The sequence below is a fragment of the Lathamus discolor genome, chromosome 5 (assembly GCF_037157495.1).
Source record: "Lathamus discolor isolate bLatDis1 chromosome 5, bLatDis1.hap1, whole genome shotgun sequence".
In the NCBI taxonomy this organism is placed as follows: domain Eukaryota; kingdom Metazoa; phylum Chordata; class Aves; order Psittaciformes; family Psittacidae; genus Lathamus; species Lathamus discolor.
This window is the reverse complement of record NC_088888.1, coordinates 4,041,870-4,113,958: the sequence shown is the minus strand read 5'-3', so window position 1 is coordinate 4,113,958 and position 72,089 is coordinate 4,041,870. Positions and strand designations below refer to the sequence as shown.

Genomic DNA, 72,089 nt, shown 5'->3' with positions numbered 1-72,089 from the left:
AACAGTAGACTTAAGAGGCGTGTTTTGTTCTGTTGAACTGCAGAATTTGTACTAACTTGATTGTGGATTCTTACTCTAGGCTGTAGGCAACACTAGCATTTTGCAAAAGACAGGCAACTCCCATCTCCATGTACTGTAAAGACAAACACAGAAGTCTTGCACAAGTGGCTGCAGCAAGGGACTGCAGCTAATGTAGAAGAGTACTGATGCAAGTGTGTTATACCTAGAAGTATTTCTTTGATCATGGATTTGGGGGTTTATCTGTGTTACATAAAATACCGAGGAGTTAGATCCTGCACTGGCTGAAGTCGTAGCTCCATCAAAGCACATGGAATTATGCTGATTTGTATAAGATCATCACATATTTGAGAAACATATTTTGGCCTAGATGGCTGATAGACTTTCAGCAGGGCTCTCTAGAGTAAGGGAGTAGAAAGAAATAAGCCCTTTTAGAGAATAATATGTATGTGAGTCAGAAGTATGTCTTACCTAGTGAGAAAAGTACCTTTTTTCCTATGTGGAAGCCACATTATCTCTAATAAAATAACTACTTGTCATAGAAACAGAAACATAATGGACAAGTATAAGAACAATACAGTGGGGTGCTTACTCCAGAAGTGTTTCCTCTTCACTGCTTCTGGTACCTTCTTGGGCTTGCTTTTCTGAAGTAGCACCTCTCTGGTGGTTCAGCTTCTGCGCAAGTTATCCAAGGACTCTTTCAGGTACCAGTACACTTGCAGGGATGTGGTTTATCTGAAAGGCAGACTGTGCAAGCGAACAGACAATAAACTTTTGCAGTTCCACATTTTTTTCCACTCCAAAGATTGCTCTCCCATTGCCTGACCCTTTGGTGCAAAATGGATCAACAGCCCAGAAGCTGGTATGTAAACTTCACATGCCAAGCAGAGGGAATGTTAAGGACATACATAGCTGAACGGTTTCCATGGTGGGAGAAGACTAGATTGTTGTGAGGGTGGAAAACTTGGTTTACCAACAGTCGGGCCATTTACTCTGGAATAATTCAGTCACTATTGGCATTAGCCCAATTACTACTTTACATGGTGCAACTGCCCTTTGGGAAGCGTACGCTTCCAGCTCCCACGACCAAGCACAGGACTGAAAAGGGCAAGGAATGATAACAACGGAATTCAAGCTACTACCAGAAAGCGGTCCTGACTTCCAACCAAACACCTGCCATTAAAAACTGGCTCACAACGAAATCCGCATTTCCTTTGTGGAGTCTCGTATCTAAGTCTAGCCGGGGATGAGTGGTAAAATGCCAAGCCATTTCGCTTACTGACAATAAAAGTCAGTTCTCTGCAGCAATAGTATAGAAAAAAAAGGAAGCTACCCATGATGCTGCTTTTCCATCATTTTGAAGCTGTTGTTCAGGATATTGTATTTCTTTTTGTCTTTATTTATTTCCAAATGTTATTGCTTGGCAGGCAGGCAAAACTCTTGGGCTGTGTTATGTACAAATCCCTCCAGCATGTAGGCTTTCACAGTGATATTAATACACAAGAATACTGGAACACATCTAGGATAAATATCCCGCTGTCCTCTTTGCTGGGTCCTACACATCAAGTACCGTGCTAGCATAAAGAAATGTTAGGTATTCCACAACTGGATGGAGAACAGACGAGGGAGAGCTCACAGTGAAATGCCTGGAGCTTGCTCGCTGTATGCAAAAGGAATGGAAGATAAATCAAAGCTGTTCTTTGATCCTGACAGTCCGAGCCACGTCCTATTTGTCTCTGCACCACAGCCCCTTTGCCTCCTCCCTCGCACAGGCATAAAGCATTACCTCGCCTCCCTGGGCTGCAAAGCAGCTGGGTCAATACGGTGTTAATTAGGCCAGGATGAACATGTGCAGGCCAAAGAGGAGCGGAGCCATTGCTCCATCCTGAGGAGCAGCCAGCTCTGCCGCTCTGTGCTTCCTGTGACCCAGGTGCCTCGACTTCAACACTCGTCATGTCCCCCCTCCGATGCTCCCAGAGGGCTTAAAGGTGTTCCCTCAGATGCTATAATTTAGCCTTTCCAGGCATCAGTCCTGTTCACCCATGCGAGGACAACAGCGTATTTAAAGCTGAAACAGCCAAAGAATGTATTCAAGAATCTATGATAAAAGCTACAATTTTATGCACCACGGAGCATCCATCAAGGAAATGCACGGAGCTAGTGCCACAAAATAATTACATGTGCAGAGTCCATTGTAAACACAGCTTTAATGTGCATCAGCACAGCTGGGGACAGTGTTTAAAAGTATAATTATGTAATGCGTTTTATGTAGTCCATGAGCCATTCAAGTGATACCATCGGTTCAGCAGAATCGCATGCAGCGCTTCTGTCTATTGGCCTGAGCAAAGAAGCATTTTTCAAGAGCATTATTTTTCCTTTCCTGCCACGAAATAGATTTGTCTCTGATGCCTACGGGGGACTTGTGTCTCTGTCATTGGCCACTTTCGCTCCTACTTTCACCAATGAAGGAGAAAGAAACGGGGAGTTATTTTTGGCTTTGCAGCAGACTCCAGCATCTAAATCAGTTAGTTCTGAAACCACTTGGGGTGGTGCTGGTTCTGTCTTAATGGCTTTAGAGAGGGGGAATTTGTGATGTCTGACTGTCAGTGAAAGGAAACAAAGCGGCTGTTGTTGGGTAGAAGGGCAGAGCAAGGCTAAGACGCTGTGTAATGAAGCAGGGTCCAGCCTTTAGGCTCACAGCTACACTTAATGCTGACACCCTCCTGTCCCCCACATTTATCCTTGCAATGCTTATAGTATATGAGCTGCATAAAACAGAGGAAGCTTTGCTTTCCTTCTCCTCTAATCTGCTGACTTGAGGTGATGCGAACAGTAACATTTCTGAGGCAGTGCTCAGCAGTGCTGCTAAGTAATAGCAGCAGCATGGGCAGATACTTATCTGAGACAAAAACAGAGGTTTATAGATACTACTTAATGGTCATCTTAAAGCCCCCAAAGCTTTCACTATTTGGCAGACAGTAGTTTATATGTCTTGGCCAAATCCTACATGGAAAATTACATTTGACCTATCAAAATCTTTCCAGGAGACCCAGCAGATGGCTTTTTCCTTTAAAGAGACCATTAAAAGAAATCTGTACCTATTTTCACACTACAAGATCCACAGGTGGGAGTAGCGAGATAGCTTCTTCAGCTAGGCAGGAGCTGCTTGGCACAGAAATAGGACTTGATGCTAGGTTCTAAATATGGCATCTGGTCTCTGAAAAGAGATTTCCTTTTCTCCGTTAGATGCTGGGTCATGCATAGCATATTGAAAAGGAGACCAAGATCCAGGTGTCTGCATTCCTGCCTGTATGCTCTCATCATTGGGAAATAGAGACATAGCTCTTTGCTTTCTCTCTTCCTCCCTATGAATATTGTATTTCTTTTTGCTCAGTAGAACAGCATTGATCAGAAAACGGAAGATATCACAGCCAGAAGAATCCATCACTGGCTGCAGCATGGCAGAGCCTAGAGAAGTGGGAGCTCTGCTTTTGGATCTCATCCGGATGCTCAGCAATGCTCAACAGAATAGTGGTTTGCCAAAGGCAGGCACAGGCATCATCCAGCCGCTTTTTCAAAAGGAAGCAAGTACAGCACCATTTGAACAATCTCAGAATTGCCATATATGTGATTCCTGAGCTCCTAAGCTATTTAGATGCTTCCTTCCCATAGAAATCTCTGTAAATTGCATTCTGTAGATGAAGCTTTTGGTATTTTCTGTGGTAGAGCCTGCATAGATTATCTAGATATAGGCTTATATAGTGCATGCCTCCTCAGATTTACAGGGAAAGCTAAGGCAGCTATCAGTACATTGCCTCCACTACACAGCCTGCTGTCATACGTGTATGCTGATGGCCACATTTTGTGTCGCATTACACAATGAAGATAGGGTTTCGCATTAACACTTTATGCAAATATATATGTATAAATACACACACACACATATATAGTTGCATAGATACGGAGCAGAATCTTTATAGGTTATTAGGAAAGACTGTGCTTGGGGAGGTCTAAGCATTTAAATGGTTTCTGTAATTAAACTTGAGGGAAAGCAAACTTGCATCTTTTTCAATCACTCGACATGTGATATTTAAAGCTGCACACAGTGGAATTCTCTGAGAGAAATTCTATCAACTCAAACAATTACTGCTTTGCAGCACAAGGTGGATGCTGTGGTCAGTCAAAATGAAACCATTGCCTCCTACCATGCAGGTCAATGGGAGCTATAAGTAAACAGTCCTTTCAATTTACCTCGCCAAGCAGAACTGGTCAGTGGCTGGCTAAGAAAAACTTCAGTGTCTGTTATCAGCATTGGATGTGGGAGTTTTGTGGTGAGTTTCTTCTGCAAGAAGCAACATTTTATGTTCTCATGGGAATTTGCAATTGTCAACTTGAATGCGCTCGGTATTGTTGAACAAGATGCATTTAACACAGCGCCTGCACACAGTGAGCTGGGGTTTCAAAACCACACTGTTAAGCATGAGGGTTTATGCCTGTGGCTTGTTTGTGCAGGAGATAATACCTTTGGAAGTCCGGTTCAGGATGTGTGGTACCAGCAGGTAAAGACCAAATTCTTCTTTATATGTCTTATTTAATCCCACTGGAATGATATCAGTATAAAATGAGTTGAAAAATTTACTGTTTTGGACCCTAAAATGCTATCTTTACTACCTTTCAAAGGACACATGTTAAGCAGAGTACTGTCAGCAGATGAGACACAGGGAAGAGGCAGGAATGGACAGGCAGCACGACTTCCTCAGGATCACATAACAGATTCATAGAGGAATTCACAGCAGAGCCCCTGACTTGTGTTCCACACATTGCTAACCACTTCTCAGGTCCCAACTGCTTGCAGAAATACCGCAACACTGCACTACCACAGGAGCAGCAGAGAACGTGTTCATTGAACATCTGTTAAACAGACCCGGTTTAAGGTTCTTAACACAGAAGTTATATGAAAGATATGTTTTATCCAAGTGCATTTGGCACAAGTCTATGGCTTAAATGCTAACACAAAAATTAAGAAAACCACTTTCAAACAGAACCTGTTCTACATGGCTAGAGGGAACCTTCAGAACACAAAATTCAATCATTCGTCAGTACCTTCTAGGTGAAGCCTGACAGTGAAAGCAGAGGTAGAAATGTGCAGGCAGCATGTCATGTCCTAGAAAGAGGAACAAGGCCACTTCTACATTTACCAGAGAACAGAGGATCCCAGCCCTGACATTAGCATGAAAAAGTGATATTTGAGTGGTCATTAAGAGGTTAGTGCTAAGAGTATTTATTAGCTAGCAAAATTACCTAGGTGAAACTAAGGCTCTGATTCCTTGAAGCCAATCAATCATTCTTAAAATATGGTACATATGTGAAACTGTTCCCTCTTCCAGAACGGACAACTGCCTTGGCACAGCAGAGTAAGTAATACTGCAGGGTAAACAGTGGGATTTGGTCACAGGTTCGAAGGAGCGTCATAAGGAGAGCCATCAACCCCATGCCCTTAAATTCCTTCAGTGCTCTTCCTTTAATCCCTCATACTAATGTTATTTATACAGTGTCTATTAGAAGTGGTTTCTCATTTCAGGTGCCTCAGTTAAGTCACCCAACTGCTAGAGGTCTGCACACCAAGCTCCAACTGAGATAATGCAAGCAATGGGCAATATGTACCTAATCCCATCTCCTTCCCAATGATCGCAGGATGCCCACTCTCCCAAACACCACTGCTCAGGACACATGGCTATTCAATCCATATCTCCTTAAAAAGGTGGGACTTGGGGAAGCATTGGCTATTTGGGGAACTTGCATGCAAAATATGTTTTTTAAGTAAGAAGATACCAGCGGATGGATTTCATGAAGGAGAAACATTGAGCAAAATGCCATAGCCAGTCCAAATAGTTACGGCGAATCAGAAGCGTGAAACTGAAACCCAACTTGTAATCACATCTTGGCAGCGTGCAGTTGCAGGTAATAATTGTCTTCACAGTCCAAATTCTCATGTACTTCCCTGCCCGTGGAAGGGAAAGTTGAGAACGTGGTCGTCTTGACTGGCAGACAGAGCAGGTGGAGGGCAGCTTAGAGCTACTTGGACACTACAAAAGAGACTCAGCCTTTGGGACTGTAGGTGCTGGTCTGCCTCTTCCATGATGACCCTCCAAACACCTGGTCATCAGGATAATTCCTATTACTCACTGTGCACAACAACAGGAGAAGTGGTGGTATGTCCCCTTCTCACCAACAGCGATGACAAGGACAAGCCAGCGTTGTCAAGGGCACTGTGAATGTTTCTTTCCCTCTCAGAAAAGGTAGGTAGATGTGGGAAAAGGTCCACACAAGTTCCTACCCTCCATCAAATCCTGAACTTTCTAGAATTCATGGCTGTTGGCTTAGACCTAGACCCAGTTTTGAGTATCTACTCATGTGGCACATGCAGGTGAGTAATTGGTCTATTATGATCAGAGAGTTCAAAACAAGAATGGTCCATTACAATCAGTCCTTCTAACCTCTGATGTATCACCACCCTTTTAATTTCAACTCAGTAAGCCCATATAGAACCAAATAACTAGCCATTTAAGTAGGTACCTGGCTTCTGCAAAGTTATTCAAGTCTTGTCTTAAAGAAGAGGATATGAACAATCTCTCCTTAGAGGTTTTCTCTTAGCAATATAGCACCCTTTCAAAGTGTAAGCCAAATTTCTGGTGTGAGCTTGCTTAGCCCCAGGTTCCAGATGGCTGAGATGTACTTCACCAGTCTCCATACATTCTCTTGAGCCATTCAGTCATTTCTTGGTGACCACTAGTGTCTCACCATGAGGGTATTTTATATTAAGCAAATCAGCTCTTAACCTTCCTGATAAAGCTAAATAGGCACTCCACTAGAGTGCTTCATTAAAGATGCCAGGCCTCAAATCTCTTTGTGGCTTTCTGCACAATCTTTAATCAATATCTAGGCAAAAAAAAAAAAAATCTGTCATTGCATTTAAAAATTAAAAATAATAAAACAATATATTTGAGACAGTGAAGGGAGATAGGAGGAGAGCGTTGTACCCTAAACAGCAACATTACAAAAGACAGTGTTCAGATTTCATCTGCTATACTTTGTTTCCTTCAGTTCAAATCTTACCTTTAGATCTCCTAGACATAAAGGAATAAAAAATTAGGGAAATCACTGTATTTTTATGGCTGAAGAAACAACGTTCAGACACCCTGCAGGGATGGGGGGGTTCTGCTTACCCACTGACGGTGTTCAGAGGAAGGTTGCGAGTAAAGTGTTGAGAGTCCATCCAGGACAGTGTGGAGCTGCTGGGAGGCATTCCTGCAGGGCTGGCCATGCTCTGCCTCCCGATGCCAAGTGCAGACCGGGACCGCTTCCACTCAGCCCTTCTGTAGGTCATCTGCTTTGACCTGCGGCAGAGCACTGATATTTGGGCTCCAGGCCGTAGCTATTCAAGGACTGAGTTCATATTTGCTAAGCTGTTAATTACTGTGTAGGACTTAGTTTAATACCAATGACACAGCAGGAAGCATCCTAACGTCTCTACTTCGCCATTCTCCGCTAGTACCAAGGAGACTATATACTACTTTCTTCACCTTATGATGTCTTTAAAAATTATCAGATCACAGTTTCAAGAAGGAGCCATCCCAGGAATGGCACGTATTTAAAAGAAAGGCAATTTCCAATTGCTACAGTCTGTAAAAGCCAGAGATCAGATTCAATTACACTGCACTTTGCAATTTACAATCTGTTGGTGCCTATTCCAGCACACGCTTGTTAAATGCTCTTTTGCTGCAGACCTTCAAAATGTGCTTCCCTGCTGAAAAAGAACAGGTTCTTAGCCCACGGCCTCACCATAACTTAAGAGATCAAAACCCGGGCCAGACCCCAGCCTCCACTCAGAAACTCAGGCAAGGATGACACGTGGCTGGGTTTCAGCCCAATAGAGGAATGTTGTAGGCTACCAAGCAATGTTAGTGTCAGCCCAAATTTAAAGCATGAATTCACCAGAATACACAAATACGGTGTTCAGATTCTGGCAGGCAAACTGACCTATTACTTACATGCTTCTAAGTCCAGAGCTTGAATATCCTCCTTCAATTGTCCTCTTTTCTGAGAATCAGGACCTCCTGGATTCACAGCTCACTGGCTATTGCTGTGGCACATCAAGCCTCCAGGGGTAACAACAGGAATGTGGTGGAGATGCTTGCCCTAATGTTTCCTACTGCAGATTGTTAATGGGAATACTCACAACCAAGGCAGGTTTCAAAATCCAGAAGAGCACAAAGGCAGCGTGTTTCCCGGGCAGGTAGCCTTTACAGACCTTTTCTCATGAGTACAATGCAAATTATCCCTTAAATATGCTACTATAAAAACCAAGCAGCAGTGCTAAAGCCTGTAGAATTCTATCAGCTCACACCAGATAGATCAAAACTTGATGCTCTCCAGGAAATCACAGCGGTCTATGAAAAACTGGAGACGCCAACGCAGATTTCCAAAGAATGCATGGCTGGGGAAAATCCAAAGTGACTTGTGGCCTGTTACAACAAAGCAGGTTCGAAACACACCATTAATGGTGATAGCAAAAATAGTTGCTAAAATGGAAAATGGTTACATTGCTAAACTTGTCCCAGAACTGAGTTCAACCCACTCACAGATTTACTCCTTCCCCCTTTTCTGCACGTCTACTTGTTATGGACCTTGTCAAACACCAGAAAACATGAAAGTAAAGCAGAGGAGGAGAACACCAACAGAAATAACAGCACGCTATAACACACTATTAGTATTTAAAGACAAGACTAATTTTCCAACAAGAAAATTGCCAGAAACAAGGCAGATCAAAGTTATCTACAATTTGCCTAGAAGACTTGATGCCGACAAGGCCCATTTCCATTAAATCTTGCCTATAAACAATGGCATAGTATGGAATTAGCACACTCCTGAATGGGCCGTTGACCTTACACTGTAGTTATTTAACCTATGGTGTAATGGTGCAGTGCACCATGAAAAAAACACAGTTCAAAGCGGGCAGCTGCCATTGCACATTCAGCCTTCACCCTGGGATGCTTTTGTTTTGTGTGTTCAGTTTACATTGCTCTTAAACAGTGTGACCCCTTTGCTCCCCTTCCTGCATTTCCTTTTTTAAGCTTGCTTTACCAGTAACTTTTATTGTTTGTTTGCTTTTTGGGTGTGGTGGAAGCCAAAGATACCCATCTGCTGTTGTCCCCACTAACAGTGAACTACATTACCAATGACACGGGCTAAAGGGGTTTATTGTGATCAGGGTAAATGAGAGTAATTTCAGAGGAAAGCATGGAGAGCCAAGCTCGGGTTGCATGAGTTACTCCCCAGTCACAGGAGGAACCAGGTCATATAGCAGGCGGCAACCCAAAACCTAGATTTGAACAGGTGTCAGTTGACCCTCTGCCATGAAGAACAGTCGGAAAAAGCTCCGGGGCAGCGGGGATGGGAACGAATCCCGAAGGAGCTGCAAGCACCAGGGCCCTGGAGCTCTTGGAATTACGAGGACTGCAGCACACAGGACTGCTCGCTCTTATCTTCCCAGCCCTCAGGGGAGGACAGCCGGAGCAGCGCTTGGGCAGCATCCAAGAAGAGGTTTTGTCCTAAACAGCAGGGCTAAGGAGGTTCCAAGGAAGAGGTGAAGCTGACTTTAGCAGCCTTAAGGAAAATCCCAAGGCAGTTTTTGAGGTGAAATGAGGGGAAAGCTAGGAGACGGGCAAACTTGGAAATGCAGCAGCTGCAATAGCCATCAAAATGGAAGTCTCATACAGCTTAAATATGGAGACAGACATAACTTCTGACCTATGAGTATCATTGGGAAAAGGAGCCAGGCAATGCAGTAAGAAGAGAGCTTCAGAGCTGCGTGGTTTTAGCTAAGCAAACTAAATGTTAACAGGAGACACTGACATGAAGTTGGCTTTTATAAGGCAGAACTTTCCCTTCCTCCTCCCAGCAAGGCAGCAAGCCAAGCTGAAAGCCGATGATCAAAGGTCAGTCACCACTCCTGAATCTCACTAGTTATCAGGATCTCCACTGGAAACAAATGCTTTCACACTGCAGTTGAGCACATTTATAAGGGCTGCTGAAAGCTACATTTCAATTAATGCAGAGGCAATGTACTTTGGGTTCGGGGCAACATGGGCATGTGAGATAATTGAGTGGCAGTGAGTCAATACTCTATTACTAGCACCCACTGGGAGCAGGGATGCAGCTATGCTCTCCCCTCCTGGGAGGGGACCAGGATGGTGAAGCACCCACTTCTGCTACATGCCCCATGCCAGGGTAAGCTGGGAGCTTTGGTTTCCAGGACTATCAGCTCAGCACCACTATTAGAGCCCTACATTTACTATAATGATGTGTTTCAAAACGTGCTTCAGAAAAAAACCAGCTTCTGCAGACAAACAGGCTGCTCATGTGAATTCTGAAAGCCAGCTTTTGTCTGTGCTGCTCAAGTGCCCCTGCTGCCAGCCTGAGGCCTGCCTACCTACATTACCCCGAAGGCTATAGCATCTCCTCGCTTTGGCTGGAAAGAACTATTTATATCACCCCACAATGGGTAATGCAACTGGGGTCACAGAGATAATTCTTTGTACTTAGGGAAGGAAACACGCAGTAATTCACATTTCCTGCACAAAAGACCCTTTGGTTTCTCTCAGTTTGGGTCTTGGCTAACAACTGCATTCCATTTTTTGACCTTCAACTGTTGGGAAGTGGCTTCTGGAATAGACAATCAGGAAGAAACTGAAACAATATTTGACTATCGACATGGGGGTGTGTACTTCCGAGCAGTGTCCTTGGCTCACTAATGGCAGAGAGCCCCCCAAGACCTACCTGGAATTTTCTGCCTCTCAGAATTGATGAACAAGGACTTTCTTTACTGCCTATAAAAGTTACTCAAGGAAAAATCTAGACACAATACTTAGAGATCTGTCTGATAAACATCATACTGGTTAACAGAAAGGCAGGGAATTGGGGTTTTTTTGCCCATGAGACTGCGCCTGCCAACACCATCCTGCTATGCCACATGCATACACCACAGCGTTTCTTAGAACAACAAGAGCTCAACATGGGAAATGGCAAAGTCGTCTAATGCGGGTGGGCTAAAATGAAGCCGAAGAGGAAATAAAAGATGATATACCCGCAAACACTCATTAAGTTGTGGGCGTTAATGAGAAACAAAACTTTCCTTCGAGCTAAACGGTAGTTGGGACCGAACATTACCCAAACTTAATATGCAGCAAACGGAAGAACAAAGCTGTATTTTCTTAATGAATGAAATTTGCACAGGAGGCGCTTGGCGCAAAGCCTTAGCAGAAGCTAAGACCCATTTCGACCCATAGCATAGAACTTAAAGCCATAGAGTACTCTTTTCACCAGGGCTCTTCCCATCCTTTGACAGGCAGAGATAGGAATGGAAGAGAGGAAGCCAACACAAGAGCTTCAGAAGAAGAGAAGTAAAACTCCAACTCTCAAGTTGGAAAACAGCAGCTCAGCATGCCTCGTGGGCTTTCTTCCCCCTTCTAAATTACTGCAGCATTTATTCCTCCACAGTGCATTCAAATTCCTTGTGTGTTCATCACTTCAGAAAGGAATTTGAGTGGAGTGGGAATGCATAACCAAGTATATGACTTGGATTACCTATGGCTTTCTCAAAAAATGCAGATTTATCTCTGCATCAGCTGATTTTGGAGATAAGCCAACTAAGTAGGCAACACACAAGAAAAGCAGTAGTCATAGAAGCAGCACTAAGCATACTAAGCAGTAGCATAGTCCCATTCTTCTTAGCAATCACCTCTTCAATTAAAGTTGAGGGCATTCTTTTTCAGGTCTTTGTTGAAGCACATTCAAACACAAACCTTCTTGTTGTGCAGCAAATAACCCCTATATGTACACAGTGTCTAAACCCCTGCAGTGACGGAGATCTCTGCACGGGACACCTCCACACATGTACAGAGCTTCCTGACTTCACTGTGGCTCTGGAAAGATGTGGAGCTCGCTGCACACAGAGAATCCACACCAGCAAACCCCAGCAATAAAACTTCATGTTACCAACAGATTTCTATGTACCTTCCTTGCCGAAGCAGTGCCACTGTGGAGAAACTGAAGGGAGGAGGGTAAAGTTTGCTTTCCTGCTCTATATCAGAGCAAGGAAAGACTGCCTTTCACTTGCTGTTTTTATCTTAGGTCTGCTTATTCCAGCTGGCCTTTGAGCAGGGCACAGATCATGGTGCAGGAAGCAGCACTGTAGTTCAGCTTCCTCAAATCACCTGGTTTCCATGTGCCGTTTAACCTCATTATCGACAGCTCTCACTGCCACACTTGAAAATGTGCCCTCGAAATCCACAGGCTACAACTTAATCAGTGTTGCGACTCCCACAGAGCACTCAGTACTGAAACAAGCTTGACTGTGTTTCTTTGGAAGTTCGTCACATTTTCTTCTGCGTATCAAGAAATTAAGCCATCGTACATACCAAATTCACCCACTGCAGTTATTCTGCATACAAGTCTTGATTTCACCAGTTGTTCTGTGTGCTATTTTGTGCACAAAGATGAAAACCGCAGCCAGAGTCAGGTCCTGCTGAAAGCTCTGACTCATTCTCATGTTTCTCTTTGCTCTGGGGCCTTTCTTTCTTCCTAACCTTTATATCCTTTCTCTGCAAGAAAGACTAAGAAAAACAATCGTTCCCCCCATTTACTGCTGCCAGTGAGAGTAATGGCTTTTGTTCACAGTCTTAATATAGCATCATCACCATTCTCCTCCAGGTTTTCCATGAAACAGCCTACTTCTTCTCATCAGTAGTCACCAAAGTCAGTTGAAACGTTTCTATGGATTCCAACGGGCACTGAAATAAGCCCTTACAAAAACCAGCTTGTGCACTTCTACTAAAAACTGCTTTATACTGGGTGCATTTTTCTCGGGAGAGGTTTTGATACTTGGGTCCATTACATAAGTTACAGAACAACCCATAGGCCCACAGCTGCCAAAGTGGAAATAAATGGAAACATTCATTGATATCATGCCTGCAGCTCACACAAGAGCTCTGTATCTTAGAATCATAGAGTAGTTAGGTTTGGAAAGGACCTCAAGATCATCCAGTTCCAACCCCCCTGCCATGGGCAGGGACACCTCACACTAAACCATCCCACACAAGGCTTCATCCAACCTGGCCTTGAACACCGCCAGGGATGGAGCACTCACAACCTCCCTGGGCAACCCATTCCAGTGCCTCACCACCCTAACAGGAAAGAATTTCATCCTTAGATCCAATCTAAACTTCCCCTGTTTAAGTTTTAACCCGTTACCCCTTGTCCTGTCACTACAGTCCCTGACGAAGAGTCCCTCCCCAGCATCCCTATAGGCCCCCTTCAGGTACTGGAAGGCTGCTATGAGGTCCCCACGCAGCCTTCTCTTCTCCAGGCTGAACAGCCCCAACTTCCTCAGCCTATCTTGAGTCTTCCACAACCAGGATGGGGAAGTACTTGTTGAGTTCAACAAACTGGTGGCCAGCACCAAAAATCTTTAAGCATATCCAGTTAACCCAGTGGGCAATCAGGCAGAAGGCAAAGGAGAAGACGGTCTTCTTACCAGTCAACTCTCTGTGCTGTCTGGTGTCATAGAGTCTAATCCTTGCTAACCTTTGACAGATGCACCAACAGTCTTCTCCCTTCTCGCCTTTGTTGTTCTTCACCCATTAATCTGCTCTAAGGACAATTGCAGCATTTCAGCTGCAACATGCAAAAATACTGGGCTCACATGATAAAGCTTGTACTAGGTGAAAAATCACGGAAAAAGGGGTTTAACTATCCCCTTTTCTTTTATTAATACCTACTGAATCTCTTTCTATAATCTCAGGCAACACTTCTCACTCATGGTGTGCCCATGAAAGAGAACGCTGACATTCAGTGCCTGGCACAGGCCTTCTTGCAGCACCTTCTGGTGCTGCTCTTCCTTCTCCCAGTTTTGGAAATCAGTTGCAATTTGCAGTGCACAGAACAGCTCAGCAGAAGATGAGCATTTCAGAGGGGGCCGTTTCCTCACCAGATCATAAAAGTACTTTTGTTCCCACTCAGCTTATCGTAACTGTGGATATGTTAACATGGTGGGATTGCTCACGTGGCAGTGAGTGCAGAGCAAGGTCTGTATCTACAGGACTTAGTAAAAGAGTAGCTTATTACTACTACACTGGGTAGAGACAAGTTATCCTCAAGCAGGGCATTATTTGGCTTAGCCATAGGCTCATTGATAGCAGATTCTCTCATCACAGGGTGATGACCCAGCTGAGGTGACTTAATGTTGATCTGCAGCTTCAAGAACCAAAGTCAAGGCAAGAGAAAAAAACCCCAACAAAACAGTCAATCTTCACATTTCAATTTCCCTTCCTTCATCCCTTTTACCCCCTTCCTGGCAAGGAAACCAGCATCAGCTTCCTTGTGAGCAGCATTATGCAACCCCCACCTATAGCAGACCTCATGCGCCATCGCTTCAAAAGCATCAGGCTCCGCACCTCCCAACTTCACACTGTTCCCCAGTGTCTCTTTCCAGAACTTCTACCCACAAGCCCAGCTTAAGGCTTTCAGACCCTTTTAAAGCACCTTCGTTCACAGAGTCCTCACTAGCAGATCTTCAGTCCTAATCCCTATGGATGTCCTGTATTTCCTAGCAAGCCCATTTGCCTTCTCATGTGAGTTTACATCTGCTCTCTTCATACAGGGTAAATAAAACAGCATGAAGGTTGAGCCCCTGTTCCTCTGAAGGGTCCAGCTCACTGCATGACACGATGCTGAAGCTTAGGTGGTTTGGCCCATCAGCATTGAAGCACTCGTTTCACCCGAGCTTCTGGGACATTAGCTGCAGCTCAGCAAAGCAGACAGGCATGTTTAAACAGCCCCGAGGAATCCAAGCAGTGACATTGCCTACTCACCTTCTTCCTGAATGCTTAACTGCATCAGAGCTGGTGTGACGTGGCTCTGTATTTAAACACCGGAGGCTAGGTTTTTCACTTGCTGCTTTAAAGGAACATAGGAAGCCTTCTTTTTCGGCTATTGAACTCCAGCAGGTTTAGCTAATGTCAGGGGAAATCATGAGTCCTTTGGAAATCTCTGCAATTTAGGCACATAATGTGTAAAGGAAGATTGTACAAACAATGCAGCCAAATAACTGAATTTTGGCAATAAAACAGTCATTTACTGAGGAAACAGAACACAGAGAAGAAGAATTAACTGGGAAATGCTCTTCTGGAGAATTATTTGCCCGATTTCCATGTAAGCTATCAGTGAATCTTGGAAATTACCTTGGAGATTTTCAGTCACTGAGACGCTGTTGCCAGCTCTCTATTTCCATGCCACAGAGATAACAACCTCACTGAACAACCCTCCCCTGCTTCCATGCTGCTTTTGGAAATAGTGGAAAAGTTGCCTACGTGGTGATGATTTTAACAATAAGAAAATTCCACCTGGCGTGGCACACTGTCCCTCGCTCCATGTCTGGAGCACTGTTATTCACCGTCGCACAGAGCAAAGGGGCTGCTCACTGTTTCCAGATAAACAACCAAACAACTTCAATTCCTCTACTTTGAGACATTAAAGCCAATTCCACCATCTCTGCACTGCCACTGCAGCACAGTTTGTGATGCAGGGAGAGACATGAAGGCTTGAAGAGAGACCCTAAGAAGCTGCATTTCTGACAGTCCTCCCGAGATTCACTGGAGCAGGATCATAAAGTTAGGGCACTGTTCATTTCCACATCGACTCTACTGAATAGGAGTGGGCCAGGTACAAGCGCTAAAACAAGAAAAAAGCCTGGCCTTTAATCCAAACCCTGAGTCTTGACACAAGCATGAAAATGTAACAGGAAATACCTCCATTATAGAGGTTCCATTTCCTTCAAATATACGGATGCACTTATCTCCAGGATTGCAGCCGCCGGCCAAATCTATCCATCTCCAGAGATGAATATTTAGTGAGATTATGAGATCATATCCTCTGAAATGAATTCCCTGGTATTCAGTTTGTCCAGCTTCGATTCATGAATCCTGCACAAAGTGTTTCAGGGAACACAGTGCATCTCAGCTAAAGATGACTCCTTAAGAAACAAGATTATTTTATGAACACAGAAATTAGAGAAGGTCAATAAACAAGCCCTATTTTATTAACTTCTTCTGCATTTTCCCCCAAGAGAACCAGAGCAGCAAGTGAATTTGTGTTTCTATGAAAACTCCAGCTCCACGTACCCTGCTACTGTTAATTAGTGCTCTTAACTGTTCCGGGGCAAGCCTGTTTGCATCAGCTGAGGATGAAGTCTTCCCTGGATTTGATTCATCATAGAGTACCACAGATAACTATGCTAAGATGATTGGTCGTAATACTGATACAAAGCAGAAATAAGGTGCAGGAGAACCCGGCCCTCTCCAAGAAGTATAGAGTGCATCTTAGGCAGACAGGTTTTGTGCTTTTAGGAGTAGGTCCTAATTAAATCATCCACCAGTAAATGTATGAATGGTCATTTTTTTGGCTGAGCAATAAGCAGGAAAGCTCAGTCTGCTAAAACATTTCATCCGCTGCATAGCCATTTCCAGCCTATCTATGGCCTGCCTTTTGAGGTATCACCGTATTAAAAATGTTCCTCCCTGAAGGTATTTCCACACTGCAACAGATGTCACTGACTTGGCAGTATATGAAGGGTCTATTAAAAGTAATGCAATTAATTACTTGGGTTGTCATCACAGCACTGCTTTTGAGATATTTAAAATGGTTTATTATTGATAGCTTAATCCTGGAAAGTGCTGAGCACCTTCACACTCAGCAGTGGACACTGAGACAAGGGCCAGTGCAGGCCTCCTAGTCACTGGGCATCCTGGGGTATCCTCCTGATGCTACTGCTCTGCATGGCACCCAACACAGGGTGCACTGCCTCCGCAGGTAGGAGACTTGACCCAGTAGCAGGGAGACTGTGGCCATCCCATGGTGTTTGGAGTACTGAATCCGCTATTAGCTGATGATTTGGGAAAGCAACATTCACTGCATCCATTCACTGGGGAGGACTCGCACCGGAGTGGAGAATTGTGACAAGAAGGAAGCAGCAGAGAGGAGCTGCTGAGTACCAACCGTAAGCCCCATTGCCTTGATGAAGGGACTGGTCATACACAAGCTGTGGTGAAAACAAGGAGGGGGAAAGAGAGGAGCTGGGAGTGAAGGAGTAAAGTTGAGCCTAGGAACGAGGGAAGGAAAGGTGTTTCCTGTAAGTGTTTTAGTGTTCATAGAAACATAGAATGGTTTGTGTTGGAAAAGGACCTTAAGATCACCTAGCTCCATCCCCCCTGCCATGGGCATGGACGCCTCACCCTAGACCATGTTGCCCAAGGCTCTGTCCAACCTGGCCTTGGACACTGCCAGTGTCCGATAAATACTATAAACACTAATAAGTGTGTCTTTTTGCTTTCCAATACCCAAATCAGTAATTAAATACTTATGTAGTAATTGGCAATATATCAATTTTCCCCAAGTCTAGTCTGTTTTGCCTGTAATGGTAACTGGAATCGATCTCCCTGTCTTCAACTCAGCATATATAATCATAGAATGACAGAATGGTTTGAGTTGGAAGGGACCTTAAAGCTCATCCAGTTCCAACCCCTGCCACGGACAGGGACCCCTTCCACTGGAGCAGCTTGCTCCAAGCCCCTGTGTCCAACCTGGTCTTGAGCACTGCCAGGGATGGGGCAGCCACAGCTGCTCTGGGCACCCTGTGCCAGCGCCTCAGCACCCTCACAGAGAAGAGCTTCTGCCTAATGTCTAACCTAAAGCTTTCTCATCCCTGTTCTTCCCATTTTCTCCTCTTCCTGTTGAGGAGGGGGAGTGCGCGAGCAGCTGGTGGGAGTTTGGCTGCCAGCCATGGCCATCCTACTGCACTCAGATACCAAATACCTCATATGGACAAGCGCTGAATCGTGTGCAGGCAGCCGGGAAGTACAGCACCTAAGGAAACCTCAAAGAAAGGCAGTGAGTGGCTCCTGGTGCCCACTGAGCACTGAACTCCGCCACAGCTACCAGCATCCTTGCTAAGCTGTCTGGCTGCGTCTTATTTCTTCATGAGGAAGTGTCTCATGGGTTCTGCTAAATTTCTGCCAACACATTTGACTTCCATCTTGGGACAGAAAATGCAATATAACAAAGCATCCTTGAAAAATCGCTGAGCTCTGCTCTGTGGCAGTAATGACAGCATCTATTGCCAATAAAAGAGAAGGAACAAATTCCAAGAGGCAAAAGAAAACAAGCCATAGGCATACAGAGCATATGAGAAGTAAGAGTAATCTGCTGCCTGGGTCTCTAAAGCACAAATCTTTGGTTAATTTCTGTTACTGATGTTGCTGCTGTTTGTTTCGTTTTAGACATAACCACAAACAAAAAGGAAGCTTCAGATACAGGGTTAGATTATAGAAGATAATTTACACAGAGCTTCCTCTCAAAATTGATTCAAATCGTCTCAGATGCAAGCCAGGTCATGCAAAATAAGATCTCCCTAAACACTGTAAACAGAGTAAGAATAAACATGAAATATTAAAAGAGGGTGATGTCTCCAGGCATCTTTCTCAGCATCCTCAGTGATACGGAAGACAGAGTCATCGGCACATTAATGACAGTCATGTACAGTATTAAACTGGAACTTTCCTCAAGTGCTACCAAGGGCCATGAAATAATGCAAGGGAAGTAATATAAGCATGGGTAAAGTAGAAAGAAAATACAACACAAGCAAATATAAGACCACACCTGAAGTCTACTGAATTCAGGCTAAAAAGCCCTTGACTCAGTGATACCTTAGATCTTTCTTGAGCAAGAAGAATTCGAACTAGCATTTTCTCTACGTGAAACAAAGCTGCAGTGACTCCTCTAAGAGCAAAGACAGATCTGAAAAGCAACAATAACGAAAGTGAGCTACAGGTGAAAATGGGGAGCTGGAGGTTTGACTACATCATGCAGTTTGGCAGCTATGCAAGCTAATGCATTTTGGGCTTACAGACACATACATACATGATGTGGTGCTGTGCCAAGGGACCCAGGAAGCACTAAAAGAGGCACTTGTGTTACCAAAACCCTCTCTGACCGTGTTTGCTCAGCACCCCATTTGATCTCGGAGGAGTAGGAGGTTTTACCTCAGCGTCAGAGCAGCATGCAAACGCGGGCAGCAGAACTGCATGCTGGCAAAACCCAGGCTGACTCATTCCCAGCTACAATGCAGGTCTCAAATCCATGGACGTTTACCCAGCTGCTGAAAGAAGGGCTGTGGGGAAAAAGCGCCCCAACACCAGGAATCATCTATACATACCATCGTGGCTGGCTGCACTCACTGGAAGAGCTGAAGTGTTCCTTGTAGCTGCTACAAGATCTGCCAGATGCTGTTTGCTGGCCACAGTAGTGTTCCCAATGAGCTGTACTCGATCCCAAAGTAGAGACTGTGGATGAACAGGCTAAACTTACCTAATTTACCTCTGAAATTACATGATAAGCGCACCATTTGAGTGTCATTCTGTACTGCACAGATTCCACCCCCCCCTTTTTTCTGTGAGTTGAAAGAGATGGATTAACTGGAATTCAGTTGACCTTCCATTGTTTAAGACCAAGTCTTACTTGTTATGCTCATATGAGGTGGCACAGAACTAAGCAGACGTCTAACCTAGACAGGCAGGCTTCTATGTTATGTAAAGCATAAGCAGATTTTGAAGTAAAGCTACTATTAACCTCTGCCTAATTTCTTCTAAAAGGATTTTTTAAGAATTTGAAAGCAGGGCAAAGAGAATGCTGTGTTCCAGAGTAAGGCCTGCTAAGCAAAGGCCGCTGAGAGAATACATGGCCTCGGCATACTGCAGTGCTTCCCTCTATCTGCCTTTCCCTCCTGGTTGAATCCATTACCATCAGGTGGCCCCTCTTGCTCTATATACTGCACACCTTGAAACAGTCCCTCGATCCCTGGCACATCTGTGTGTTCGTGCAATAGCAATAATCGTAACTCTTCTGAGATAGCAGAAGGTGTTACTCCAGGGAAGATTAGCTCATAGTGTAGGTCTTAAGAATTTACTGCTTTGGGAAACATCTGCGGAATATAAAGAAGCAATTGTACTGCTACTTTCTTCTTTCTTAATCATGTGCTTGAAGCTTCTTAGTAAGGATATTTGAGTGACCTGCGTGACAAATCACTGCCTCAGTGGTTTTCCTTATGGGCACTGCCACAACCGTGCCATCACAAATCCAGCTGGGAACATTACAGTCTGATCTCTTTATGGGCATTTCAGCACCTGCTAGGAGCATACCAGAGAATGAACTAGGGCACATAGTGCACTACTTAGCTGTTTAGCCCCCAGACAATGAAGCAGGCAGATACAGAGCCCAAATTCCTCTCAGTTTGTGTTCAAGTGGAGGAACCAGGTAACCACTTCTGCTTTTACCTTCCTCTTTCATCACCTACAACTCTGAAGAGGGCTGACTATGGATCCCAGACACTGGAAACCAGAAGACCTATCAGGTAATGTAGCACTTTTATGACAACAGGAGTATTTCCTCTAGGTTACTGTCTTCTAAGCACGTATAATGAAGCTAACACTCTCATATTATCTGGTCCTCAACATTTGGGTGCTCTGCTGTTGTCTTTTCTTTGTGTTTACATCAATCCTGTCTTTTTTGAACTCTTTGACTCAAATTTCCCTACCAGTGACAGCAGATCAAACCTCAAAATTTCCATAATGTGGAAAAACCCAAGGATGATGGAGTCCCAAGGCCACTAGGATTTTAACATTTCTAACAGCCCCCAGGTTCAGATTCAGCTACAAGTAGGCACATGAAAGCAGCCATCCATTAAAGTCTGACCAAGGTTAAAACAGGCTACACAGCTTCAATGTGGATATTTGCTTCTCTATTGTCTCTTAACTACTGCAATCTAACTCCTTCACCCAACTATGTAAGGTGCTGACCTCACATCTGCATGAGATACTGACCTACCTCAGGCACTACTGGCTTCAAAATAAGCTTTCCCGGAAGCTTTTTTTCTGACATCCCTGGAAGATGTCAAAATGTTCAAATTTGCTTTATAATGAAAAATAATAATTAAAAAGAAAGCAAAATCAAATACTGAAATTGCCTTTCAAAGTGCTTTGTACCAACACATATTGTGTCCAACATCTGAAATTAGAGTTGGAATGAGATGCTGTTGGTTTGTCAAATTAAAAAAAGAAAGGTTCAAAAGATTTCCTGGAAATTGTAAACAGAACGAGTCGGTGAAATGCTTCCAGTTTACTCAACCAGCAGCTTCCAACACCAAACCTGTGCGCTTGAAAAGTTTCACTGCTTTGCTTCAGTCGTTTTGCTCTTGTCCTCTGAACAGATCACAGAATCACAGAATCCCAAGGGTTGGAAGGGACCTCAAAAGATCATCTAGTCCAACCCCCCTGCAAGAGCAGGGTAACCTACAGTACATCACACAGGAACTTGTCCAGGCGGGCCTTGAATATCTCCAGTGTAGGAGACTCCACAACCCCCCTGGGCAACCTATTCCAGTGCTCTGTCACTCTTACAGTAAAGAAGTTCTTCCTGATGTTAACGTGGAACTTCCTATGCTCCAGTTTACACCCATTGCCCCTTGTCCTATCACTGGATATCACTGAAAAGATGATTATTTTCACCTTTTTCAGTTAATAAGCAACACACAAACATAAGCAAGGTACCACTGCAGCATGACTTGATAGGAGAGGAGTCCCCTCACTGGGACCACACAGCATATGCAGGGCTCTGGACTAGATAAAAGTAATGTTAACGTTTCCCCCAGAGTTTCACTGGATCTGCTCTCCCCTAAAAAGAGACGAACAGAGTCAGTGCAAGCGTTCACACCAAAGATCTACACTGACAAACAGGGAGTTCAAATTTAAATGCGCAACTTCTCAGCTATGCTTTTTGTCTTCGCCATCCTGGGACATTTTACATGATGAATTATTCGGTCTTCTGATGCCCACAGAAGAAAACAGCCTTTGGACACCCATCTGCCCAAGAGGCTGGGCTGAGAACAGACGCTCCTTTCAAGCTGCATTCTTCACATTTCATGGTGAATCTGTGATAATACACCACAAAGCGCCTACTTATGGATTTCTTAAAACTGCACGGGTCTATTTTACACCGTTGGCTGTCCCTTCAGGTATAAGCACTGAAATTTGGACTTAAATATATTTTCAATACATATTTATCTGTCCACATGATTGTATTTCAGGGAAAAAGTCATTAACTAACTTCCTCTGCTGTAATCACCTCACTGATTTTTTTCTTGGTCAATCTGAGATTGGGTTTTAGGTTGCTTGTTTTTTGATCTTTTTTGGGGGGAAGGGGGGGGCTTTTGGGGCTCCTTTAGATATAGTTTTGTAAAAGCAATCTTTATAGCCATGCATAGCGAAACCAGTTTCTAAAAGGAATTTTTCAAGGCTATTTAGCTTTGTGCTGTGTGTGTTCTCCAAGCGGTACCTAGCGGACATTTCCTGTATCAGAGCATCCTAGGCACAGCTCTCAGAAGCAGGCAAAAGTTCAAGTATTCTGTGGTCCCCTGCAGCACACCAGCATGGCACAAAGGGCTCACCTGAACACAGATGCAATAGTTGCAATAACCCAACGCTAGAGTTAAGACAATGCTATGATGTGACAAGCTGCAGACTTCCTGCTGTTTATCCTTATGAGACAGTTGTCTACCCAAAATGAGACTTCACCTGGTGTGGACTTAGTCTGAGTTATAGAGACAGAACAGCGCAAGAACAATATAAGAGATCTTTGGAAGTTATAGCTCACCTCTCATTGCTTGTATTTTCACTCTTGAATAGCTCTGAAAAGCCATGAAGTGAGGGGTCTTTGTCTTTTAAGATGGGACTGGTCTGGCCTCCGAAGCAACCCACTTCATGAATTTCTCTGCTATGTGAGTCTTGATTTCAACCTATCCTTCAACCTATCCTTTACAAGCATATAGGCAAACAAAGACAAAAAAGAAACCACACTATCTGGTAATGTCTCAGTTCGGAAAATGTGAACGACTGCAAGAGCTAGGAACTTCTACAGCCAGGCACATTCCTAGCATCCCTATGCACCGTCTGTGTAATCCATAGTATGCTTTATCTATCTTTCAGTAAGTCCATCTGCACGTATGCTATAGTTACCAGGGAAAAGTTAAAAATACACCCTAGGTGTAGCGATGCATAAGGCAGATCCTCACCGGTAAACCAGGAAATGAGTAAATCCCCACTCTTCCTGAACAGTTCTTCACAATGGTAACTCCCTCTTTCCTGCACACCTACACTCTCACATGCCTGGAGAAGCTGGGGGTGGGGGAATGCTGAGCTTTGCAATGTTGTTGGGAAGCTCATCAGACCTGGCTACTTCCAATTAAAGGAGGGAGCAAGTTCAAAGCCTCTGCTGATCTCGGCTGTGAACTGGTACCACGCTCAGAGATGACTGTGCCTGCTGCTGAGACACAAATCCACTGAGCCTGAGAAGAGGGTGTACGAGCATGTCCCCCCTTCTGGAAGTAAAAACAGGGTAGGAGGGAAATCCCAAACCTGCTGAGGTGGCTTGCAATGCTGGAACACTAACTCGAACTGACAGGAGGCAGTGGCAACCGAACCCAAGTGAATGCAGAAGATGCTGAGGGTGAGCGAAGACTAAAGAGAAGAGATGCGCAGAGGGGAATCTGTTGACATCATCATGGTGTATGGATCTGCAAGGTTCCCAGCTCAAGCAGCCTTGCAGCATCGGCTTTCTCCTTCTCTAAATGCACACACTTTTAAAGGCTCTGGTTTTCAGACCCTATATATTGTACTGGGAAATTAAGGAACAGCCTTCCAGAAGAAGATTAAGATACTTCAGCAGCTAGCAGGAAACATGCCTGAGGATGAGCTGTATCGATTGTCACATCACTTCCCTTCTACCAACTGTTACAGGATTCTAAATTGAGATAAAAATTGCCCAGTTTCTGCCTTCAGCTTGGGCCTGGATTCTTTGCAGCATACATCAAATCTGGAGAATCAGTTCACTGACTAGAAACAGATCTACAAACATAGCCCTTGAATTCGCTGCGACAAGTGCAACAACAACAGTCGTGGCAGCAGCTCCCCTCTATATGCTTTATCTGGCCCTTGAATATCATTAGAGCAGGGAAGAGGAGTGGGAAGAAAAGCTTGCAGGCTGGTGATACACAACAACTTTACGCAGAGGTAGGTTCCTACTGCCCTCTGCTGTAACATCTTTATAGAACTTCCCTGAAGGAAGCACCGAGCACGATAGCTTAATGTGCACATTATGCATTACACTCAGACTGCATTGAAACTATGGTAAGTGGAACGACACAGCTAGAAACAGTAGGCTTTCTTGCTGCTTCTTTTAATTCTTGAAGTGGACACATACTTCTTGTACACACACAGAAAACAGACCATAGGCTGATTACTTCTGCTTGTAATTTTACTTATGATGCTATATATTTTGGATTATGTGCTCATGGTTCGCAGTTCTGATGGATATATCGTCACAGACTTGACTGCAATGTCTTTTGGTTTTTCTTCTACTCTAGGACTTACCAGATGTTGACTTAGACTACTAAATTACTGGTAAGTCTCCCTCATAAAATGCCCCAGTGAAGCTTCCTGGAGCCTCTTTCCCATTGCACAAACACTGCAGCACCAGAAACCTACCACACTTTCCTAGCAGCATAACAGTTAGGTAATCCAGATGGAACATCCTACTGAGTAGGTCTATTTCATCTTCAAATCAGATACCAACATCACTTAAGTTACAGATAAAAGAATCATGCTGGTCACTGTGTAATACTGATGTCTATTCACATGCTGATCCCTATATACAGAATTCCTTTCAGCTCTTTTCCAGTAGCTCTTCATGTTCCTTTAAAGCTTTGTAACTTCTGGAGTCTTTGACAGAGCTACAGGCTCATATAGCAAGACTTGAATAAAGTTCTCTTCCATTCATTTTCTTCTGCATTCTCTCCCTTTACTACTCAGACACCAACAAGACTAAATTTACTGACTCTGGATAAGATATATTGTTTCTTTGCTTGCCTCTACTGTTCAAGCAAACAAAATCACTTCCTATAGAAAATAGGATGTATTTATGGTCAGTAAATAAGATGCAGCTATGCAGTTTGGCTCTTCCCCCTCCCCAAAATGAAGACGGACGTTAGTGATGGGAACACTACTGTAACATGGCAATTTTAGCTTGGCAACATGCATGTGTGGAAGATTGCATATGTAAGTCACACATATAAACAGTACATATAAATATAAATAGAGGCCGAGATTCTCAGTGCCACTTGGATATGAGTACTTCTCATTAGAAGGAAGACAAATTCACCACTCAAATCACTCCAACGGATTTCAAAGCCTCTTCTGTGAACAGTTTGGGACATCAGCTTTTACTCTTGCAATTTCCTTCTTAGAGCCTTTTCAATACCTTTGCAAGCAGCTATATTTAAGGAAGATTATAATTCTATGGTCAAGGCTGCAATACGTGGATTATGCATGGGCAAGTTACTGACTTACAGATAAATCCACACCTGCACGTATCTGCACCCTCATACAAGGCTAACAAGATTCCTCACCTTTCCACCACCCTCCCTGAACTTTAGATCACATTTCCTATATGAGTCGCTACACCTTCAAAGAAAGGATGACACAACTACAGCTCTCAAGTGGCCCGAGGCATTCACTTTTAAGGCTGCATTCAACTTTCATCAAAGGAAAACCAGTAACTAATGAGGCATTTGAGTATAGGAAACCCTAGGAAGAAACTGCAAACAGAGCCTGCAGGCAACTGCACAAATGTGAGATCAAAAGTATTCAGAATATAGTGGAAAGAACTGGGGGCACTCATCTATAGGACACAGCTGTCATAAGCTTTGGAGAACCTCCAGTTCCTGTTTGAGGTTGATTCTTAGCTAGTGATACACAAGATGGAAAAGCCTACCGCACCTCTGTCACAGAATGTACGTACATGACATTAAAGCCAATGGCAAAACTTGGGAAATGAAATAGTAGGTCAAAAGCCACATTGTTTCCAATTACAACCATGTAATTTTGATGAAGTCAAAGAACACTGGAAAAAAGCCAGTTTTGGGTTTTTTTTGTAATAAAAAAGGCATGTGAAGCATGTGATGCAACACTGCTTTGCTAAACCCTAAGGGACCAGGAATCTTCTCGAGAAACTATCAGCCAGGTATATGTCAAATGACTGACTGCAGAAAGCATGCACTAACAGGATAAAGGTGCGAAACAGTTAAAGAAATATTAGAGCTGGCATTAATGTACTTTGCTGCCATGTTAAAGAGTCCCTGTTTATGGTCCTGATCTGGGTAACTGCTTGAACGCTTCCGTGAAGTTCAGTATGCAAATAGTCCTAATGATTGAAAGGGAACTACTACTGTGCTTATTTCAAGTAGACACTTCAGTACTCCACTGAATTGGTGTTCAAATGGATTAAGGGCTGCTAATCCATGTAAAAGCTTCCTTCTACCTTATATACCCGAAGAACACAATTCAATAAATTGATCTGAAAAGCTAATTTCTACTAGCATTCTATACTGCTTTTCAATAATGCAAAACTACCAAGAGACAGTGCAAAATCAAACTGAACCCTAACATGAGCAAGACCTACTGGCTTTAAAAGCAGTACTCAAGTCACAGGACAGTAGTACCATGTGAAATGATAGAATGGTTCTGCTTTCTCTTTCATCTCCAGTTAATTCTCATGTTTGCACAAAGCTTTTCTGTAACATCTGTTTTACCCACTAGAAAAGAATACATACACAGCAAAGCATTTCAAATCCTAAATTGTGTACTGTTCCTCTTGGCATAGAAATTATTTCATAGAGGTTAATTATCCATGTAAAAGGAAAGGCTTGTCCTCTCCCAGAAGCTAGTCTGATTAAACAAATTCATCTTAACTGATAGCTACTATTGTCTGCAGACTGCAAAAGCAAAGTCCATATGCGGAAAAGGCTATAATTGTTGAAGTACTGTAAAATCCCAATATTGTGATGGGTGAAAGGCAGATGAATCAGATCTGCTCTCTACTAGAAGCATCACAGGGAACAAAGAAGCAGTATCATTTATGTCATCTTCAGCACGCGAAAGCATCTCCCTGGAACAGCCCAGCAACTTGAAGGTTTATGTTAAAGTTCTTCCTCTTCCTTACAGAATTATCTCAACAAGAGAGTTGCCTGCTTGTGTGAGAATTCAATTTCTTAGGTCTGTGATGGGCTTAGGCTTTGGGGCAACTTTCCTAGAACTCAGCTTGTACGGTCATTAGATGCAGAACAGGGTTGACTACAATGAGAGGGAGCCACTGGCAAGGGCTTCATTCAAGTTGCAACTCAAAGGCAGTTTATGACTAAACAGGTTGCATAGGTCACATTATGCACCATTCTGCTGGATGTATTTATTAGTCTTGCAGGACTCACGGACGTGTCCACATGAGTAAACTGGAGAGGGCCAGAGAATGGGGCCAACAGCTATCACACAGCTGCTGCATTATTTTTAGCACAAACCTTGACACACTTTCACAGATGTCAAAAAGCCATTTAGAGACAACATCTGTAAGCACCCTTTCCACACTGCAGAAGAAAGATATTGCAATGCACAGAAAGTTATACCAAGAATGAGAGGGCAAAAGGTTTCTTTTACGTGGACTTGCTACTGCCATTCTTTTGTGAATACTTGACAGAACACCCAAGACAACCAGACTGAGGTGAGTGCTTGAACCGAAGAGATTTATGTACTAGGGATATCTGTTACAGGAACCAACTAGTAGTAAGGTTAGTTTTTTATTTCATGGTTATGTTGTATTAGTTCTTTTGGGTATGCCTTGTCACCAAAAGCAATAGAGGGTGAATATATGAAAAAGGACACTGACCTTTTCACTAGTAATGTTATGCCTAACCTATTCCTGTTTTGCATCAGTGGAAACCTGGACCACTGGAAGGCAACAGGAACAAAGAGGCAGCTGCAGTCCTAGGGTTTGCAACAGTACCTGTGGGAGAGAAGCAGCTCAGAAAAGAAGATGCTGTTGCCAGGGCAATGAAACAGTGCAAAGGTTCTGGGCATCGTCTCCTGAACTCCCATAGAGAGTTGGGTTTTGCTCTGGCAGAGCCAGGAGGAGGACAGGAGGCACAGCCACCTTGTGCCCTCCCACAGGGTGGAACTCTTCCTCAGGGGATGAGGGCTCAGCTGGCACAGACAGGGCAGCACACATCTCAGCTGAAGCCAGCCAGACCCTGTTTCTCATTAGCAGAAGTTCCAGCTGCTTTCAGAAATCCTGATGATAGAGTGCAAGCCAAAAGAAAGGAATCCAGGTCCTATCTTTTAGTTTTGTTCCAAATTAGCAACCATAGCCCTTTAAACTGTTCCTTTCTTGCTATTATCCATGAGAAAACAGTTGTTTGTCATGCTTCAATTAATACATGACCCGACAGGCGTTGTGCTGCGATCCAACAATAGACAGTTTGCAGATATTAATCAGGCAAGGCTTCAAATGAGACTTATGTTCAATAAAAGGTTGACTCTGTGCGGTAGTAGATATACCCTGAGCCCAAGTAAATGGCTTTCATACAGTGTGAGAAGGAACCTTTGCCCTCCTGGGCTTTTTTTGTTAATGATCCATGCAGGACTCTGTCCAGAAAACTGACTCACTAGTCTTGCCTTCCTCAAAATACAACCATTGCAGCACCGAAGGCTTCACACTGGGAATCGCTGACATAGCAAATGAGCATTTTTCAGTGCCCAGGGCATTTTATGCAGCATTCATTTCTATTTAGCTACTTCTTCAAGGCTTTCCATGTCCCTTCAACGGTACTCTTGCCGTGTGGGAGGGATCAAGAAGAGTTCACGATTTATCTTTAATGTCATTCCATTTCATGGAAGTGAGACTGATTCCTCATAACTGCAAGACTACACTGCCTGGGGTTGCAGAAATAAGCTGGACATGTATGTTCCATCTGCTTAAAAAGTGATTACAGGGATCAACATAAGCTCCTTGCTTTTTATGGAACAATGTTTGTTCTTATTAGTGAAATAGCATTTCGATAAAGTCAACAGCTACAGAAATATATAGATTGTGGGTACAGCTACATTCTGTACCTACATGAAACTTTAATGAATTTGAAATCAATGAACATTTAATATGCCTGACAAATTACAGATTTTTCACTGAAGTACTTGCTATAGCAGTAACAGTTTGAGTTAAAGCAGCATGTGATAAAGGGAAGTCTCCTTCTAATACAACTCGCTTTAGAAAAAGTACAATCAATACACTGACACTTTGTCAACAACTAGTTAAATCTCTCTGCCTATCATACATGGGATATTGACCCAGGGGATATTCAGGAACATGCTTGTACGTCCAAGAGGGAACAACAGATGGTGCATGACTGCAGCTAATGTTCTAATCTATGACAGTTTGGAGTTCTTAAAAAAAAAAAAAAAGACCAAACCAAACAACAAATTGACAGTCCCGCATTATCCCACGTCATAAATGGGGTGCCAACTGCTATAACAGAAGCATGAAGTGGTAACATCTGAAGAGTTCAACTCTTCCAAAGAAGAAGTCAAGGAGGTTTAGAAACACCCTAGGTTCAGGGTACGTTAACTAAAACACCTAAATAGGTGTTTAGTTTTGTGGGTCAATCTTCTCCCTGCAGCATCTCCATAGTTCTTATGAAAATCATCCTCTGAGGAAGAAAAAGAGGTTTTGAAATAAGGATGACCTACCACTGAAAACAGCCATGCTCTTTCTGTCCAGATGTTCTTATATAAGTGAACAACACCGAAAGACACTGAATTCTTGGGAAATACTAACTGTTAGTAGGTCAGCATTTGGCCAGATGAAGTCTTCCTTTGCGGAGAACAGAATTAGAGACCTTACATAAATTCTACCAATATCTGTGCTACGGATTACAGAACTCAGCTGAAGAATTATTTTTAGGCAGCAACAGAAACTTGTACATGCCATTTTCCTAAATTATTGCAGCTCAAATTTAAGTGAGTAAAGGCGTATCTCTACCTCTTCGTACGAAAGGCCACTTTGCTTACTCTTTTGGCCAGCAGCACCATGCATTTCAAAGATATGTTTGTTTCTGGGGTTGTTTATGAGAGTTGTACTATTTATAAAACAGTACTACCAATCATAACCACCTCCAGCTGAAAAGCCTTAACATGGGTAGTCTGGATACCAGTAAAACACTTGCTAAAGCAGCACAGGACATGTAAACACCTCAGCAGGGTAAGTTACCTTTATGCTATGGCAAATAAACTGCTGCTTTTAACTTTGCTTTTAATGAGCTTTTGTGTCTAGTGGGACTCAGGGCTGACCAGCTCTCAAGGTGGCCACCCCAGTTTTCCACTCCAAGGAAAGGAGTCAGGAGATACATTTGATAATAGAATCATGGAATAGTTAGGGTTGGAAAGGACCTAAAGATCATCCAGTTCCAACCCCCCTGCCATGGGCAGGGACACCTCACACTAAACCAGGTCACCCAAGGCTCTGTCCAGCCTGGCCTTGAACACTGCCAGGGATGGAGGTGTAATGTATCTATAACACACATACACACACCTACCTGCAAGAAGGGATGTCAGCAGAGGCCACGAACTAACAAACATGGAGCAGAGGTAACAAAGGCAGCTTTTCAGGCTGGAGAAAGTGGATACATAAAGACCACCATAAGTGGGTAAGGAACTACATAAGCAGCTTATTTCCCACCAGGCCTGCAACACTTATTACTCCCAGCATGGAAATATTAAGGCTAAAGCCATGTGTGGACAGTTTTCCTGCAACAAAAGAAATCAGCCTGACTGAAACAAGAGGTTAAGCGCCAACCACAGCATACCACTTTTTCTATAGGGAAATTTAGGAAAACAATTGACTTCCAAGCATTACTTCAGAGCAGAATTTTGTGCTGTTTTCCAGTATAATCTAGATGCCTATTTGAAAGCATGTGTATCATTCCAATGCTCTCCACTTGAAAGTGCTTGTTTTGCTACTAAGTTGTACATGGCAATGTGCACTCTCTCTTACATGAACAAATGACTTAATATCACAGGTTAATGTCATTTAACTCAAGTATACATGCTGCTTTCCTAAAGAATGGGATGTATGCAAAGTAAATGCAAAACTAGGTTGTAGAAGATTAGTCACTTGAAGTTTTAGAGGAACAGCAAGAAGCTTCTTGTGAAGTTCTAGAAATCCAACCCCTACCTCATTGACAAAATGCTGACATTGAATCTTCCACAGGCAGAAGCAGCCACAGAGTACTAACAAATGGCTCCAGCAGGAAGAATGCACAGATACTTTCATCCCCAGTCTTAGCAGAAATTATCTATCAAAACCACATGGAAGATCACTGCAGGACACTAAGTTATCCCAGCATAGCACAGGTCATCCATCCTCTGGTAAGTGCTATTAATAAAGCAGAGCAAGGATCATGATTTTTTTCTTCACCTCACAATAGCACAATTTCTTCCTCCATCGAGCTGATTCTAAGAACTGCAGGCATCAAAGTACAAACAGAAGAGGCTGACATGTAGTAGGAATCAGCATAGGAAGATGAGCAGCCAACAACAGCACTGCACATTAACCCTGCCGTAGGTCAGTGCTACTGTCCTGCAGCAGCCCAGTACATACTGTCAGTATGACAACACCATTGTGAAGGAGGAATTCAGTGTCTTCTTCAGCTACTGCTTAGAAGTGTTATCTGTGGGTCAGCAAAAATATGACAACAAAGCAACAAACCTCTGATATAGGTGGAAAAAAAGTTTTTTCTTATTGCTCATTCTTTGAAAAGGTTAGAGAATTATAAAAAAATCAAAATAAAAGACTAAGGAAGAAGAACCAAAGCTTTGGAAAAGTTCCAGAGTAAAATAGAACCCTTTATCAGGAAATGGTGGCTAGTGCTGCCGGTATTGCACACAGGACACATAATTACTGTCTTCAGGTAAGGAATCTAACCCAGACTGCAGGCCTACAGGAACTCTCACATCTTCGCTCTAGTCATCACAACCACTCTATAGTCAAGAAGTCCTTTGGTGTTTTTGCTTTCTACCATCACACTTATCTACCTTAAAAGACTGTTGGGCAGATGTATTGCTTGGATACTTGTGGATTACAGACTACCATGAAAGGGAGATAGGAAAGCATTATATTTGCAGCATAGAGCAGACATTTCTTATTTATAAAGCATTAATATTATAAGCTTCATCCACCCCAGTTTTCTTCAGTTTGAAGACCAGGACACTAAAACCAGTGACTGAGGAGATCCACGACCTCTGTAAAACCCCTGCTTACATTAATAGGTAACAACCCAAATACAGTTCAAGTAGTTGTGTACAAAAACTACCACATGCAATCACAGTTAAAAAAAATCTCCCCATAATTGGCTGCAAATAATTAGTTTGTGGTTTAGATGAGTTACACAAAAATATTGCACTTCAGCTACCTAGCAAAGCCTCCTCGTACAGGCATGGGTGACTGAGTAAGCAAGCACTTGTCTCCTTTAAGTGCTAGTTTGAGGCTCAAGCGCTTCTCTGTAGTACACTGATGCCCCCTCCTGGCCATTTTTATAACTGAGAAACAAACTTTAGTCCTCAATTGTATTTATTTTTAAGGGAGACACAGAAGCCATTAAAATTTCTCCATTACCTGCTAAAAATTAAACATGCAGCACCGTAGGGGAACTAACTGATGCCTGACAATCAAGTTCCTGCATGACTCCCAGAGGTGTCCAACAAGGTATGCTCAATCCTATCACCACAAACCTGAGCATCTCCATCTTCTCCCAGCCTGCCCCACAGCCTCAGGTCAACATCACAGAGCCCTGAGGGCATAAGCTATTATTTTTTCTCCACTACCAGATACTACTATAAGAGCTGAAACCAGATACATGCTATTCATCCCACTGTAGATGTCTGACCCAATAATGCAGCAGAAAGCTGAAGGTATCCATTTATTCTGAGTCTAGACTTTGCTGAAGCACCCTTTCCAGAGTTATCACGCCCTTCCAGCTTTAACACGATTCAGTCTGCACCCTAGAAAGCCACAGAAGGAATCTGAGGTGCAACCCCCAAAATCTGAGTGGTTAGAACACCTGAATTGAACTGGAATGGCTCAGCAAAAGCGTACAAATTGTATTTGTTCCCCAAGAAGTGGCCCATAATCCTGTGTGGATGAAAAAACAGGGCCCTGGGGAAGCCAGTGGGATCTGGAACTTCAGGGATACAGAAAGAGATAGGAATGAATGGGCCAGTACAAACTTCTCTTAGGGGTTCAACATAGCCCACTAAGGACTAACAGATAAAGAGTGTGGCCGCTAGAGCATTAGTTAAGTGCTCTGTATGGAGTCTGCTTCCATGCCACATTACCTCATGCTCACCTATGCGAGTAGAGAGGGTATCTGAAGACCGGAGGTGAGTGAAAGCTGCCAGAAGAGTCAAGCTGACCTTTGCTTTCCTTTTTTCCAGCACTCGGCCTGTGAGTCACTACCAAAGAGCGTAATGTGGGAACTCCGGAGAGAAACCAAACGTCTGCTGAAGATACTGGTCTGCTCACCACCTTCCCACAGGCTCCTCCTGAGCTTTAGTTAAGTCTGGCATGCAGGCTGCCCAAGAACTGCTCTCAGGTCAGCTACAAGCTCTAGGTAATTCTGACCACGGCTGCCTCCAGGCTTTTCCTTCTTTTTGACTCTGGAATCTTCTTTTCCCAAGTCTAAGTAAGTCTCAGGCTTTCCCTTGAGAAGGGAATACCCTTCTCACTTTTGCCTCAGGCCACAGTGGTGATTAGCACACCTTGCAGCACGTCCTCCCCTTAGTAACCAACCACCTGAAATTCTTGTGACACAAGCCTACCTCCCACTAGACTGCTATATATATGGAACAAAATCATGCCAGCAAGCAGGACAACACATCCTTTCTCTGATGCCACCCTGGGGGCACCAATCCATGACTACAGACTGCCTGCTGAAATAGCAGCTCTGTACCTGACATCCAAGCCTCTGATCCTGAAGTGACCACACAGTGATACAAGACATCTCCCCCAGGACAAGCTTCACACTGCTGCTCTCTGGGCCTAAGGAAGGGCAGCCATGAAACCTTTCAGGCTTGCTGGAATGCAGAAAGGAAAACACATTACTGCAGTCAGCAGGTAACTGCATTCCATTCCAAGTAAACTGACAACCTCAACCAGTATTTGTCATCACTACTGTTTATAGAGTTGTGTGTGGTGTCATTAACCCTACAGCATTTATGGAGGGGATGAGGCTGTACTGCCTCAAGATATGGTTGTTGCCCTGCTCTTCAGTACAACTTCCTCCACCTTCTTGAACTGTACACATACCCCAGTTGCTGCTGTTCTAGTACGTGACTGCTGAGGTGCACAGCCTCCTGCTGCTGCTGCTAGGTTATCCAGCCACCGAAGATTTCAGCCCTCTCATGGCAGACTGAAAATGAGTCTCTCATTGCAGCCTAAAGTATCACCATATTGAACCATCTGGGAAGCTGAAGAGACCTTGCCACCATTGGGTAGAAGCATGAGTCAGAAAAGAGACAATAAAGTAAAATCAGAGCAATGGTAATTACGACAAACAATGGAAAAGGTACAGAGAAAAATGTTGGGTAGACGGTGGAACAGTAGAGTAACAGAACGCAGTGACTCTTGACAGGCAACGTCAGAAGCGCAGATGCCAGTTTGACTTTACACAGCATGGGAAGCACTTCAGTGTCACATAAGCTCTTCTCATTTTGATTTCATTCTGTCGGTGCACTCGTGTCACCCACCCGTGCTGCGGGGCCTCACAGTGGTATGGCCCACAGCGTAGTCTGGATCGTTGACACTATGGACATACACTAGGAACAAATTTATTTTGTGTGAAACAAAACCAAAATGTCCAATCTGCCTACAGCAGTATGGGCTCTGCCATCCAAACCAGGTACATGAGGACAATCAGGAGGATTCAATTCAAAACCACGTAGTTGCTCCAAACTAACACACTTAGTGTAGATACAGCTTTTCAAGAGCAATTCATTTTAGACTAGTGGAAGCTGGCTAAGTATCAAATGATTCCCTCAAATCAGGTTTAAACTCTGCAGGTGTTTTCAACAGTATAAACCTGTGATACCAAGCCCATGGGTGGAGCAGAGTAAGAACTGCTTAACTAAAAGCAACACCTTATGTAATATTTGGATAGATAAGGTATTGAAATTTAATATCAGCCCTATTCTGATAGCATCTCCCAATTAGCTCTCCACACCTAAACCAGAACCATTTATTTTCTCCCCCTATGTAGTTATATTGGTTTATACCAGACCTGAACGTCTTACATATTTTCCACCAGTCAACCTCCAATCACTGGAAATTTATACAAAGAATCCCATCTTATTTAGACTTGGGAAAAGAAGATTCCAGAGTCAGAAAGAAACCTGGACACCTTTGCCCTAAGACAAAACCCAACTTTTTTACGCTTTTCATGGCAGCTCTTGATTCTTTTTCCTTCAGAATCTTCATATAGTTTTAAGAAGCCTCAAGAAGCCAGCCAAATTTAAGGGAAATAAATTTGTACATTTAGTTGAGGTAAGCCTAGTTACAATGCAGCAAGATCCGAGTTATTAGGAAGCATGAATGTACTTCAGCACTGATCAAGGGATAAGGTTTCCACATCAGACAAGTGCAGGACAAACATGCCAAGTCTGCAGTAACAACTTTTCACCCACTGGCCTTCTACCACTAGATGGCATCGGATGCCACATCGATTCTAACATGAAGAAAATGTTACCGTCAACTGGATTGGGTGTTTTTCCTTAATCACTCGTGTTAAATTCTTGTATAGCACTAGTATACACAAGATACACCAAGGAAAATAGTACATCTTCTTACTACTCTAGGTAAAAGCAAGGCAAAAACTTCTAAGCCTAGTATTCAGTTGTTTGTTGTTGTACCTTTAGGTAAGAGCCTTGAGTAGGAAAAAATTGAATAGTGCTCTCCATCACCAACTTCAACAGAACGGGGCATTAAGTCTTACAGCTCATCCTCCTACCCAGCCTCCTGGAAGCTAGATGCAATTAAGGCGCAGTTAAGATGGCCATTAATATGCAGTTCTTGTAACACGCTCCCTCTCCCAGCACTTCACAGAATGATACACATTCTATCTGTGGAAAGTGCAAGAAGCTACTCAGGAATACCAGCGTGAAATACAAACATAAAATACTCTGTGGTAGCTAGTGGAAAATGACTCATGTATACCCGACCAGAAATTCACCAAGACAATGAGGGATTTACACGAAGAACTGTACAAATGCTGCTAGGAAGGAGCCAGAGGCAGCAATGTGAAATATGTTCACATCACAGTATGTTTGTTGAGAATTCAAAGTACTGGATACAAAAATTACATTGGAATATGTTTACTTGCCAAGGTTTTCCCCTGCATTCATTAATGGTGTGCGCTCCTCTGCTTCATGTCAGGAGCTGCAACAGTTCACAAGATACCAGCTTTTTTCCTGGCTAAACCTTCTCAATAATTAATTGGATCCATCTACACCATTCTCTCTTGCAGCCTGAAGATTCAAACCTTTTAGAGCAACACGAGCAGGCAACTCTACCAAGCGAAAACCCAGTAATTTAATGATTTTGCTCTCTGAAATACACTATTTTTGAATATCAGCTATCTGTAAGAGTAGAGTAACTGTTACCTTGCCTATTTGATTTACTTCCTCCACTTAACAATAACTCAGGTTAACACTGAAACTTAACATCTGGGCATGTCTATCCTATTTACAAAGGATTTTTCAAGTGGTGCTGCTTGTTTCTAAAGCTCTGCCTGGAAGCTTTTCTCACCTTTAACATAGAGCTTACATCTCCACTTGAACATACAGAATAGCTTTTGATGATCTGTACTAACAGCTGGATCTAGTTAGCAACTGCTTTCTGATATGCTTGCTTGTAGGACTAAGTCTGCAGTAGTCCAAACAGGCAGCTTGAGCTGCAGATTCTGTTACTTAAGGCAGCAGCAGAACCTAGGAAAAGGGATGGACTAGGCCATATGCAGCAAGTGTACACTGTTTAAAGCTCCACCTATTCAGACTGTTTCAAGAAGCAAACAGCTATTTTGAACTGTTTTTGTATTCTTATTTCTTGGAACACAGGTGCAGAGATTAAATGAGTTCAAAAACAGCACATCAGGAAACAACGATGTTTTGTCCTTATTACCAAGTAACACATTGAGATTATTATTTATTTTGAAAAGGCACTCTAAGATACACAAGTGACTTTTGCTCATTTCCCAACAACTCAAGGGTTCTACAAGATGCTCAGGCACTACCAGTTACAAAATCCATGGAAGATGAGAACCTGCCAGACCCATAGCACCATGAAGTACCCAAACTTGCATCTTATCTTAGTACTTATTTACTGTCCCAACACTGACTTACTGTCATGTGGTATTCCAGTGTTCAGTTCAACATGGCCTGAGGTTCCTTCAGCTTGAATCATGAGACATTCAGTGAGAAGAATACTTTGCTATTAGCCCATGAGCTGCCATCTTGTTAGATGCTGTCATCAAAATCCTGATCAAACCTTAGAACAAATCAAGCAAGATCGATGTATGATCCAGGTGGAAAAAAGTATACAGCTGTGCTGAGAGTGATCTTGAAAGCTGCTACTGCTAATTAGCAGAAGCAAGCAGAAGACATCCAGGGATATACCTAAATATCCTAAGCCTGTTACTGACCGAGTTCCTTATTGACAAGAATGACTGTGTAGGTGAACATCACAATTCTGTTTTGATTAACACAATGCTCTTTAAAGCATGTTATTAGCCCATGTGGACTCAGAGATGGAGACATCTGACTGTGCTGTAATCATCTCTGCTTCAGTGTAAAGGGACATTCTCTCGCCCTTGCCTTTTCACCAGTTAATCTGAAGCCAAATATTCACTTTTATCCTCATGTACATTACAAAGCAGACGGATGCCAATCACGCATCAAGTTACAACTCAAGCAAGTTCAAGAGCAATACAATATTGACAGTATCACTTTGCCTCTGCTCTCTGCTCAGCTGTAATGCTACCTGTCAGGTTTGTATAAAGTGTCTTCTCCAACAAACCTGACAGCAAGGAAAGTTCCAGAAACACCAGCCACTGATATAACCATTGACAGTTTACCAGGAAGAAATTCAGAATCTGCTTAAAAGCTAGGGTTTTGCAACTGTTATCTACATAAGCCTTCTCAGAGTAGGTACCCTTTTCTGTTAATGTTTGAGCTTCACACCAAAGGCCAAACATGGGATATTTGTCATCTACAGATTCTGAAAATTCCAGCTACACAAAATGGAATCTCAGGTCCCCTTCAGTTCAACCATGTTAGATAGCAGTAGTCTCTTTTATATTTTCATTACTACACAGCAAAAAATATGTTTGCCAACCCCAAACTAATCACATACAGCTCCAGTCACTTAATCTGACAGCTTCCACATACAATGGCAATATCCTCTTGGGTTTACCAAAAGATAAGCCAGACAGGAACATTTCTTCATATAAATATAGGCTGCTGCTCCTCAGCTCATACGTCTACCATCTTTTGGCAGAAACTTAGCAAAGAGGATCTTTACCTTCAAGCAATCTTACAAAAAGGATGTAGGCTATTGACAACAAAAACAACTTCCTTCCATAGACCTGAAGAATTTCCATCAGAGTTTCCCAGCAATGCACTGCACTGGGATACTACAAGCCATGTCACACATACCTATTTGTTCCTCTCTGAACAGACGATACAGTACAAACTGTCTTCATAACAGGATGGTGAAGTTTGGTGACACCTAACAGTTGCACACTTCCACAATGAACTAGATGCAAAAAGATGAACTCGGACTCCAGCAGCCACATATACTTGTATGTGTCCAAACATGGCCAACCGAACGCAATCCAGTAGTGTAAGACATTTACAGTATTTTCAGTAAGTCTATTTCTACAGCATTTTTTGTAACTAGATCAGATCAGTATTCAAGATCCTACAGTAGCATAATAACCACAACTATATGAAACATTTTCTTCTTTAAAGCAGCAAACAATTACGAATATTCCATGAAGAGAAATCACTAACCACTAAGAAGCATACAAAAACCACCTCAAAAAACCATGATGTAAAACCAAGAATCTCCTATGAATCAACACAAAAGAGACCCAAGAAGCACTTCTTGAGACAGTATTTTCAATCAGATTAAAGCACACATTTCTCAAGTGTTTGAGAATCACAAAATGCCTGCCAACTAAAAAGCAGCAAGACAAGAGGTTATGCGCCACATTATACTCTGCTCTGAAATCAGAAATACCACCCTCAAAGGGGTAGGGGGAACACACAAAAATACCCCGAAATGGTGTAACAGCTCATTTGAGAATCCTCCTGTAACTTCCCAGTGCATTAACACTGTGCTATGCAGTGGCATTTTAGACTTTTATGGACAAGACATTTACATAGAGGGAAATTTGTTAGCAAGCAGACCACTAGTGATTTCCACAGTAGGAGTTAATTCTGAGTATAGTTAGATTCAGGTTTCATTTTTTACCTCTTCCAGAATGGACAAATAGTAAAAATACTAAAGATCTAAATTAACATGGCAAACATCAGCTGAAGTGGTATGGAGAGTTCTGTTATGTATCTGATCCTCCTGGTTTACTTGTAGTATGCAATAATAATATTTACAGTGATAACATTATTAAACCATATTTTCCCCCCAATATGATGATGGATGTTAGTAGACATCCCAACCCCCCAGAAGTCAAAATAGCACTCAAACCCTTTGCAAGTGATTGCTGCTATATAAACCCAGCAATTCTTCAGAATAACACCATCAGATCTGGCTTTCTAGGGCTATAAAATAAACTAAGAACTTCCTATTTCTTTAGGACACACAAGAAGGCCTGAAGACTTTATTTTCCTTTTGACACAGCATCTGTAACACAAGCGAGAGTGTTAGGCACTCACATAACATATAGTTTTACACCTGGACATTCATGATACAGAGGACACTGTTCCAGAAACTAAGGAAAAATGGAAAAGTGTTAATCCAGATATTTAGTAACATGATGCTTCTTATAATAGAGGCTTGCACTTGGTAAAACCCAGCGTTTTCAAAACCTGTAAAACCAAACCTCAAGTAAGCAGTGACTCAGAGCAGGAAGTTATCCTGTCAAGGTTTACAGAATACATTTAATCAATTACCTTGTCACAAATTGATGGTATTCTCATTTACACAACTCTCATCACTGACCTTCAATAACAAAATGTCTTTGAGCAATACCAGAAGGAATCTACTTCTCCATTTTATTTTATATACTGAAACTCTGGTGCTTGCTTCAAGGTGAGGTTAATCAAATCACTGTTCAAAACCACAGACCAATCCAATATAAATCAATAAAATACGTATGTTGTAAAGTTTGGGTTTGGGTTTTTTTAATATGAAACTCCACACTTCTTGAGGAACAGTAAGGTATGCTAAAATAACCAGTCAGACTTCATTCAAATGAATTAGACAACTTTTACTAAATGAAAAAAAACCTACATTTAAAATATGCATTTAAAACAAAATGGAATTAGAAAAGAGACTTAAATCCATTTTAAAGAACTTGCTCACCGTGTCAGAAATCAATATATCTCTTGCATTATATAATGTGCCAGTTCATAAAACGTAAGTTACCAGAATCCTCAATTTAACATTTTCAAAGACAATACTGAAGTCAAGAGTTTTACATCTACTGATGCACATTTAGAATGGTATAAATCTGAAGCCTTCCCCCAAAGAATCTTACAAATTTGACAATATTCAATAAAAGCTTTTGTAGTTATGTCCAATAAGTATTGCATCCTAAAGCATCACAATTCTGTGCCTTTCATATACCCTACTATAAATTTTCTATCTTCTTTGTATCTTGCCATTTGCCAATGTTAAGTCTTTTGAGAAAGGAGAGAACTGGAAAGAAATACTGCATAACTCTTGATCATGTACAGAAATTATTGCTACTATAGTACACTACAAAGCAGAAGTCTATACAACAGTATATGAAATTTGATCATGAAAATCCAAAGGATATAATCTTTAGTGACATAAGCCTTATAATCATGTTGAACATTCCTACACAGCATTTGCAGCTCACCACTCATCAGCTAGCCTACTGTCCGTTGATGAACATCCATTTAAACACACCCTCTTATGAAAAAGAATGTCAGCTTTCAAAGGCTTAGCAAATAAGGATCTTCATGTTCTGTGGAACTATGTAAGATGAACTTTGATGCAGGTAAGGAGTTACCTGGAAGCTAAGCATGCCAAAGGTGTTTCATGCTAATAAAACTAAAGCCAAGGTACCACATAATCAAGTTACCAACTAATAGGCAATGCCATTTTTGTCCTACCTAAGTTAAATGAAGTGCCATAGCACAGTGTAATGTCAATAATTTAAAATAGTGTAGTGCACAAATTCATTGTGTGGCAGTTTAAGTTAAAAAGTCAAGACAGGGTTTTCTGTCTCAATCTATGCTGGCTGTCAAGCTGTCCAGTCTGGGCTTTTTGGACATAATTTGCCTTTTAATCACTACCATACTAGAAACTTTGCAGTGTAATGGGGCACACATTTGGGCAGCATTATTATTATGCATCATTATTATGAACAATAGGGAACTAGGGGGAGGAGAAGAGATCAATGGCTGTTCTGAACAGCCCCTTCCTTATTTCAATTTCAAAGAGAGAGCCAGGAAATAAGACTAGATACCATATTTGCATCATTCTAGCTACAAAATAACCAAAGTAAAAGCAATCAAGCAACAATAAGACCACATTACACAAATGGAACATCATGCTCTCATCTGGTTTAACTATTACATCAAGTTTTAACTGGGATGTTGGTCAACTTCAAAAACTGTGGTAAGTGTGAATATGTAGTTGCAATAGTTTTTTCCTAATTTTTTTTTTTTTAACTCTATGCTGGATATTAGGACTTGGAGCTATACTTGTTACAATACAGTGTCGCACATCTTTCTACTAGAAAAAAAATTAATAAAGATCCTTTACCCGTCTCTTTAAGTTAAACGTGTGACATCATAAAGGGTGTCAAATGGCTGGATGGTTTTACAGTGCACACATTATATACTGTAATATGGAGTTTTGTCCTTGACAGATCTGATGGTGTTTCTACATTATTCCTTTCTTCACCTCTTCTTCGGTGGATTAGCTGTGCGAGGTGGAGTGACTGGACGCCCAGAATTCAGTCCACCATACTGGTACTTGGCTTTCTTTTCAGACGGTTTCAATATCTTGGAGAAAATAAAAAAGTTCTTTTGAGTCAGTGACAACTAGGAACATTTAAAATATTGTTAAGCCAACCAAGTCTCATTGAGCAAGAACATGGATGGGGAGGAAATTACATCACAAGCCTACAAATTTCTGAATCCTACATAGAACAGAAATACTACTTCTAAATACTTCTTGTTCTACTACTACATTGGGGTGAGAAAGGGAAAGAAAAGGGGCCGAAAATGTGTCGAGGAAAGAATACTGATTAATACCTGGTCAGAGTAATCATACTAGAAGGGCCCCACTAGTCCATTAGTTGGCATAATTAAGGTAGTCTAATCACTAGGTGTGACTAAAAAGAATCACCCAATTAAATTCTTAAATTAGCATCCAAATAGAGGGAGTAACTCAATATGCAGGAGTTTGGAAAACAACAAATCCCACATAGTTCTCTGGAGAACAGTTGGTTTGCAGTTTTAATCATGGAGAGCTGTGCAGTCCTCTTTGCAGCTCAAGTATGTTACCTTAGACTAATCATAACCACGATGAGCTGACTCAGTCCGTATAGCCCAACACCTAATGCAATACTTCACGTACAAATGTATCATACCTGAAAGGAACACATCAGAGTTTCATCCACGCTCATCATGCCCCCTGCATTGTCAAACTCTCCACAGTAATTTGGAGCTGAGAATAGGGTGACCAACTGCCGTTTAGCAAAGAATTCATATCCATCTTCAACCACCTGTGAACACCACAGAAACCAATAAAGTTCACATTATTAAAAAAAAAAAACAAAAGATACATTTTGAAGAAAGAAGCCAGTCCTGAGGAAAACAGGACTTATATTAAGGAGACTGCAAGCACTCATCAAAAAGCTATTGTACGTCTTAGTATTTCGGTCATTTTGTCTCATCTGGACACTGAATGCCAAATCTGGTACCTTAACCCGTGTGACACTTCCAATGTTAAATATGCAATTTGTTCAGTGTTTTCATACCTGAAGTCTGATTATGTATTGCCATGTCAAAGATTCCCAGCATTTTATGGCTTATACACAGAATTTGAATGTCTGACCTATTAGTTCAGAGCACATAGGGTGTGGCTAACAACTTCACTGCAACTGTAACAGTTAAGTTTTACTTATAATGGATATTGACTACACAAACGTCAAGTGCAAGCTTTTTTTAGAATTTTGATGCTCTAAAAGTATAGTGATTCTGCCATATTTTCTCTAAGAGCATAATTCACCTTTAAAATACTGCAAGGAGTATGACACATCAGCTAAAGATGTTCCCTCTTCCCCAAAACAGAAGCATCACTTTAATGTACTGAAACCAGTGCATCAACTGCTCACTTTGGTCCAGTCAAGTCAACATGGTCTTTTAAAGGATGTCATACTCCTTATATGAAGAGCTGAAGTGACTACATGAATACAAAAAATTGCTACGAATCTCAATCAAGAGTTAATAAATCTTAATATCTATTCCATACACTGGCTAATCTTTAATATTTTTTAGTAGTAGAATTGCAAGGAGAAATATTCAAGGGTTCCAACAGTATACCCAAGTCTAAGTCACACAGAATAAAAAAGGAGAGAGCTTTCAAAATTGACTAAATAATGACACTGGAATATTATACAGTAAATTGAAACAATCTAACTAGATGTCCACCTAACTAGGACACTTGCTTAAAGTAACTTAATAAAAACAGCAAAAAAACACAAATATTGATGATGGCAAAAATAACCTTGCTTTCAGCACATTTCAGTAATTCAAACAATGTATGTCAAAGTACTCCAAACAGAGGAACCAAAATGAAAGTAATGGTGAAATCTTTCATGCACAGACATGCTCGTGGAAACATTCAAAACACATTTAATACTTCCATGAAGTGAAGCAGATAATTTAAGTCAAAACTACCAGAGAACTGACTACTACTGAAATGGACAACCCTGAAACTTCAGTGTAAATCTCAAATTCACTTTGCCACTTTAAACATGGGCTTTACCTCTAACATTCATGTACAACACTAACTGTAAACAGTGAACAGACAATACGAAAACCAGACATCACTGTGAAAATCTAGTGTTAGCATTTTACTTCACTGACATTAAGCAGTTCCATATAAATCAACAGAAGGACACAGGATTATAGCCCCTTTATGAGAAAGATATGCATTTCCTAGAAGTAACACAATGAAGAAGTTTCAAATATATTCTACTGACAAGCAGCAAGGACACACAAAATCTAGAACGAGAAGGTTTAAGAAGCAACAGCAGCATAATTCATACCTGGTGAGCTCGACAGATCAAATCCAGATCGTGACGATTCAGAAATTTACTGACCACATCAGCACCAAAAGTAAAAGAGACCCCACGATCATTTTCACCCCAACCTTGCACATCTTTGTCTGGGTCAGACCACAGTAGGTCACACAGCAAGCCTTTGAAAGATAACACAAGTGAAGATGGTAGTCTTAGGAGGTATCATGCTATAATATAAAATAGTTTTATTGTATTTACCAGAGCAGCTCTGCTAAAGCAAATAAGCCTTGGCAACAAATTCAGCAACACTTAAGCTGCAACTCAGACAAAAGATACGAACTGTGTAAGTCTGGAGATTTTTTTCCTCATCTCACCATTGACAGTAACTTGAGATGAAATGAGTCAGAGACAAATAGTTCTTTGAAATAGTATTTAATTGTAATAGTCTGCATGTGTACAGTAAATATTTGAGGAGTTTATAAGTACTGCAGTGTGTAGAAGCACTTCACTTTAGAAGGTAACCATCAACTTCACAGCTCACCAAGAAAGCTTATTTGGAAAGCTGCAGTGTATTTTAAAATCCTATGCAAGCCCTGTCACTAATACAGCAAATAAATTTGTATCACAAGCTTCTGAACATGGAACAGATTTGATTCTTCCCTTGCTTACCATACAAGAAGAACCTGACAAGACTTAGTCAAAATATAACATGGCAGAATTCTGATAGCACTTTCAGTTTGCTTGGAATACTGTTGACTTTTCTGAAAGCCTCATGCCAATCAGCCTGGAATCTAAATTAGAACAATAAACCCCTCTGCTATTTTAGCACTGGTCAAGATCTTTTTTCTGCTGCCAATATAAGGTCAGCTAAATCTGGAGTTAAAACTGGGTACTAAAAAAAAATTCTCCGTATTAACTCCAATGCATTTATACAAAGAACTTTCAAAGTGTTTTCACATGAGAAAGAACCAGGCCAATTTAACTACAACACAAAACAAAAAACATTCAAAACGTATTTAATAGTTTTCCATTAAATTCTTTGCCTGTGATGACTATCCTACAGGCATTTAAATACTTTGGGGCACTGTTTCACAACGTGAAAGATGCCAGCAGGCTCCTTTATCTGACACCAAGAAGATTCGATTTACAATTACATTTGGTTATTTGCTACACAAAATGCTTATGACACTATTTCTTAAATAACAAGTTGTAATGAAGCAAAATTAATATCTGAAACCTACTGTTTAACTAGACCATTTTGTATTTACATCCAGCTATTAAAATGGTCTTCGCTGCCTGTCACAGCTCCTCTCTAGCAGAAGCTGACTTTATTTCCTTTCAGCAGACAAAGAACAGAGCAAATAAAACTGCATTTTGCATGCAATAGCTGGAAATAAACTACTGAACACAGACAGCATATGACAAAAAACTTACTTTACTGAAATTTAGTTCTATACTGAACAACACGTTTTTCAAAACAGAACAGTTACACTGCAATCCCTAATGGTTTATTATGAATTTCCTACAACTGACAGAAGCTGCTTGTCTTAGCTGCTTAGAAAGCACTTCCTTTTCTAATTCTCTCCCCCAGATCAAATAATCTTTAGGGGTTATACACAGGAATAGAGAAACCTGTTCTATAATCTTCAGCAGCTGTGTAGCAGAATGCTGCCACAGGTTTGTCTAAACTAAACTATGCTGCTCAAGTAGGTTTATATTTTAACATGCACCACCATTGCAATAGCTTAGGCTGACCAGGAGCATACCACAACACAGCTGATACCAGACATTCAAGGTTACACAAAAGAGGGAGCTGATTTCCTAATAGGCAAATGGTTGGCAACACTGACCAAAACATGATTTAAACCCTGGCCTCACAAAATGCAAATACTTAACACTGTTAACAAAGGCAAGTGATTTAAGTTGGAATACAGAATCAGATTTGAGTGAACAGCTTCCAAATTCCATAAAAATGCGACCAAAATAAGAAGTATTTAAATTTATGTTGAAAAGATGTTTTTTACATCAGACTAGAATAAGGTATCATAATAAAATAATCTTTGCAGCACAAGCCACACAAGCATCTACCAACAATTTCTGCATCAACACATTCACCAAGTGACATCCGTCCACAAAGGGATAGCTTTTAAGGACTTGAAACTGTCACAGAAGTGAGGCCACTTCAGTTTTTCATTTTTCCGTAAGACTTACTTCAATCTGTAATATCAGTTGCCTTAAATAGGTCCTGAAGGCCAAGACCTTCTATGCCACTATACCATATGCACACCTCTCTGAGGGGATATTTCATTTTACCTGCTGGTAAGTATCCAGCTATTTCTTCTGAAAGCAGAATTAAGCCTGCAAACCACTCCATGGATCAAAAAGCTTTTTTCTCCCCCCCCCCCTTTTTTTTTCTTTGTTTTAATCTCTGCACTTATTTTTAGGAGGTACTAAGAATACATATGATTTTAGTGGAGTGTCCATGGAAACCAGAACTACATTCTGCAAGGGCATTCCTGAAGTGGGGGTGGCTCAAGCAGTAGTATTAGCCTGTTGAACAGAAGTACCTTTTCTCAGAGCTCTGATAACTGTAAAGACTGACTCATTTGTACTGACATTTACTTGGTTATGCATTTAATGCATAAGTAGCATAAAAGAACAATGTAGTAATTTATACTACAGAAACACTCACTCACTACTCTAGTAAGGCTTCTCAGTGTCAAGTGTGTATATACCATCTTGCACAGAAATGCTACTGTTTAACAGGGACAGCAGACACATTAATATAGTCCCCAAGTTACTCCTATGCATCAGTACTGAGGAACATTACAGGAAGAAGAATTAGTCTATTCCAAGGCTTAACTCTAATTGTAGTTTGTGCTTCAAAAAAGCATTTAGATGGGCTATCTCCTCTGAAAGTTAATTTCAGACCACTGTTGAAATCAACACTTCAAAAAACATTCCATTGTACAGCCTGTCAGTCTTTCCAATCCACTAGTAACAAAATCAGGAATGAAGGGGATATTGAGGAAGATTAATTAAACCATTCAGAACAACATTACACAGAAAGCACTGGCAACTGAAATCTCATCTGTGGTGAATTAGGAGCTATACTTTTCAAATTTATAGAGCAAGGAGACATGCCCCAAGTAGAGAGAAGCCTGAACACTTGTAAGTAACACTCAGCAAGCTTTAAACAACTACATTCTTTGACAAACTAAAAGGTTTGGGTGAGCCTAACTAAGGCAAGAAAGAAAGCCTAGCTGTTTAGTTTCATTTGATCTTTAAGTTTTTGGAGTTTAAGGCAAAGTTGTGGATAACATATCCAAACTTGAATAATGTATCCTACTTGGCTATGAAAACATGAGCAATAGCCTCTAACAGATCAGATAACTCAGCCATTATGAGGAACAAGACTCATGCCCTACACAGACATCAAGGAATACTGTACTGGGAACAGAGTTTGCCTTAAGTCACCACATTACCTTTAGTGAAATTGATTGAATCTGTTTCATCCATTAAGACCCATTTACAGTAAATTCCATGTCACTCACCTGTGTCAGGAACATCTGTAGGTCTCATAATTCTTCGGATCTGTTCCATTGACTGGAGATCTGGAGACAGACCTGTAAGTACAAGAAAACAAGTGACTTATCTACATATTTTACCTGTAAAAAGAGTTCCAGAGAACACACATTTAGAGGTTCAAAGTCATACAGCATCCATTGTTTCCACTGTAATAGAAATAAAAGACAGTTTGCTTTAAGACATTTAAGTTCCTGAACAGAAGAACAGAGAATAACACAAATGAAATTAGCAAGGGATTTTAACTGTGGCTTTTAGCCACACAGCACAGAACTCTACAGTTAAGAACAATCTCTCAAAGAGCTTACTAGAAATAACCACTGAAGAATAGCATTCCCATTATTTAACACAATTATACTGACTGCAGATAACATTCTTTACAACCACCTTACTTTATAAAAGCTAAAGGAAAATCCCTTCAGTGTTTTACCACACATCAGCTGAGCAGCAGTCACTGGATGCTGTAAGTGAATACTAGACTGTGCAACTACAACAGGTAAGGAGCACAGAGGTGGTGATTATTTACTATAGCTCAGCTGCTTAGTCATTTCTAAAACCATAGGACCTCGATTACTTTAAAAAAAAAATCATTTATCAAAGACACAGATCTTTCTGCACAGTTCTGCCATATTGACATTAATAACAGTCAAAGCATGGGACTCCAAAGCCACCCTCCAAACAGTTTACGTAAACACTTTACAGCTTTTCTACTTGAGGCATACAGGCATGAAAAACAATCTACGAGATATTCTAGCACCTTAACATGCTCTCAAATAGAGGTCTTAAAGTGACTTAAATGACTAGGCCAAAATAACCAAATGAAGCAAGCTGCAAATTTGGAAAAAGAGCATGAAGGCCTAATTTGTGATGAAACATATTTCATATTAACAAACCATATCCATACTCAGTCCAGAGCTTCAAACATCATAGAAAATATCTGCCATTGGAATGAGTCACTGTGTAAAATAATTTCAGCTGGCATCAGAGTTTGTGCAGTAGAAGTGTATGTTACACACATTGAACAACCCCAATGCATTTGATAAAGAGACTTGAACTTTTTTTTCCAAGTATTAAGATTTTAAGTTTTTGTTCTTGTTGTTGAAGCAGTCTTATAATAAAAGCCTTTATCCTCATGAGCTTGTTAAATCTGTCTTCACAATATTACCTTGAGGTTGTGAAGGATGGCACAAATCTTACATCAAACAGCATGTCGAAGTAGATTTAGTCAATCTACTCACACAACAATACACGGATAATAATATAAATTCAAATAGATAATCAGCTTTTAAATTTTGACCAACCTACCACTTCCCCTTCCCCAGATCTGATCTATTTACATGCAGAGCACATTAGCACTAAGGCATGTGGATTCTACTCTGATTCTACTCAGCACCACACCCCGAGATAGTAAAGGACTATCTAAGTGAAACAAGCAACCAGTTTATGACTTTCCATGAGGTTACAGCTCTCAGTGTTTCAGGCTGCACCCAAAATATAGAATTCTTTAAAAGAAAATACATTATTACAACCACATCTCGACCCTGCAGCTTGTTATTTTTTGTGCTATTTTACATCAGTGCAATATAGCAAAGCCCCACAAAACTGCCAGCATGTTTGTAGGCCTTTTTGTAACCACCCAGGAGGTTGTTTTCTCCCAAACATCTTCCTAACCTTCCTTGCACAAAAAGAAATAGCTAATGTCTCAAATTCAGACTTACAGACACAAGTTGTAGATGATCAGCATTCAACGAAGGAAATAAGAATGCAAACACAGGCTGCTAAAGCTCACTATCAAGCTGCTGCTACTACAGTCATTGCTGCAACCTACTGTGCACTGAAAGGAAACTGGAAATTACACAATTGAATTGTCTTGTCACATGATGACAGCTAAGCACAGAAAAAGTATCTTTCAGTATACTATCTTCTTGAAGTGTAAGAGCCCACCTTCCCTAAGGGAAATCAGAAAATGAACTGTCATTACTCCTGACAGACTCAGCAAATCCAGGCTCTAGATTTGAACTGCTCCCTGATCAGGTGTAATTGGTAAAAGTGATGGCTACTTCTTTTTTTAGTGTAATGCAGAAGGTCTCCTTGGATACTGTATAAAATTGTCAAGTACACTTAACCTTCAACAGACATTTCACTGCCATTAATGTCACAAGAACAGAATTCCAGAGCTTGAAAATATTACATAAATCCAGTATTCTACTGAACATGACTCCCATCTCAGCTTAAATCCAGTGTGATATGAGCAGCGTATTCCATAAACATGACACTGCAACACGGACTTAGTTTATAAAACTTGAAAGTAATAACAAGGTCTCTTAAGATTAGAACTATAGAGTAGTATCATAGGTAAGAGGACAATACTGTATGGAATATAAAGCGGAGCAAAAGGGAGAAGTATGGAATGGTTATGGAATAAGCTTTAATGAAGCAAGATAAGGAGAGAAGTTGTAAGTTGAGAGGACAGACTTCAGAAAAGGCCAAACAATGATTTGTATGAGCAACACATAAAGACAGGGAAGAGAGAGGGAGGTGATGGGAAGGGTACAGTGAAAAAATCCTTTCAGCAGCATGACCATTTGGAGACAGGAGAGAAAGGCTTGACTCACACTATGAGATAGAGAACTCAAAAGAGCAGATGCCCAGAAAGGTCTAGGCAAAAACGGCTGATTCAGTATTTTAAGCTATATTTCAGCCTACTGGGGTAAGTTAGGTGCCTTTTGTTTTACTATGTTATGCGGTTTTGCAAAGTTTTATTATATATCCCAGAGGACAATATTTTTAAAATAAACTATGCAAAAATGCGCAATATAGTAAAAAAGGCACCTACCTTATATCTACATGCTAGCTTCAACCTCCAGCAGACTTGCATGGTTTGTGTTGCTGCCTCAGTGTTTATTATAGTAGTAACATCATGAAAAGGCGTTGACAGTCCATGACTTCATGGGATCTGGAATGCAGTTTGGATAGGATTGGAAAAAGAGCGGAAAAAGGGCAAAACTGATTTGTGTGCTGCATGTCCACTTCCATTTATTAGGAGCACACAGCACATTTAGTAATGTTATCACTTCATTTCACAGCTGCAGACCAGTTGTGAGTGATAGTAATTTTAGTTACAGATTAAGCCTATACAAGTTGAAGGGACAATTAGTATTCAATAAAGCAACAAAATACTGCTTTTCATAAGAGGATCCTTAAAGCATACTGGGCACAAAATAGAAGTTTTCCTACTTGTTTACACAAGAGGTTAATACCCCAATACATTTATAATAAAGCTTTACTTTTTTTTTTCTTGAAAATTAGCTTTCTAGACTTCTTGCTCACAACTCAGGTCTCAAGTACATATACATACAAAACAATCAATTTTGTTATAGAACGTAATACAACATAGCATTCTACCTGCTAAACTTCCTTGGTAACCTTCTACCATCCACCTAAGCTTAATGGTTTGTCTGCAACATCACAGTGCTTTATCATTCACTCTCTACTGCTCCCCAAATAAAAAAAAATATCAAAAACAGTAAAAGAAAATTCCTTCAACTTTTTTTGAAAGCAAAATTATTACACGGTTTTAGCCACTGATGATTTGCTATCTCAGTGCAGAAGTGACACTGAATCTCATATTCTTAAAATCATGAGAGATAGCTCATAAGTTAGGTACCAGTTCTTAAAAAAAAAAAAAAAGAAAGAAAAAACCCACCAAAACAAAAAACCCACCAAAAAACCAACCACCAAAAAAACCCCAAAATACAAACAAACAAACAGAAAAAAACAAACAAAAATACCCCACCAAAAAGACAACAACAACAACAAGAAAAAGACACCAGTGATTAAGAGAGAGATGAAAAGATGACCTGTGAGAATACAAGTACTTTAATATGTCATTCCTACCTGGAGACTGGCTGATTCAACTGTCTACCACTGCATTAGTTCTGTATTTACAGGGATATGACAATACCTCAGAGCATATTATGCATAAGAGTGACAGCTTATTCTAGCAAGCACTGAAGGCAGAAGCTTTCAGTACAACATGTAAGAAAAGTCAGGATCATTTTTACAGGATTTTGGCAGGATGGCAGCCATCAATACAACCTCACAAACTCTAGAAGAGTTTCAGGAATTTTGGGAGCACACTATTTCCAATTCCAAGTGGAAATGTCCAAACTAGAGGTTTCCACAGAGCTCTCGCTTCCACTGAGCTCTAATTATCACACCAACAATGCAGGTGTGACACCTACCAGACCATCTCTGATCCCTCAGTGCAAGGCATCAAGTTGCTTGTTAATGCAGCAGTTGCAAAGCCAGCTGCAAAAAGGCAGGATGGCTCCTACTACTATTTGAAATTCTTGTCAATTGTTTGACCCTGAAAACCTGTAAGCATCACTGCCTACAAAAACATGGGAAATCCCCTTCTACAAACAAGGGCACTCAGTTAAGTTCCAACATTCAGAAAAGTTACAAACTTTGAGCAGATCCCAAACACTTTTTTCACTACAAGAACAGGGCAGCACTGGGACAGGTGCCCATAGAACACAGATTTTAACAGCAAAGGTTTCAGAGAGTCTTGGTTAAACTGCTATAGCATTAACAAATGTCAGTCAAGCCTGCTGCTCAAAGACAATGTGACCTAAGAGGTCCCTTCCACCAACACCTTGTGAAACCAGCTGAAGAAGCCAAGGCCATAGAAGCTGGAGTTACTTGTAAAAGTTATTTCACTTCACTGCCAGGGATGCCAACATTAGCTAAAATGGCACCATTAGATGCTAACAGCAACAAGTGACTTGGCAAATTAGGCAAGAATTCTAGATTTTAGCATCCTTCAGAGAGGGATCTATTGATGGGAATACTTACAGATGTACTTGCCCAGAGGCAGAGGGCCATGTGTATCAGGTAAGAATGACATCTGTCTGCTGCCAGGTGCACAGAAAATCACAAGGCATAACAGTGACCTTTACAGAACAATACAAGGTTAAACATCTCCAGCTAAATATCAGGTATGCACATCCACACTCCATTTCCTATAGCATTAACTCAAAGATAAGGTTAGACACAGCCTTTAAAAGCAGTCATCAGCTTACCTCCATGACAACAGAAGATCTTCTCATCCACGATGGCTGCAATAGGCAGGCAGTTAAAACAGTCTGTGAAGGTCTTCCACAGCTTAATGTTAAATCTCCGTTTGCCTACAAAAACAGAGTATGACATTAGCAAGAGAAGGCTGCTTCCTCAAAGCCATCCTGAAATGTGTATCATGACCTGAACAAAAATGTTAGCAAACTGTCTTCACAAGGCTTTGTTACTGTACTTAGGTTTCAATCTCCTGCAACAGCATTTCAAGGACAACAGAAGAGCAAATAATTCTCTAGAGACTTTAACCTTTGTTTGAAATGTACTTTTAGAAAGTTTCAAAGCAGGTTCATAGAACACTGAAATCCTTCCAATACAAGAGCCACTACTGAAAGTGTCTCCAAAACACAGTGTTAGTCTCATACAGTGTTTCAAAAGAAATAGGTTTTGCTTACATTCATCATAGAATCCATAGATCCGATTGATGCTAGCACACTCATGATTTCCTCTTAGGAGAAAGAAGTTTTCCGGGTACTTAATTTTATATGCCAGTAATAAGCAAATTGTTTCCAGAGACTGTTTGCCTCTGTCTACATAATCTCCAAGGAAAAGATAATTAGCTTCTGGTGGGAATCCTCCATATTCAAATAATCGAAGCAAGTCTGTATACTGACCATGAATATCACCTGAACAAAAAAAACCAACAATGTTTACCAAGGGTTAGTGCCACAACATAAAGAATACACAAATCAAAAACTTAAGTCAGCTAATCACTTTTTATTAACTGATGTTAAAAAGAGCATTAATATTTCTTTTAAAAACAGACTGTTTTGTATACAGGCAACAGGTATCAGAAAAATGAGAGCCATGCTAACATTACAAAGTACTCGCTAAATGTAAATATCCCACAGAATTTGCGGAATTTCTATCTCAGTTATGAAGCCAGTCTGAAAACCAAAAACTGCAGAAGTCTTCGTAATTAAGCATAAGCTTTCTAACCAAGCTTTAATTTGTTCAAATTGAAATAAGGTCAGAAAGACAACCTCTAATCAAGCAGATATATGGCCAGGAAGCCAGTGCATTAAGAAAAAAAAATAAGTCACATTATTTACTGCAAAAACAGATCAGTAAAGAATCCAAGTAGGCCGGTGAGAAACTGAACACTGTGCTGGCAGAGCACCCCTTCCTCAAAAGGCTGCTTGTCCTCCCATAACACTGCTGTAACTAAGATTCCCACCCCCCAGCATTTGGGCTAACTCCTCTTTTGATGCAATCCTTCATATAAAAACAATACAGAGACTCCAAGACTGATTCCCTTACAAGATATTCATCCCTGCAGGTATTCCATATTAGGAAAAATAACTCATGTTCCTCAGCATACTGCCAGCTTCCAAATTTAACAGGCTTACAATGAAAGAGCTCTGTGTGGCAACTACACCACCACAGCGTATCAGACTAGCCAAAGTTAACTGTGAGCTGACTGTAAGGTCCAAGAAGATACCAAAGCTGCTGCTCTACAGTAACTTGCAAAATACATGTGATGTATTCCAGCTGACTGTACAGTTCACTAGCAAAGTGACTGAACGCAAAAAAGCTATGCAAAAAGCCTTCGGTACAGGCTGTATGCTATTTAAATTTAGTACCTCCTGGTCCGTTACACTAAGCACTTCTGCTGCTTGTTCAGTGGCAAAATCCTGACTTTGTTAAGCTCAGCTGTTCTCCAGTAGAATGTGAACTACTGTGGCCTTAAAAAAGCAAAAATCCCAACATACACCCCTCCCTAAAACTTTTTCCGTAAAGGAAAAAGGTTCCCAAACCCTTACACTCTTCAGTTCAAGTCTTAAAGCATACAATGGTAAGAAGAGTACACAGCCCTATTCCTCTCTACTTTTCCACGAGAAATGCAATACTTCCCCTTTAGGCTGCATTCTTCCATTAGCTATTTCTCACTTAGGAATCACTTCCCAATTTCCTTCTAATGGTTAGCCTTATCTGCTACTCAATTCCAGACACAACCTGAAGTTTCACTGTCTAAAATAATGTTCACGTAAGTTGCAACAAGAATGATTCCTGTTCTAATTTGTATTTAGAAATCTCCAGGTCACAGCCAAAAGAAAACATTGATGACTCTTCATTGCTACACCGAGTCTAACACTCCAGAACTACACTATCAATACACTCCTTGGACTTTACCACCACCAGAATTAACTACCAAGTAAACATATTACACAAAGAATATTATAATTGCTTTCACTGCCTAGAACTTTTCAGCTGCACACAAGCCAGAGGGACCAAAACACTTAAAGGGTAAAGGAACATTTTACAGAAAAAATTCTGTAAATAGAGCAAAGCATTTATTATTCCATTCAAGGCACTTGTCATTTTAAAATACAGCTTCATATGGGCACAAGTTGCATTGAAATCCACCAGAACCAAAGCCTTTCAGTAAAAACCACGCCTATTTTAAAATGGACATTTTCTTTCATCTTACAGTGAAACACAGCCATTCAAGATGTAACAGCTTATTTTGAACTGACTCAATTACAAGACAAGACAAACCTATAATGATTTCTCAGGCATTGCCTGAACACACTAAAATAGTACTTCAAAGCAGTGCACCTGCATATTTTGCTTCTGGTGAAAGCAATTGCCTTTCTTTTATCTAAACACATCGTTGACAATTGTTCTAATATTAAACTTAGATGCACCTGACACTTCCTGGTGGTATCACTGTGTTCAGAATCCAACTTAAGCGTAACAAATGCCTTATTTAATGTACATTTGCTACGCTATTATTGTACACCTAACAGTCCTTTCTACCGTCTCAATTTAAACGATAAATTATACTTTGACTTATGTGCAATCTAAATATCTGATTATTTTTTTCTTTATCTAGGAATACGGTGAGACTACTGTAGTCTTTTCAGTGTAGAACAAAACACAATTTGGGAAAGCTATATTTTACCTTTAGCTTTGTGAAATTAGGCAAGCTGGTCTGGTTTTTCCTCCCCACCCTACCAAGCAATTAGTCATTTAAAAATGACTGCCATTATAGAATCATAGAATAGTTACGGTTGGAAAGGACCTCAAGATCATCTAGTTCCAACCCCCCTGCCATGGGCAGGGACACCTCACACTAAACCATCCCACACAAGGCTTCATCCAACCTGGCCTTGAACACTGCCAGGGATGGAGCACTCGCAACCTCCCTGGGCAACCCATTCCAGTGCCTCACCACCCTAACAGGAAAGAATTTCCTCCTTAGATCCAATCTAAACTTCCCCTGTTTAAGTTTTAACCCATTACCCCTTGTCCTGTCACTACAGTCCCTGATGAAGAGTCCCTCCCCAGCATCCCTATAGGCCCCCTTCAGATACTGGAAGGCTGCTATTAGTGGGGGGTTTTGTGTTTTGTTTGTTTGGGTTTTGTGTTTTGTTTTTTTTTGTTTGTTTTTTAATTGGTAATATCCTCTCTTAATGTAAGAAACATTGCTACATTAGGTCTGCCAGGAGGAAGCCTGGGAAGAAGCTAATCCATCTTTCAGCACGTTAATAATAATAAATGCAAAGACTGCTTTAATACTACGACACTTTAAAAAGCCTAATTCAAGAAATTTTATGCTTTCAAAGACTGTCTGCTGTTAATAAGGATGATTACCAGCCAGTATTTACAATGCTTTTGTAACACTTTTAAGTTTGTGTATCTATTAACAGCAGTGTACTTTTGAAGAAGTCTAGCATCTTAGAAATGTTTAGAGGTAAAGAACACATGTTTTATCAATATTTCACAGTAAGAATGGTATTTGTTAAAACCTGCACTAAAGGTAATTTACTACATGGTAACTAAAACTAATAGGCTGCATCCAGTTTTATTTTTTCAATTGAAAGACTACCAATGCTTCAACACTGTATTTTAAGCATTTAATTTTAAAACATGTAAAGATCTTTGTTTTACTTATACTTTGAAAAGAGCAACTGCAACACTAAACATTTGGGGTTTTATTTTAAGCAGCTAATTGCTTTTTGAAATAGTGATTGAAGGAGTAGCAGCTCTGTGCAAGCACACCCTAGGGAAGTGTACAAGGGAGAGGCTGCAGAATCTGCAGTAGATAAGGGCACAAGCAGCTTCTACCGCTGATGGGACTTGCTCCTAAATAGTATCAGTAACATACCAACTGTTAGCTGCCTTTTCTCGACTTAATCCAATCTAAATTCAAAATTACACTTAAGATTGTGAAGCCCTCACTCTAATCTGTATCACCCAGGTCAAGGTCACTTGCCTTTCTCAGTATCCTTCCAACCCACTTAGCATACAACTAGATTAAAACACCTACATAAACCACTCAAAGTTTACATACCACATATTTTCAGAGGTGCCTCTAGTTCCAGGAGAATAGGCTGGCTAAGAAATATTTCCCGTGACTTTATGCACAAACCCCGAACTTCTGCTTCGGTCATCTGAACAATCTTCCCAGGGCGACATCCTCGTACTGAAATGAGAAGTATAACAATTGAAGATAATTATCACACAGCAATAGGTAAGTGCAGATGAGCTGTATTTAAAATCTGTACTTATCAAAAAGCCAGCAGCCCACTCCAGCATATCTACCAATTGTGTTGGAATTACGTATTCCAATGAATTTTAAAATTAATCTCTGTGCTACTGTAACCTGCGCTGTAAGGTCAGTATGCATTCCTGTTAAATCAGGTTCTCAGAATAGAGTTATTTAAGCCTCGCTTTTGTCCATATTTGGATAAAAGCAACTTCAAAATGTGTTTAAATTAACAATCCCATTATGCCAGAATATTCATAATAGGAAAAAAAAAATCCTAAGACTCAAAACCTGAAAGCACTTTTACATTAGCCCAAAATGAACTACTTCAGGACTGCTGAGTTCAACAGGGCTAGCTAAATACAAAGAAAAACCACTGGCATGTATACACTTCAGGCAGCTGCAACTACCGTATTTGAAACATACCACTAAAACCCATGAAAGTCTGACGAAACCTTCATTCATATGTAATGGCTCTTGAGCTACTGGAACCTTTATGTCCAAAGACATTCTAATTAGAATTAAATTGAATTGCTATACCAATAAGTCAGGTACTCAGACCTGTATTTATCACTAAGTTTTCAAAAACATTCACGTCATTGCACTCCAATAAACATCTTCTGGCAAGTTTATATGCAGCTGCTTCTTTCAACAAATACCTATATGATTCCTCTGTCAGAGGCTTTAATGTGTCTTTAATGAGGCAGCAAAAGAGAACAAATTTGTCTGCACTTTGGCTGATCCAGGTCAGTCTCACATCTCAGCATAAACCAAACTACAGAGCTCAAATAAGCCAGAATGTATCAGTGTCTACAACAGGTGAACATCCTGTTCTGCCATCTGCTTTAGACAGAAGCATTAAATCACAGCAGTACCTACAAGAGAAGCTGGTACAGAACTTTAGAAGTTCAAATCCAAATGCTTTCAACAAACGCAAACATAGTAACATATTACTACTAAAAAATTCTATCTGCAGCAGCATGAAGTCTAGTAAGATAGATCTGTGAACAGAATACCAAAAACTAGTTCTTCACACATAAGTAAGTTCCTGGTTTCTCCTCTCCAAAACAAAAAAGTAAGCTTGCAACTTTTTTTTTCCAATTAATATAACCCCCTTTTTATTTTCATGTAGCTTCCAGAAAACACACTTTAGAGAGGAGATCAGTATAATTAACTGCATTATGTAACAGAAAAAAAAAGGATATGAGGGGAAACATTTTGTCCTAGGTCACCCTGTACTACAGTCCTAAGTGTCAAACTCAAAAAGCTCTGCTCTGGTTATCACTGCATACTTCTCCCTGTGTAACTGCACATCTGATCATTCCAACACTGTGCTATGCATTTTCATTTATTTTTAATAAACACCAGACATACTTGTTAAACTGAGGTTGGGAAGCAGCCACAGGAACATGCGAAGAGGCTGAAATGAAGAACGGTTTTCACAATCACGGAAGAGATGTGAAACCAGATCCTGGGACAGCCAGTCTGAGTGCCAAAATTGCAGGAGGGATAGTCTGCTGTGAGCATATTCTGGAAATACTTTGCTCATTAAGAATCCCACAAGAATAAGGCTGTGGCACAGGACTTCTATAAGTGAAACTCTGAATCAGTACCAGGTGATATTTACCATATGGTAAGTCACATTCCTTTTGCTAATTAAGATTTCAGCTACACTTGAGAAAGCAAACAGCTGAACAGCTTCTTAGTTACACTTTTGTTGGTGTTTTTCATGCATTAAAATTCTGGCTTACTTGTTAGAAGAACACAAAGGCAGAGAGACATCATCAAAGTGAATAGAAAACAATAGATGCCTACAGGCTTTCATCACATCTCAAACATCTACCAAGATTATAGATACATCTTCAGCCCCGTGGCTATTATTAGTTAGAAAAAGTAGTTTCTCAGGCCTGCAGTTTTGCACAGGACTGACTATCCAATTTGTGAGGTACCAAAATGCTCCAATCACCACCTTTTAAAACATTTGCATTCCTGGAGCTTATAATGATCCCTTTCAGAGACCAGAAACTCATTTTGATAGGCACAATAAACTGTTGCTATGCACAATAGAACTCCTACCTGAAAGAGCAGAGTCTAAATACCAGTGGCTATAATTCTGAAACAATTGTTAATTAAAACATCAAGGTCAAACTGAAGCAGCATGCAGCACAGCTATCTTTTCAGTCCCATTTTTCCACTACAAACCGATTTCTTTTAGCCCGTTTTGATATGCAATGAAATCTTCCTCTGTAATTAACTACCATCATGTTTCACAGCACCAGAATGAAGCCATTTCACATAGATGAAAACCAAGTGACGCAACTGCACACCTTTTACATCCACTCATCCACTGCAGTTTCAGAGCTCAAACCCACAAGAGCCCTCCATACACAATATTAGTGCTACTGTAAGTAGCACCAGACCAAGCACAGAGCCTAAAATTGAGACAACAGTTCAAGGAGAGCACTGATAACACTTAAAATAACTTCGATTTAATCACTATTTCTTAGAACACAAGCCTTTAGCTCCCTCTGAAACTCACATGGAGGTTTAAACTTGGAAAACTTGCTTTATAGGATTGAGGCTGGATTTTTGCATTAGAAGGCACAGTGAACATGCAGCTCCTGACTTCAAAATTAACTGCCATAGTCAGTATATCCATCATCTTGATGTTAGTTCTCTTCTTTCTGCAGTACAGCCTTAAATGCTGCAAGCTCTTAAAAGACAAACCAACAAACAGGACAGTAACTTGTTACCACACTCTGCTTTCTCCAGATAAGAGAAGTTTCTACAATTGTGGCAAGTGTGTCACACTCTGAAGAGAACAGACACCTAATGACTGCAGTTACTTCCAGCCCTTGAGAAGTAGGATACAAATGTGGGCCACTGCAACTTTGCAAAGGCAACTTCCATTTGAACAGTCAGCAGCTCCACATAGCAAACACATGACCTCAGTTACATGTGAAATAGTACAAAGCCTGGGGTTTCACGAGGAGTAATCATCAATGATATGAAAAAAGGTTTTTTCCCCACAATCCCTGATCATCAATAAGGGCAATACATGTTGGAAAAATGAGAAGCTACCACGACCCTGGAAGCCTCAGAACTGTACTGGATTTAAAAGGCACTGAAAGGTTCCCCAGTAGTCACATGGAACAGCTGTGCCACAGCTGCGGCACAAGTACACAAGCAAGACTAAGCACATCTTTCACCAGCTTACACTTACACCACCACAAGAATTTTGCTCCAGTTGCCTTGGCTCAGCTGAGCCCTGTATGGATTGTACACAAGAGCATCTCTCATCACATTTAGTTTTTCAAATGCCAAGAACAGATTTAAGAGGAAGTTATGAGAATGGGATCAAGAGCATATGTGATCTTTCTCAGACTCACGTATGTAATTCCTATAGCTAATAATTCTTAAAACATGCAAGTCATAGCTGCATGCATTGTAACATCTGTAACTCGCTGCAAGCCTTTAACAGCACTGGGAAAAAACATCATTTTCAATTGTTCTCATTTACCCGAAGCAGAAACAGCATCTCAACAATAAATGTAAATTAATTCTCTTTAAGATGCTCTAAACAAGCTTTGATTTACATAAAGGTCTTCAGTTGGGACAGCAATTCCTGTTGTAATACACAATCATACATGCATAGTTCTATGCCGTAAGAAGCCTTTGCTGCAAGGAGCTTAAAGCAGAGTGACGTAGCAGGGAATAAAGAGAATTAAAAGCAACTTTATGCATTGTACTATCAGGCTATTATTTTAGCTCAACAGTAATAGCAATCTAAACGCTGCTCTAATCGATATTAAAATGGCGTCTGCATTTACACAACCTTTGATAAACAACATTATCAAGTCTATTAACAGCAATTAGTAATCCCAAACATGAGTTGCACAGCAACAGCAAAGAAAAGAAATTCAGCAAAAATAACTGTATTTTTTCAATCCTTCCAAATTCATGCCAGAGAGTAGCAGATTACGTAAAACTGTACCAGAGAGAAAGAAAATAAGTAACATTAAGTGAAGTGGGTCGAGAACTGGCTGTTGGAAGTTCTGCAAGCATCACTTTTTGCCATATCCTCTCATGAACTGGAGAAAATACATTTAACCTTTTCTGTCACGCTTGTTTCTGCTGTGCCTCTCACTCCAAGCAACCAAGCTCCTTATTCGTGGCATCACTAATAGAAGTTTCTTCAATTACTGAGTCAGTTATGGTATGCACAGCTGTCCTAAGCATTTATCCTGTGTTCTCCAATACCATGCTTGTGCTGATTACTGGACAAAAGACTCACGGTTTTAGCATAACATTAAAACCCAGACAGACTTCTAAGACTCAAAAAAATGAGATCAGTATTATTGCGAAGAAGCAACCTCCTTTTCCTACACTCTGCTGTTTTGCAGGCATATGCATTTACGTGGCCACACAGTAAACTGCATCCATGAACTGATCTTCTCTTTTTAGTACAAGGACATAGCAAAACAGAAATGTAACCTAGATAGTCCCCCAAGCTGGAGAATACATCCACTGTGAACTTGGGCTAGGACGAGTGAAGGAATAAGCAGCTGGTTCTGCTTCTTTTCACTGTAGTTCCAGCCAAGCTCACTTCTGAAATGATGGCTTTAGACATCTATTTTGCCAGAGTATATCTAAAAAAAACCCCAAACTACAACACAAGACTGCAAGCATGCAATTTTACAAATTGCATATACGCAAATCCCACAAGCTTACACTCCCCCTAACATTCTGTGGAATGTTTAATGATTGGTGATTAACAACTATGACATTTAACTATTTATTTCTTGCACTTCAAAGTACTTTGGAGCACTTGATGGATCCTGAACCATTTCTCAATAGTAGGAGCAGAACAGATTTGGAAGCCAAAGGGGGCATTACCTATGACTTGGAAACAAACAAACAGTCCTTACACTGTTTTTGGAAACAGCATTCTGAAGCTATCTGCTCTCAGCATTTTTAAAATCCAAGTAACATATTTTCATGGCTTTAAGTCAGGAATCCTACATCGGATTTTCGAAGCGCCTCTCAATTTGGAAAGCAAAACTTTGAGTATAAGTATTTTGTGCACTCAAAACACTTTGTAATTTAAATTGTTCAGCTGTCATCCAGAAGCAGCTCTCCCTATCTTGCAGCAAAACACCGAGTTAAGCCAGCAACACAATTTTTCAAAGTTTCAGAACTGGTGTAACAGAACTGATCTTAGAATGACTCTCATTCATGTGTTATTCTGGCAGACAATAATAATATAAATGAAGCCCTGCCACAGCTTTGCTCAATTCCACAAAAGCCTATTGCTGAATATGCAGCTCCTCTACATGGTGCACACAGCAAAGCCCTGCACCTTTCCTATGGTACTTTACTCAAAATCTCCACTAAAAATAGATGAATCAGCCTTCTAGGGAGGTTTTTGATGAAGAACTGTGCTTATGTATCATAGTAATATTAAAATCTTAATAAATTTGCCTTCACTGGATGTCCTTGATATTAGGTATTCTGCTGAAAAACGCAACAATTGCTTGTGAATTCATTTTAGCAGTACATAAACACAAATTCACTGCAGAGTAAGAGACCACCCAAGCCTTTAATTTCTAACCAGGAATAGTACTGAACAGTGAAGCGATGCTCTTCTACCCAAATCTGAATCTACATTCTTAGAATTAGCACTCATGGAGACAGAGCCTCACTAGAAACTAGTATGTGAAGTTGCCTCAGGGGATACCCAAACAAACCCATCAAAACACCTACATGTCCCTACACCACCTTCACCCACTGTATTTGCTTTCTGTGGACCTGCTTCCTTACACCAGTGTTCCATAAACCAACTAATGGGTCTCAGTCATTCTATATCATGCACAGTTCCAAGAACTGCTGAATTCAAGGCTGAAGGACAAGATCATGAGTTACTACTTTCTGTAAGCAAATGGTGTAACCATAATGCTTTTTATCGGTCTGTATTTACTATTTGTTTAATTACACTTGGGCCTAAAACTCACACAACTAGCCATGTACAAGGTAGAAGCCTCTCACTATGAAGTATTACATGAAGCAGTAGCAATTCCTGTTCTAGTCCACTTGGAAGGCTAAGCTAGCATAAAAGTTTCATGGAACAAAGAATTTCAGCTTATTTCTCAAAGTTTGACCTCCTTTTCCTCTAAAGCAGTGCTAATGAAATCCCTAAAATTCAAGGAAGACAGATGCAAATTACAAAGTTACTCAACTCCTGAGAAGTGCCAAGGAGGTAAGTTACTTCAATTGTAATAAAAAAACCCGTGGTGTTTAACATGACTTTTGCACCTCTTTAATGTCTCAGGTATTTAAGCAATATGGTTATTCACGATATACAGACAAAAGCTTTTTATCAAGCTTGGTGTTAAAACAAAAAAAAAACCAAAACCCAAAAACCAAACTGCAGAAAATGGTGCTGTGAAACTAAGAGGTACTAAGACAAATCAAAAAACCGTAAGAGAAGGCAGTAAATGTGCTCCTTTCCATGTTTAAATCATGAACCAGACACATTAGATGCACTTTAGGTTGCAGTTAAGTGTAGATCTGCTATACACCAGGCCCTGCTTCCTTCACCGCGTACAGCATCTGACCTTACTGAGCAGTACTAGCCAAACACAGCAGGACTGACTCTGCAGTTCTAAACCATATATGGTGGTGGGGATTTTCTTCCTTTTCCAAGAAGTGACATAGCTACATTTGGTGGCCTCTAATGAACATTTAATTGCAACTATCAAATATTAAAAATAACCTTTTCTACATTAAATAAAAAGGCCAGTTTTTTCCTCCCTTTACGCTACAGTTTAGCTGTACCCTGAGCAAAACACTGAATGACTCAAGCAACAAGGGTGCTGTGTAATACCTAAATGAAACAGTTACTGAATCATGTAGCCTTCAAGTGTGAGAAGAGTCAGACAGAATAAAGAAACACCAGCACACACCACCTAACACTGGGCTCTTGGCCTCCACAGCCATTTTTCAAGCCAACTATTCATCATGCACTTATAAACCTAAAGATGAACTGGCTGATATCTGCACTGCTGTACAAACCCCAAAACAAATATCGTTCTTCTATCCCTTGTCCCTGCTTAATACAATACCTGCCCTCCTAGAAACAGATGAAAAATGCCTATTGTCTTTCTGTCTCTAAAGACTATTTCAAAAATGCATTATTTGCAAGAAACTCCTAAATAAGTTCTCCCTATTTTTCTAATAGAAAATTACACAGTGATTTCACACCAAAACAGGTAATAACCCTTGTTCATTCAAGGTTCACCTCCATGGTTTCCTTATGTTGTTTTGCAACAGATCATTAAGGTTTATTTTCCTTTTCTACAACTGCTTCTCTTCAGTATCAGTTATGAAGCCTGTGGAACTGCAAGTACTACTACTATATCATAACACACCAACAGGCTGGCTGGATATTTTAATTAAGATACTAACAAAACAAGAAATCCATTACTGGCCATAATAAATCAGGCCAGTAGCTCTACAGCATTTAAAATTAGTGAGAAAAATCTCAATTGTTTCATAAGCATTTAAAATCCAAAATCCACTTGAAAAAATGAATAATATTCAAATTTCTATCTTTATCACAACCTGAAAGACCGCTGAAATCAGAAGAAAGTTAAGGTCACAGCTTTCTTAGAAGACATCGAATGACATAAGAACACCACACAACCAGCTTTTAAGACAATTGAAAAAAAATCACACCAAGCTGAACACTGAAGCAACAACCATCCTCCATGTCTACTGAAAGTCTGACAACTCATACTGGATAAACACTTCACAGTTTTCTTAGTGGATCAGTACTGTCAGAACTGGTAGACCTCCCAGCATCACCAAAAATAATACTGTTTTAGAGCAGATCCATGTTCAGTTAGCTAGATTTAGGCAAGCAAGGTTTCTTGCCTAAGCAAGGTAAGGGGTTTTTGTACAGCTATAGTCTTCACAGAAACAAAGCTTGTATTTAAGGCTGCCGTATGTCTGGGTTTCTCCAAGAACATCCTCTCTTTCATACTGTAAACTCCTCAGTGCTTAATAAGACAGACACTTACATATTTGAAGGTGCAGAAAGTCTAGTCCAGCTGATCTGCCTTACATCCAGAAATTTTAAGAGACACAAACAGCAAAGAAACACAAAGCCCAACACTCAGACAAAAATATGTCAGTCTTAACTTAGCATCATCCACAGCACTCTTTACAAGTAAGGTCACACCTATACCAGCAACCTTGCTTTGATACAGAGGGAGTTTTTCCACACATCACCAAAGTTTAAGTTGGCTTACAGCCTGGCTTAAATGTAAAACTCATGCATCCATTTAGCTCACCATTTCTGCAAATTTAAGGGCACTTCCCACCAGAGGGATCATGATGAACCTACATGGGGCAAAACACAACATAACAGAAGCAGCGATTTCAGCTTCAGAGACTAAAAACTGTGTTGAAAGAAGAAAAACTTCTCTGCTCATCCTGAAGAGAAGGCTCCCAGGAGACATTATTGAGACCTATGAATACTTAAAGGGGGCTTACAAGAAAGATTGGGACAGACTGTTTAGTAGGACCTGCTGCAATAGGACAAGGGGTAATGGTATTAACCTAGAAGAGGGGAGATTTAGACTAGATGTAAGGAAGAAATTTTTCACTATGAGAGTGGTGAAACACTGGAACAGGTTGCCCAGAGAGGTGACGGATGCCCCATCCTTAGAAACATTCAAAGTCAGGCTGGATGGGTCTCTGAGCAACCTGATCTAGTTGAAGGTGTCCCTGTTCATTGCTGGGAGGTGGGGTTGGAACAGATGACCATATGTCACATCTGCTACACTCATGAGTTTCACATATGTGTAATATTCCTATGCTGTCCACAGCTAGAATGGACTGGGAAAAAAAAAATAATAAAAAAAATCTATCCACCAGATGGCATAGCCAGGAAGGTAGGAAACAAAAAACCAACCAAACCAAACAAAAAAAAAAACACAACACCCCCCCCCAAAACCCAACAAAAAAAAAAACAAACCACCAAAAAACCAAACCCCTCCCCCCACCCCACCAAAAAAAAAAAAAAAACCACAAAAAAAGTCTGCACACTGAAGCAAAAATGAGGCTATCATTTGCGTAACATAGCATAACTAACTGATCCATGAGTCCAGTTCTGCACGCCAGTACAAGAAGGAAACAGTCTGACAACTGATTTGGCTTATTCGCTGTCATGGTCACATATCAGTCCAAAATGTTGTAGCAAAGCTATGGAATTTTGTGTTTACATGACCTACAAATCTCTGCAGATTCACTTATGAGTGATTTATTGACAGAAATCTTATATTAAAGCTTGAAGTATCTCCAAGATCAGTCAGGCTACATCTAAGAGCACTAGCATCTCCCTCACTCTTCTAGTAAGGAAAAAAGAACTGAAAGTCTGGAGGTAGAAGAAATAAAAGAAAGCATTGCTAAGTTTAGACACTATACATACAGTATACACTTTAAGCTTTACTTCCCTCCAAAGAGAACTTACAGAGCATCACTAGCTAGTTACCAAGTACTATTTTTATTGCAAGACAAAACCAATTCAAAACATTGCTCTTATCATTCCTAAATTCACCACCTATCCAATTAATAAAGAGGATAAGAAATTAGTATATGCAAAATAACATGGATATTAAAAGTTAATGTCCTGGAAGACCATCCCCATACATTACACTATAGTTCAGTTGAGTCTTCCCAGTTTAACTTAAGAGTTAATCACTGGCTTCCAGCACTCAAAAGATCACTGAAGTTCAGGGTAGGACTACAAGTACCTGTGTTGAAGGCTGGGAAAAACTTCCTAATGAATTCCCCCAAGCAGCCTAGATATGGGCCATCTCATAATGCTACTGCAGAAGAAAAAAAGAAAAAGCCCCAAACAAAAAACAAAACCACGACATACAGAGGGTAAGATGATCTGAGGTAATTTCAATCAAAAGGTGAGTTAATGTGTCATATAACCCAACACCGCCCCCCCCCAAACATACTCTTAAGCAACAAAGGTAAAAACAGTTAGACTAACCTAATTAAGTATGAGCAAGAACTCAAGACAGCTAATATCACAGCCTAGAAACAGGTGTCACTAGCCAGCAGTCCAGCAACAGCATGTTTCCTGTTGCTGTGGCTTTTAATATATATTTGCTACCCTTTCAAATGGCAGCAGTCACTGAGACACAATTGTAAACTGCTATTCAAACTTAAAGCCATCCATTTCACTTAAAGTAACCAAAAGGCCTAGACAGGTACTGCATAACGTTTCATAAAGGTGTCTTTTTATTATTTCAATGTGCGTTTTAACAGCTCAAAAGCCATGTTCCCATATCCTTTATGTCAAAGTGTGGAATATGGACCCAAAAAACAAGCTCTAAACTAATTACTTCAGAGATGAGAGCCAACAGCAATTTTTCTGCACAAGCAGCATGGGGAGGCATTCATACTCACTTTACCAGAACAGGTCAGCTAAGCAACAGCATGAGCTCCAGAATGTGAGCTGCCAATTGTACAAAAAAACCCTTCATTGTGAAACACTGCTATTTGAACCACAGCTTAAAATACTGTAAGCTAGCAGAACAAATGAAAGATGTTAAATGGAAGCAAAAATAATTCACATACAAAGCATTCTTTTAATAGCTGGTTTTTGTTGGTTTGGGTTTTTTTTCCCCCACAAATAAAACCTGTAAGAATCTATTCCCTTTCAGATACAAGATGTTGTACACTCCTACTACTGTTAGTAGCTGACAAGCAGAGAAAGATACTCAATTTCCCCTAAGAAACTTCCTAATCTCTGCTCAGAGGAAGAAACAGACTTGGAAACAAGAGATGAAAAATTATAAGCAAAGCTGGGCTCAGAAGTTGCAAGTAGATATTTCTAAAGCTTAAAAGTACTATGGAATTCAAAGCGCAGATCAGATTGCTCAGGCGCAAGGCACTTAAACATAGCCCCAAAAGCTAGACAGTTGCAACACAAGTGTTTATGGAGTATATAAAAGGTATGGAACACACATTTTAAAAGCCTTACTTAAAAAAAAAAATAAATTATATAAGCAGAGTAATATGTAAGATAATAGGTAGCACAATAATCCAACAAGTTGCATATCAAAACAGTGCAGAACCCGTCTTCTTGAAGCAATCTGTATTTAAGTAACTACACCAATGAGCAAAAAGTATCTTGCAAATGGTTTTTAAAGTGTGTCTCAAAAACCCATCAACTACACACATACATGATATCCCTCAAAAAAACAGCATTATTAAGTCAATGTTTACTAGGTTATTATTTGGTTGGTCTTAAAAACCTACCTACTAATCTGGGTTTCAACATCCAGAAAAGGGGAGGTTTATCTGTATCAGTGATCAAAGATAAACTACAGCTGATGATACCTGCAGGTTTCTTCATACCATACTAAACTGCATACCTTAAATCATAAATACGAGCACAAGTGCCCAAAGCTTTTATGTGCTCTAAAACATTGACTTTATTGTTCATAATTAAGTTTCTAAAAAGTACAGATAGCAACAACTAAAAAAAAAATCCTCAAAGCCCTAAAAACTCTGCTTTGTAGTAACTCAGCTGAACAAAACTTTCAGACTTACAAAACTTGTTTCACATCCAAAACTGTACATATTCCATAAATTCCTTTCTCTAAGCCTTCTGCAAAGTGATCCAACTATTCAAGGAATACAGCAACTGAGTAACTGAACAGTGCATACCCACGCATACACTCTCATATCCAACGTGCCAGGTATTTGCTGAATGTGAACTAAAGATAATGGGAAAAGGAGCCTAAAAAGACTATGCATTCAAGACATTACTTAAAAAGAAAATGCTATCAGTAGCTCCCCAGCTTCTGCGAAAGCAAGGAGTAAGTTTTCTCCTTAAAGGCAAGGCTCACTAATACACACAAAATCCTTCATAGCTTTTATCTGCCATCCATTAAAACCACTTTTGGAGACTGCCCCGTAGGCAGACGGAGGAATGTCAGGGCACTAAATCCCTCTGCTTCCAGTGACGCTCACGTACATACAACTCCATACATAACGCAGCTCCAGACAACAATTTTAAACACGGACGACTGCGACTAACCCAACCGGAGGAAGGCATAATGCCTCCCATAGCTCAGCTAGCGAGCTTTCTTCAGTTCGCCCCTCAGCCAGGCAGCTGCAGCAGGGTGGAAAGGGAAGAAGGAAACTCAGGCGCTTTATCGTTAAAATAGGAAGGTAACCACTACACCTAGACGGGGAGGAGGGACCCCCGCACACACCAGCGCCGACAGGACGCTCGAATGCGCCCCTCCTTCCTCCGAGGGGCTCCGCAGGGCCAGGCCGGGGCAACGCCGAGCCGCGCACCCCCGCTCCCGCCTGCCACCCCGGACCCGGCGGCGCGGAGGACACGGTGCCGCTGCTCCCCCAGCAGCAGCAGCAGCAGCAGCGCGGGTCGCGCCCGCCCCACCCGCGTCCTCCCACCCCGCCGGCAGCTCCGTCTCCCGCGGGGGAGCCCGGCAGAAGGCAGCGGTGCGCTCTCACTCTCCGCGCGGCGCGGGGCTGCAGACAGACGGGGCCGCCGGCGCCTCACTCACCTTCCAGCAGCCGGGTGATGAGGCTGTCCACGTTCAGCTCCCCATCCGCCATTTTGTGGCCACCAGACTCGGTCCCGGGCGGGGAGAGGGCGGGGTGGAGGGCGCTTTACGGAGGAGGAGCAGGGAGAGGTGGCCGCGGCTGCAGTGACTCCCCCCACCCCCTCCGACAGTCCCCTGCGGCTGCCCGCCCGCCCGCCCGCCTTCTCCCGCGCTGGCAGCCGAAAGCGCCGCACCCGCTCCCTTACAGCTAAATGGGGGGAAGCGGCCACCCCTCCTCCCCGCCTCGGAGGCCGCCACAGCGCATGCGCCCCCCTCACCCCGGCCGCCGCTCTGCCGCCCCGCGCGCTGAGCACGGCGCAGGCGTCGGAGGTGCTGGCGGGCTCTGGGGGCGCATGCGTAGAGCGCCACCCTCCCTCCCGCGCTCCTGCCCCGCGGGTCTGAGGCGCGCTGGGTAGCGGGTGCTGCTGGGCGCCTTCAGGAGCAGAGCAGAGCTTCAGGGCCGGAGCGTCCTGCCCTGTACTTGCTATGAATCCGAGCCAGGGCCAGACCCCCAGCTCCCGCAGAGCGCAGGGTCGTGAAGCCTTTCCAGTCAACGACGGCTGCAGCGCCCGGTCGTGAGGGCTGGGTACCGCTGCGGGCTGTCCTGTAGCTCGGAGAGCGGCTCCGAAGACATCATCGTGTCCGTGGGCAGTCTCTGCCTTTCTCGTGGTGCGCCACGTTCTTCTGCAAGTGGCAGCATTACCTTAGGAAGAGGTTACTTTGGCAGCCATCAATTAGGGACAAAAGGCACGGAAATAAGTCGCAGTAGGCTGCGTGTAACCTGTGTGTCACCCGTTCTGCTGCCGAAACCGCTTGTGAAAGCTCAGTTTATTGAAAATACTTGTCAGAACTGGAATGGCAAGTTGTGCTTTTCATAGCCGTCCAACGCAGCTGTCAGAAGAAGCTCCCAACCCGTGGGGTTTATGTTTCAGTGCAGCCGGACGTGCTGAGAGTACTTTTTTGGTGATTTCTGAAACTTCTTTTAAGATGAGCTCTCTAAAGACGTGTTAGTTCGCATACTTTCGTCAGCGGCTGCTTGCCTCAGACGGACAGAGAACTTCCAAAATGGAGGTGGTGAAAATGTTTGTGAACTGGGACAGCAGACAAAACACATGTAGACAAAACAGCAAAGTGCAGACGTTCCAGAAAGAACAAAAACAAGGCAGCAGCTTATTTATATGCCTAGAGATGTCGATGTAGAAACTTGCCTCTGTGAGCTGGAACTCTTGAGGTTTTCCATCGGTCTGTACAAGCCAGCAAAATCCCATTTCCTTAAATAATTTCAAACCCTTCTTTTTTTATTTTAACCTCTTGAGCAGAAAATGAGAGGGAAAAAAAAAGCCAAAAAAAAAAAACAAAAAAAAAAAAACACACAAAGGCAATCAAGGACATGGGTTGGTGGGAGGGGGAGAAGGGCTGATACGAGGGGTGAAGGAAGATTGTGAAGAGGAGATGGGGGTGGCCATGATCATGAGGGGAGAGCAGGGGCAGGCGTGAGGGGGGATTCTGAAGGGAGAGGAGCGGCAGCCGGGAAAGATCATGAAGAGAGAGAGCAGGGGCCGCCATGAGGAAAGATCATGAGGGGGGAGAAGGGGCAGCCATC

The 72,089-nt window shown here is 41.3% G+C and overlaps 1 protein-coding gene across 1 annotated transcript; it reads right to left on the bottom strand.

Annotated features, from left to right (window-relative positions):
- Positions 1–40,588: 40,588 nt before the first annotated feature.
- On the bottom strand, positions 40,589–70,595 carry PPP1CB (protein phosphatase 1 catalytic subunit beta). Its single transcript, XM_065679461.1, has 8 exons — positions 70,448–70,595; positions 57,639–57,770; positions 53,737–53,967; positions 53,293–53,397; positions 48,178–48,249; positions 44,651–44,802; positions 42,968–43,102; positions 40,589–42,377 (listed from the first exon to the last, which is right to left on the bottom strand). Exons 1-8 carry the CDS (start codon positions 70,497–70,499, stop codon positions 42,273–42,275), a joined length of 984 nt encoding a protein of 327 aa, XP_065535533.1. The 5' UTR covers positions 70,500–70,595; the 3' UTR covers positions 40,589–42,272.
- Positions 70,596–72,089: the final 1,494 nt, after the last annotated feature.

Coding starts and splice junctions, on each gene's coding strand:
- PPP1CB (XM_065679461.1), bottom strand. CDS start 70,499: ATGGCGGATGGGGAGCTGAACGTGGACAGCCTCATCACCCGGCTGCTG. Junction 53,968..57,638: donor GGCACCTCTGAAAATATGTG/GTATGTAAACTT, acceptor TTTTTTGTTCAG/GTGATATTCATGGTCAGTAT. Junction 53,398..53,736: donor CTATGGATTCTATGATGAAT/GTAAGCAAAACC, acceptor CTGTTTTTGTAG/GCAAACGGAGATTTAACATT.